Genomic DNA, 70,896 nt, shown 5'->3' on the forward strand with positions numbered 1-70,896 from the left:
TCCATCTAGCCCACTTGGTAGAGCACAAGGCTTCTAACCATGTGGTCGTGGGTTCTAACCATGTGTTATTAAAATATTTTGCATTTTTTTGTTTTTTTTTGTTTATGTCGTTGGTGTGTCCGCTTAAATTTATTTCTCGCCTAGATTTTTTTATGTCGTTGTGCCTAGTGTTGCCTTCCATACTTGCACTGCATGCGCGCGCATTTCAATCTACAGTTTCCGAATTTAAAATGCGCGTAAATAATCGACTAGCTCAAATCATGCATGTGCAATACAAAAGCAATGTAGTAATTTTATAAAATGTCATCCGTGCATTATTCAAAATTTGCATTACGAATCATTAACTATTTCTAAATCACTATAAATATTTTTATACATTTTTTTCTTCCTTATATACATTTGCTTTGATAAACAGCATGCCCTACTTATTATTATTCTCCACAACCTTTCACATACAGAGATATTGGCCGATCAGTACATGAGCATATATTTTGGGTCGATTTTTTCAATTGTGAAAAAAAATCTAGGCGAGAAATAAATTTAAGCGGAACTATGGGGCTTGAACCCACGACATAAACAAAAAACAAAAAAAATGCAAACTATGGGGCTTGAACCCACGACCACATGGTTAGAAGCCTTGTGCTCTACCAAGTGGGCTAGATGAGCTTTGTGCTCATGTCTGCAACAAATATTTTAATAACACAACCGAGCAGGCCGCACTCCCGCAGGCCGCACTCCCGCACAGCGTTGCCTGCTCGCTTGCAATCCCAGGCCGATATATGCCGTCCTTGTTACTGCGGTGAAAAAAACGCTTTTGAATACGGCTGAAATAAGGGCCTCTTGAGAAGCACCGCAGGTGTAAGAAACAGTTTTAGAACTTGCCATACTTTACCTAACTTTTCTGTACATGGTTAGTTCTTTAATTCGAACGACTAAGCTTAGACAAAGTGTAACGCAGCTAGTCACGAACCAAACAGACTCTTAATCTTCAGTTTCTAGAAACTGGTTTATGGAAACAAACTAAAAGTACGTGTTTGTAAGCCAGCTCTCACAGCTAGTCACGAACCAAACAGACTCTTAATCTTCAGTTTCTAGAAACTGGTTTATGGAAACAAACTAAAAGTACGTGTTTGTAAGCCAGCTCTCACTCCATTTTAAAAATAATTGATTCAATTATCTTTTTTTGTTTGATGCCAACTTTAACTATAGAATAAACTTATATTATTATTTTAAAATTTTAAATAATAATTATACATTTAAATAGGACAGTGCATGCATTGAGGGTAGCGGTGGCAATTATCGTAATTTTCACTAAACTCACTAGGGACTGCTAGGGACTGTTTGGTTATTTTCAATCCATATGGATTGGAGGGGATTGATACGGATTGAGGGAGATTTTGATTTACTAGGGATTGAAACCCTCTCAATCCCCCCTCAATCCATGGATTGAGGTAGAACCGAACAAGCTCTAAGTGTGGTACTTAAATTGTCATGCACAAACTGGTTTTAGCAAGGGTTGGCTAACTTCTTAGTTTCTAAGAAACATGGAATACAATTTCTAGAAACTAAAGTAGAAATTGACATGTTTGGAAGCACACCGATTTCTTAAAAACTAGGTGCTTCCAAACATGATCTAAGTAGGCACGTGCTAGTTTGTAAACTCTAGAAGTTGTGCTCTCTCGGTCCGAGAGAGTAGAACTCATCGGTTAAAAGATTTAGAAGTAATGTTTATATTTATTTATTTAAATTAATTTATTATAAATCACATCTTTAAGATATAGAGCAATACATGGAATTATCTAACCGTACGGTTAGTCCTCACGTGAGCATCATTGCAAAGGATTTTGATAAGAACCAGCGAGAAGATTGCACATTTTTTTATGCCTCCGTAAAAATATCAGAGTCGCCAACAAGAGTTTATATCTCTATCAAGCTTAAAATTTTGCATTTATATTGTATATCTTGTTTGGATGCTTTACATTTCTATTTTAGTTGTTAGGCTAATGGATATGTTTAGAACCTAGGTTGTGTAACTATTTGCGGTAGGGATAGTATTATACTTATTTAAAACTATAGTTATACATGAATAGTTTATTTGTTACATGGATTTTTGACAAGGCGGATATTAGAGACCATAATTTGCAGAATAGATTGCCTAGTTCAGCTCCTTATGAGTCAGGTGTCCTACAACGACACTTTAACAAGCCACTTATATGGCATCTCCTCACATATAGGTCCACAAGTTAGGGGATCCTGCCATCACTCCAACACTACTAGCAATAGCTACAATACTCATGGTTGGGGTAGTCACCTATTGGGGAAAATGCCTCTGGCCGAAGGTCCATATCGACAAAATCAAGGTCTAGACATTTTCTTAATCAAAGCCAAAGGCCATCATGCTTAGGGGAGCTTCGAACGTCAGATAATTTGAAGCATGCACGAAGCCGGAGAAGAAGAAAGTGTGACTTAACATGGCCAAAAAAGGCTTCGGATAAAGAAAACAAAGGTCTCCAAGGTAAAGAAAATGTGTACATGACATGTCAAGGTTGTAAAAAATGTCAAAAATATACTCCCTCATTTACGAAGAATTACCATGTAGTAACTAGGGTAAAATTGTAATTTCGTACAAAGGTGTATATGGACACATCCATATAAATAGATAAACAATGCCACAGCTAAAGGGATTGACCATTTATAAATATCGTTGGTGGCATTCTTGTGTGTGAAGAGCCTTTGATGGTACTAATGTACTAAAGCTCCTCCATTAGTATCTGTCTATAACATTCTCACATATATATGAGTGGAAACTATAACCATTGGAGTAATGATCAATCAAATGGTGTCGAACTCTTATTGTTGTTCTTATTTTACACACTTGTTAAAATAGTCGCAACTCTATTTGATACCTTCTCCTTCTAAAACATTTGTAAGAAAGAAGGATTTTTAAATTAATGTTGTTGTCCTAATGTTGTTCTTTTCAAAAATTTGATAGGTATCCAACATTTGGCATTCATCTACGGTGAACTCACAACGACCATAACCATGACTCCTAGAAGTGTAAGGGATGTTAGCGTAACAGATTGTCATAACAATGTCGAATAACAAGGCTATAGTGAAGACAAGCATATCGAATCTAACAACTGAAGGCATGAGAAGAGAACAGTCGTAAAGTTATTGGTTGAATAGGATGGTGTCAATTTGGAGATTGAGGGGGCTAGAAACTATCTAAAGGCACATGGAGATCAAAAAACAAAAGCTACTTTAGGTTGTTCAGCTTTGGAGATAGATAGAAGAAGCTTCTGAAGAGCTTTATCATATGAGAAGAGAAGACGATGTAGACAAAGACAAAAAACACTCTAGATGTCTCAACATAAGAACCGTCTTCCAAGAAGAGCAAGGCCACTCTCAAGGGATTTACAGTTAGTCCCTTGGCATGTTTCATATAAGCAACATTTGCTTCCATCTTATGATGGGCAGTCTGATCCGAAGAAAATTCTCATGAGCTATGAAGCAGCTATTACATCCTTCAGTGGAAACACGGTGGTCCTGGCCAAGTCATTCATCATGGTTGCAAGAGGAATACCTTAGACTTGGTACCTGTACCTTCGCCTAGATTGGTAAATACATGTGAACAAACTCAAGAACCAGTTGATTACAAGTTTTCAAGGCTTTCCAAGCAAACCACTTATGACATATGCATTGCTCAATAAGCCCAAGAGGTAGACGAATCCCTCAAAAGATATATATGAAGGTTTGTTTGGATTAGAATATATGAGTGCCAGATGAAGTAGTCATTGAGGTAATCATCGAGACTCGAGAGGCTCAAAATTGTTTCATGCTCTTAATACTTTGCTAAAAATCCTCTAAATATCCTATAGAGAAGTTGTTTTAGAAGATGGATGAGTACATCCATATAGCCAATGGCTTTCGACATCAGTGTCATATCTAAGGTGGACGGGGACTCCGGTCCCCCTTCATCCAAGATACAACCGGTTTGTTTGTGCTGCCTCCGCCAGTGGTCAATTAGAAATTAGCTCAGTACAGTCTAAGAGCTCAGAATTTAATTAAATATGTGTTGTCTTTTCCCATAAAAGATACAAGTACATGCATATATACGTGCCAGTTAACTTAAACAAGCATATATATATTATTGAAGTACTATTCATTCAACGGGTCACACAGTAGTCAGTATCTAACAGCGAGGTTTTTGACATACAATGCACAGTATCTCAGAGTATAGCAACACCAACCGAAGCCCCTGGAACAGCACGTTGATGAGTTTGCCGCTACTCGATCGCATCGCGTCGCGATCCGTGCATGCAAGTGACAAATTATCATGATGGCATCGAACAGCCGAGGGCGGTGAGTAATCCGCTTCGATCATCAGGTGGCGCCTGCAAACAATGATTTCTCCTCGTTTAATTAGCACGAACAAACTCGACCGCACACTGGCCAGCTAGCGACGACACACACCGAGAAGCCGCTGCTACGTCACCGATCACCCATGCATCCATGCATATGACCGTCGATGTGCGGAAGCAAACAAAGCATGCAACGCAACGCTTTGGTTTTGAGGACGGAGGAGGAGGTGTGAGCCGGTGAGACGTCGTCAGCCTGCCTGGGGCTCATCATGTGGGAAGCATGTGGTGGCTCTCCGCAAGCTGACAAGACAAGCGCGTGGTGGTGGCACTCACTGGGCACTGCTGCAGCGGCGATTGGTCCCTCCCTGCAATTATTTGGCCATCTGAACCAAGACCCACGCGACGGCAGCGAGCGAGCGAGCGAGCACACACATATCTTGGGGTCTCTTGGATCGCCAAACTTGAATAATAATTACGCAAGGGAGCAGTAGCCGACACATGGATGGCAAGACAAAGTGGGAGCAGGCAACAAACCACATAGGTTGGGGTTGGGCGATGGATCGAGCTCTCCTCATCGTCTGCCTTCCCCATTCCACACCTCGCTTTCGGTCGAGCGAGCCTAATTCATCACGGACGCGCGCGGCGTCTCTAGGCTAGCTAGGCTGGCCGAGAATGTAATGTAACGGCGGCAAGGCAAATCGACTGACAAACAACATGGATGCATCGATCGATCTGACGCCGGGAACACTCCGAGAGCGAGACGTTTCGACTGGGAAGCCTGATGCTGATGCCTGCGGCCTGCCCCAACCACAACACATGCGCCAATCGCGCGACCCGGACGCGCGATCGGCCTGCCCCCCCCCCCCCCGGCCGTGCCGGGCACGCGGCGACTGTTTTGGCTGCCGCGGACACTGACAGGCCACCGAACCGAACGCGGACCGGAATACAAGGCAGGCAGTTGACAGTTCGCAGTTGGGTTGGGCCGGCATGGAGCCGGGCCACTGGCGGTGTGCAGTGCTGCCGAGCGAGACCTGACGACGGGAGAACGTGCTCGGGCAGAGGCGTCGTCGCTTCGAATCCTGCCTTCATTTTTGCCCGCCGTCGTGTGTACCGACGACCTGCTTGATATGATATGATCGTCAGGCAATACGTGAAGTGCTTGGTGAATGGTTACCCACGCCGACGGCGAAAGCGTCGGGCGACATGCACTGTGAGTCCCGCTGAGCAGAGCTTATCAGGTTGTACGCAGTACACGGTACTACTGACTGGCCTTTTCCGCGTGGACACGAAAACCATGTGTCATTGCTTGCTGTCGGCTACTATCCCCTTGGTTGAAGGAGGAATGGGTCTCACTATGCCCACGAGCGCAGCGCAGATGGGTGCTTGTTGTAACAGTTGGAGTAGCAAGTGCCTAGCAGAGCAGTGAAAGTTCGGCGCACTGATTCATGCTTTCACAGCTCGGAGACAGTCCAGCGCTGCTCACTCATTCGTTCTGTCGCCGGGTCTCCGCGTACATTCTTCTCCAACGAGGAGACTGTCGGTCAGGACTCAGGGCAGAAGGAACAACATTCCCATCACTGTTCACAAAAAGCCAAAGCACGCGCTGCCAAAACGCCGCCGTGCAGGCTGCAGCAGCGCCTACTGCTGCGCTGCTTTTTTTTTATTGGTCTTCACTTCACCGGCGGGAGAACTACCTTTACAATGCCATACGACTCTCTGCTCTCTATTCTACATGCCATACACGAAACAGCAAGAGCTAAGAACAAAATCTACAAAAAAGAAAAAAAAACTGTACACACGAGCAACGCCTACTAGCGGCGTCGACCATATGGCCGGGCCACCTTGGTTGGTCTGTCTGATCGGTCCGGTGACCGGAGCCGTCAGAACGAGTCGGACAGGAGCCAAGTCTCGAACGCCTCCAGCTCGCGATCGTCCGGGGTGCGGGCCGCCGTCGCAGCAGCAGCAGCAGCAGCAACTTCCAGCGGCTCGGCGGCCTGCCGCAGCTGCGCGCTGTGCTCGTCCTGCTCCGGCCCGCCCCACAGATGGGCCGCGAAGCCATCCCAGTCCATGTCGAACAGGTCGTCCACCTGGGCCTCGCAGCCGACCGCGCCAAGCCCTTCGAGGGCAGCCGAGTCGTGGCCGCCGGGCCCGATAGGCATCAGGGCGTCCATCTCGCTGTCGGCCTCCCCCCAGACTAGGTCCCCGAGCTCTATCGGCTCCAGCACCCACGGCCCGCTCGCGTCCTCGCTGCTGGGCCCCTCCTCCTCGGCCGTGCCCGTGCTGCCGCTGCTGCTGTTGGGCTGGTTCGGGCCCGGGTTCACCACGTCGCTGTGCCGCGGGCTCGACGCCGCCGCGGCCGGGCCTTTCGCCTCGCCGCCGGGCTGATCGGCGTCCGCCTGCTTGGTCCTGCTGGCGCTAGCCTTCGGCGGCCGGCCCGGGGTCCTGCCGCCGCGCCGCCTGTCGGCGCTCTGCAGCTTGCTCATGTCGATGGCGATGGCGGTGTCGTCAGGCCCGGCGGTGTATTTCCGGCGGTACGTGTGGATCTGTCGGCTGAGGTGCGAGTTCCAGTAGTTCTTGATCTCGTTGTCTGTTCGGCCGGGGAGGTGGCTGGCGATCAGGGACCACCTGCATGCGGATGCGGATACATACGTAATTAATTTAAACCGCAAGGACGCAGGATGGTGAGCGTACGTGATCATCGCTGCTGGTTGGGCAGCTGCAGCTTCGTAATGAGAACCGAATGCGTGGTATCTATCGTGTTTCTTAGCCTGCCTAGTACATACTCCCTCCGTTTCTTTTTATTTGTCGCAGGATAGTGTAAAATTGCACTATCCAGCGACAAATAAAAAGAAACGGAGGGAGTATATATATAGAGAGAGTATACAGTACTCTACTGTCTGATGCAACTTGATCGACAATTTGGTGCAACGAACTAGCTCACTCATTGATCGCGCCGCTCACGACGCGCGTATATAGGCCGTAGTAATCATGTGCCGGCGTGTGTTTATATATGACGCTAAATGTACGCATCGTTCGCGAAGGACGATGGGCCCCCGATAGATCTCGCCGTACGTCCACAGCCGCGCCTCTCACCGTCCGCAGTGTCAACGTTAAGGCGGGGGAAATCATTAGGGAGGGCCGACGTGGGCCCGTCATTAATCCCACTGTGTGCCACGGACAGGGACCCCTCTATGATCAGATCAAGGCAACAGGGAAGCTAGCCAATGCGCGCTTTGCACAGTACCGGCCGGCGGTGATGGCGAGGCAGCAAAGCGAAATGGACAGGACGCCAACCAACGCCATGGACTGTGCGTGCGTCAAGAAGACCGTGACCTGTCCGCTCGGCAGCAGGCAGGCTCTGCCATGCGACGCGAGTTCGCTCCCAGCGCTAGCTAGCTTGAATGAAGAGCGAGTGTTGGACCAGATTATTGTCGTTTCTTTCGCGTGGTCCTCTCACTCTCACTCTCCGCTAGCCGCTGACGACTCACAGCTAGCTAGTAATTAGTTAAGCTGCTTTCACAAACCATGTTTCCATGACTGTGTGGCACCGCTAGCTCTCGCAACACCATGTGGGTTGTAGTTGTAGGAGCAATAGCGCATATCTATCATTATATTACGGCGCTACAGTGGCATGCATTGCACGAGGGATTATTGTTTAATCATCTATTCTCTCCCGTGTCCTGTTTGATAGCTCGCCAGTTTTGTTAGATGATTTCTTCAGCGACTTCTAATCTATCAGTTTGGGTTTTTTTTCTCTATCTTGTTCTTCCTTCCATTTACTGTACATATCAGTTTGGGTTGTAGATGGTAGAAATAAAGTCTGAGCACCGAAGAAGCTCCATCGTCCTTGAATGGTGTGGTGAGACCGTGAGACGATGCTGTCGACGAATCGCATGCTTTTGTGTGCTGTTTATATATTTTTTTCAAAGATTTTTCTGTACTGTAAGATATACGCTACTCATTGATCATATTGGTTCTCCTAAATTTACGGCAAACCAAATCAGTTTAATTTAATGAAAACCCGTTGTTAATAAATGCCATGACATTGTTTTTTTGGGTATTATAAATACTATGACCAGTATATTTTATCCAAGTTCAGTCAAAATCAGGGGCGGATCCACAATGTGGGCAAAGTAGGCCATGGCGCCACCTTAATTTTTGGAACTGTTTATACCTACCTTTTATATATACTATAAAATAAAAAATATAAGGTATATGCGACTAAATTAGATAAACACCGGGTCCACCACATCATACCATCGACTAACCCACAAGATCTAGCCCATCATCTTAGGTCACGACCTATATCGAATAAAACACAGAATGAGAAAGGCATCAACCGCACGTTTGTAGCATCCAACCCCCGCTTAGCGCTCGTCCTAGCGTTGTGCCCGCTGTCCAATTGACGTCCAACCGTCAGTTCATCATCGTTGGCCGCCCACCCAACCGTCATCGCCAGCTGTCAGGACACTGTCGCTAGCTTGCTGCTCGTCTTCCTGCCTCCACTCGGCCACGGCCCCGCACTAGAGTGCAAGCTGCCACAACCACAAGATTGATGGTTTAATGGTGTTTTCGATGTTTTTTCTATATAGTTTTGTCTTTTACTTACATTGATGCTTACCTAATACTTTTTCTTCTAATTGTAGATTGAATTTTCTATCGATGATTTGGCGTCGCTAAAAAGATTTTCGATATCCACATTATTTTATAATAGTCATGATATTACAACTTAATTTCATGCTATTACCAAAAAACCACTTATAGTTTAGCATTTTTTCTTGTGATTTCTTTATTACGGATTGGCCTCACCTGGACTTTCGTCCCGCCACTGGTCAAAATCAAAGAAGTTGCTTGGGAAAAAATAGGTTAAACAAAACTGATGGAGCAAAAAAAACCCTGCATTTTATGGAGTGGAAGGTGTGTGTGTATATGCACGCATGACGCTATCACAGTACTGCTCAGTAGTAGCTTTCTAATCTTCCCTTAGTTGCACAAATCTTTGAGCACGAGAAAGTGCCTAGATCATTTCCTCGTGCTGCTGCTTTTCGTCTTAGAGATGAAATGTAACGAATATATGACGGATCAGCTTAGAGAGTGTTTGGTTTCTAAAGATTAATTTTTAGCCTATCTATTTTATTTTATTTTAGTCCTTAAATTGTCAAATACAGAAACTAAAATTAGTCCATATAAACCAAACACCCCCTAGTTTTAGACCTCATTACCACATAATAGCGAAGCTAGATTATAATTGAGAGGGTGTATTTAGTCTTGTGGGTAGATAAGAACTTTTTCTAGGAGTGCATATATAGTGAAATTGTGACTGAATTTATAGAAATTGTATTTTACAGGGTGCATTTGCATCCACAGTTAGCAACCTATTTCGCCCCTCTTGCCACATATGCGAAGTCATAAGAAGTGGCGAGCATCATCGAGCCTGTTTGGTTCATCTTTTTTCTTACCAGTTTTTTAAAAGAATTTGGCTGCAGAGAGAATATGAGTATTGTGAGGATTATGTGCGGAGGAAGATTAATGTGTCTATAGGGTTAACAATCTAGAAAGTGATAGATTCCTACTATTGCAACGTCCGACCGATTTTGTGTTTATGTTGATTTTGTTGGATGATTTTTACCAAATCGATTTTTATAGAAGTGGACTAAAAATTGAATATTTGACTGTCTGTACCAGATTTTGGTAGCCAAAATCTAAAAAAAAGGCCGAAACAAACATCACATCATGCCATGTTGGCGCCATGCATGCTCGTGCACGTGGCCTCGGAAATCACACGCATCTGACTGGACAGTAAACTTACACACGCAGCACGCCCTTTTGGCTGCTGCCACACGTACGGGCAACTTCAGAGACACATGCTGAGCCAGTGACTGACAAGGACCGGACTGATAGTAGTGTAGTAAAGTAGCACTGCTCAATGCTAGAGCAAGCGTGCGTAGAGCCCGCGTGTACATAAACATACTACAGCACATCGATCGGAGGGACCAGATGGCCATATTGTTTTCAGCCATGTCTCTATTAATTTAGGCCCTATAGATTGTATTAGCTCAATAGCTCCGGCTCTTTCTCACATATATGCACTGTAGTAATATGCACCATTCTAGCACTATAGCAACACTACTCTTTATAGGAGTCTCTCTCTCTCTCTCTTCTCTCTTCTCTCTTCTCTCTTCTCTCTTCTCTCTTCTCTCTTCTCTCTTCTCTCTCTTTTGTCTTTCGCTGATGAAACCATCTTTTTGGACATTATCACTACAGTAGCTAAACAGTGATAAAGCCGATCGGGACCCATACCATGCATAGAAAAAAAGGACATTAGCCTACTATTGCTGCGCGCGCCTCTATTCCAGCAGCGTGTGCCCCTACATCATTTAATTCTTTATTTAGTACTGTGTACGTGTATGGTATACGGTGTCTTAACTCTCAACCGATCGGGGCAGCTATCGAAATTATAAGATCAAGTTTAATAATATAGTCAACCGCTGGTTATAAGTAAGGAACCTTATAGTCTACTTCTTAGTCTATCTGTGTAGTAGTTAGCTCTTTACTATTAATTTATGATTTACATTAGCCTATCCGTGTAGTGGTTAGCTCTTCACTATTAATTTATAATTTGCATGTCTTTCTCACAAAAAAAGTTTTTAGTTCTGTGTCTAAGCCCCGACTTTAAGTTTGCAGTCCGATTCTGCTCTCTCTCTCATCAATCTCAATATTTGCTCTAAGATTTCAGTAATTGAGAGAGCATATAGAGCAGGCAATTGTTACTACACTACTCTATACTCCTATGAATGAAAACGAGATTTTCATCGGAGTAGCCCTTTATTGTCTGTGCTGACTGTTCTAGTCTTGTGCCAGAGATCCTTTTCCCCAAATTTGTACGTCGAGAAGCGTTTAAGTAGTATATATAAAAGTATACATGGTACCTCACAATTTAAGAAAACTCTCTCAATCAACTATATTTATAGTACTATCAACATTTATATATTTATGGAAGTTTCTTATAAAATATATTTCATAATATATATGAATGCCTTGATCAAAGTTGATATTGTTGGACTAGATTTCCGTTCTTCGTGTGAAGGAGGAAGTACGTATACCAAGTTTTTTGGGACTGCGTGCATTGACTCCCATGCATAAAGGAAGGAAGTAGTAGTACTACTACTCTCTAGTCGGATGCACAGTGATCAGCGTTGAGATTAGGGCGCGCTTATTGTTACCTGTTGCCGAGGGTGGCGTGGAGCTTGATGATGATGTCTTCTTCCTCCTTGGAGATGTTCCCCCTCTTGACGTCCGCCCGAAGGTAGTTGATCCACCGGAGCCGGCAGCTCTTGCCGCACCGGAGCAGGCCTGCATGCGCGTCCTAACTAGCTAAGAACGACGACGGCGACGAAGAAGAAGCTCATATATGCATGGATCGGAGATTGATGCTACGTGGCGATGCATGGCGCGCGGCCGGCTTTGGTTTACCTGCATTCTTGGGCAGCGACCTCCAGGACCCCTCGCCGTGCTCCGCAATGTAGTTGGCAAGTAACTGGTCCTCTTCCGCCGTCCACCTCCCTCGCTTGAGCCCCACCTTCTCGCAGCACGGCGCCCTCCCCATCGCGCGCCGGCTAGCTCCCGGCAACAGCTAGCGTCTGCCCTCGCTCGCTCGCAGCACGTGCGTTCCCCGGCCCGGCCGCCGCTGGCCACACCGGAGTCGTATGTGGTCCCGCCGATCGATCGAGCTAGCGATCCCGGCCGGCGGCGAAGTCGCACTACTACTTGCGCACGGTTAGCAGCTGGTCGCGCGCGCGCGTGCGTCCAAGGGAGTTGGTGGCCGTGCGGGCCGACGACCGCGCGCTACGCTCCTTGCCGCGCGGATACACGCTGGCAGTCGCGCAGGTCTCACTACAGCTTGCACTTTCCAGTGTGTGTGCTGTGCTGGCTAGAGAGGGCACGCCACGGCCGGCCATAATATAGCAGCGGACGGAGTACGTACGTACGTACACTAGCGCTTAGTAGAGTGCAGAGTGCACGTTACGGACCGACCTGAATTTTTTGTATTTTAGCCCTTAAACAGAAGTAAAATCACGTTTAGACCTAAAAAATTTTAAATGCAGTTTTGGACCCTTTGCTCGGCGCCATAGGCTATGGCGCCGAGCTAACACAGCTCGGCGCCATAGGCTATGGCGCCGAGCTAACACAGCTCGGCGCCATAGGCTATGGCGCCGAGGTCGTGTTGCGTTGGCACAACCCAGACGCGTGGCGTCGACGTGGAACCGAGCTCGGCGCCACAGATCTTGGCGCCGAGCTCGGTTGTGTTATTAAAATATTTGTTGCAGATATGAGCACAAAGTCCCATCTAGCCCACTTGGTAGAGCACAAGGCTTCTAACCATGTGGTCGTGGGTTCAAACCCCATAGTTTGCATTTTTTTGTTTTTTTTTTTGTTTATGTCGTTGGTGTGTCCGCTTAAATTTATTTCTCGCCTAGATTTTTTTATGTCGTTGTGCCTAGTGTTGCCTTCCATACTTGCACTGCATGCGCGCGCATTTCAATCTACAGTTTCCGAATTTAAAATGCGCGTAAATAATCGACTAGCTCAAATCATGCATGTGCAATACAAAAGCAATGTAGTAATTTTATAAAATGTCATCCGTGCATTATTCAAAATTTGCATTACGAATCATTAACTATTTCTAAATCACTATAAATATTTTTATACATTTTTTTCTTCCTTATATACATTTGCTTTGATAAACAGCATGCCCTACTTATTATTATTCTCCACAACCTTTCACATACAGAGATATTGGCCGATCAGTACATGAGCATATATTTTGGGTCGATTTTTTCAATTGTGAAAAAAAAATCTAGGCGAGAAATAAATTTAAGCAGGAACTATGGGGCTTGAACCCACGACATAAACAAAAAAACAAAAAAAATGCAAACTATGGGGCTTGAACCCACGACCACATGGTTAGAAGCCTTGTGCTCTACCAAGTGGGCTAGATGAGCTTTGTGCTCATGTCTGCAACAAATATTTTAATAACACAACCGAGCAGGCCGCACTCCCGCAGGCCGCACTCCCGCACAGCGTTGCCTGCTCGCTTGCAATCCCAGGCCGATATATGCCGTCCTTGTTACTGCGGTGAAAAAAACGCTTTTGAATACGGCTGAAATAAGGGCCTCTTGAGAAGCACCGCAGGTGTAAGAAACAGTTTTAGAACTTGCCATACTTTACCTAACTTTTCTGTACATGGTTAGTTCTTTAATTCGAACGACTAAGCTTAGACAAAGTGTAACGCAGCTAGTCACGAACCAAACAGACTCTTAATCTTCAGTTTCTAGAAACTGGTTTATGGAAACAAACTAAAAGTACGTGTTTGTAAGCCAGCTCTCACAGCTAGTCACGAACCAAACAGACTCTTAATCTTCAGTTTCTAGAAACTGGTTTATGGAAACAAACTAAAAGTACGTGTTTGTAAGCCAGCTCTCACTCCATTTTAAAAATAATTGATTCAATTATCTTTTTTTGTTTGATGCCAACTTTAACTATAGAATAAACTTATATTATTATTTTAAAATTTTAAATAATAATTATACATTTAAATAGGACAGTGCATGCATTGAGGGTAGCGGTGGCAATTATCGTAATTTTCACTAAACTCACTAGGGACTGCTAGGGACTGTTTGGTTATTTTCAATCCATATGGATTGGAGGGGATTGATACGGATTGAGGGAGATTTTGATTTACTAGGGATTGAAACCCTCTCAATCCCCCCTCAATCCATGGATTGAGGTAGAACCGAACAAGCTCTAAGTGTGGTACTTAAATTGTCATGCACAAACTGGTTTTAGCAAGGGTTGGCTAACTTCTTAGTTTCTAAGAAACATGGAATACAATTTCTAGAAACTAAAGTAGAAATTGACATGTTTGGAAGCACACCGATTTCTTAAAAACTAGGTGCTTCCAAACATGATCTAAGTAGGCACGTGCTAGTTTGTAAACTCTAGAAGTTGTGCTCTCTCGGTCCGAGAGAGTAGAACTCATCGGTTAAAAGATTTAGAAGTAATGTTTATATTTATTTATTTAAATTAATTTATTATAAATCACATCTTTAAGATATAGAGCAATACATGGAATTATCTAACCGTACGGTTAGTCCTCACGTGAGCATCATTGCAAAGGATTTTGATAAGAACCAGCGAGAAGATTGCACATTTTTTTATGCCTCCGTAAAAATATCAGAGTCGCCAACAAGAGTTTATATCTCTATCAAGCTTAAAATTTTGCATTTATATTGTATATCTTGTTTGGATGCTTTACATTTCTATTTTAGTTGTTAGGCTAATGGATATGTTTAGAACCTAGGTTGTGTAACTATTTGCGGTAGGGATAGTATTATACTTATTTAAAACTATAGTTATACATGAATAGTTTATTTGTTACATGGATTTTTGACAAGGCGGATATTAGAGACCATAATTTGCAGAATAGATTGCCTAGTTCAGCTCCTTATGAGTCAGGTGTCCTACAACGACACTTTAACAAGCCACTTATATGGCATCTCCTCACATATAGGTCCACAAGTTAGGGGATCCTGCCATCACTCCAACACTACTAGCAATAGCTACAATACTCATGGTTGGGGTAGTCACCTATTGGGGAAAATGCCTCTGGCCGAAGGTCCATATCGACAAAATCAAGGTCTAGACATTTTCTTAATCAAAGCCAAAGGCCATCATGCTTAGGGGAGCTTCGAACGTCAGATAATTTGAAGCATGCACGAAGCCGGAGAAGAAGAAAGTGTGACTTAACATGGCCAAAAAAGGCTTCGGATAAAGAAAACAAAGGTCTCCAAGGTAAAGAAAATGTGTACATGACATGTCAAGGTTGTAAAAAATGTCAAAAATATACTCCCTCATTTACGAAGAATTACCATGTAGTAACTAGGGTAAAATTGTAATTTCGTACAAAGGTGTATATGGACACATCCATATAAATAGATAAACAATGCCACAGCTAAAGGGATTGACCATTTATAAATATCGTTGGTGGCATTCTTGTGTGTGAAGAGCCTTTGATGGTACTAATGTACTAAAGCTCCTCCATTAGTATCTGTCTATAACATTCTCACATATATATGAGTGGAAACTATAACCATTGGAGTAATGATCAATCAAATGGTGTCGAACTCTTATTGTTGTTCTTATTTTACACACTTGTTAAAATAGTCGCAACTCTATTTGATACCTTCTCCTTCTAAAACATTTGTAAGAAAGAAGGATTTTTAAATTAATGTTGTTGTCCTAATGTTGTTCTTTTCAAAAATTTGATAGGTATCCAACATTTGGCATTCATCTACGGTGAACTCACAACGACCATAACCATGACTCCTAGAAGTGTAAGGGATGTTAGCGTAACAGATTGTCATAACAATGTCGAATAACAAGGCTATAGTGAAGACAAGCATATCGAATCTAACAACTGAAGGCATGAGAAGAGAACAGTCGTAAAGTTATTGGTTGAATAGGATGGTGTCAATTTGGAGATTGAGGGGGCTAGAAACTATCTAAAGGCACATGGAGATCAAAAAACAAAAGCTACTTTAGGTTGTTCAGCTTTGGAGATAGATAGAAGAAGCTTCTGAAGAGCTTTATCATATGAGAAGAGAAGACGATGTAGACAAAGACAAAAAACACTCTAGATGTCTCAACATAAGAACCGTCTTCCAAGAAGAGCAAGGCCACTCTCAAGGGATTTACAGTTAGTCCCTTGGCATGTTTCATATAAGCAACATTTGCTTCCATCTTATGATGGGCAGTCTGATCCGAAGAAAATTCTCATGAGCTATGAAGCAGCTATTACATCCTTCAGTGGAAACACGGTGGTCCTGGCCAAGTCATTCATCATGGTTGCAAGAGGAATACCTTAGACTTGGTACCTGTACCTTCGCCTAGATTGGTAAATACATGTGAACAAACTCAAGAACCAGTTGATTACAAGTTTTCAAGGCTTTCCAAGCAAACCACTTATGACATATGCATTGCTCAATAAGCCCAAGAGGTAGACGAATCCCTCAAAAGATATATATGAAGGTTTGTTTGGATTAGAATATATGAGTGCCAGATGAAGTAGTCATTGAGGTAATCATCGAGACTCGAGAGGCTCAAAATTGTTTCATGCTCTTAATACTTTGCTAAAAATCCTCTAAATATCCTATAGAGAAGTTGTTTTAGAAGATGGATGAGTACATCCATATAGCCAATGGCTTTCGACATCAGTGTCATATCTAAGGTGGACGGGGACTCCGGTCCCCCTTCATCCAAGATACAACCGGTTTGTTTGTGCTGCCTCCGCCAGTGGTCAATTAGAAATTAGCTCAGTACAGTCTAAGAGCTCAGAATTTAATTAAATATGTGTTGTCTTTTCCCATAAAAGATACAAGTACATGCATATATACGTGCCAGTTAACTTAAACAAGCATATATATATTATTGAAGTACTATTCATTCAACGGGTCACACAGTAGTCAGTATCTAACAGCGAGGTTTTTGACATACAATGCACAGTATCTCAGAGTATAGCAACACCAACCGAAGCCCCTGGAACAGCACGTTGATGAGTTTGCCGCTACTCGATCGCATCGCGTCGCGATCCGTGCATGCAAGTGACAAATTATCATGATGGCATCGAACAGCCGAGGGCGGTGAGTAATCCGCTTCGATCATCAGGTGGCGCCTGCAAACAATGATTTCTCCTCGTTTAATTAGCACGAACAAACTCGACCGCACACTGGCCAGCTAGCGACGACACACACCGAGAAGCCGCTGCTACGTCACCGATCACCCATGCATCCATGCATATGACCGTCGATGTGCGGAAGCAAACAAAGCATGCAACGCAACGCTTTGGTTTTGAGGACGGAGGAGGAGGTGTGAGCCGGTGAGACGTCGTCAGCCTGCCTGGGGCTCATCATGTGGGAAGCATGTGGTGGCTCTCCGCAAGCTGACAAGACAAGTGCGTGGTGGTGGCACTCACTGGGCACTGCTTGCAGCGGCGATTGGTCCCTCCCTGCAATTATTTGGCCATCTGAACCAAGACCCACGCGACGGCAGCGAGCGAGCGAGCGAGCACACACATATCTTGGGGTCTCTTGGATCGCCAAACTTGAATAATAATTACGCAAGGGAGCAGTAGCCGACACATGGATGGCAAGACAAAGTGGGAGCAGGCAACAAACCACATAGGTTGGGGTTGGGCGATGGATCGAGCTCTCCTCATCGTCTGCCTTCCCCATTCCACACCTCGCTTTCGGTCGAGCGAGCCTAATTCATCACGGACGCGCGCGGCGTCTCTAGGCTAGCTAGGCTGGCCGAGAATGTAATGTAACGGCGGCAAGGCAAATCGACTGACAAACAACATGGATGCATCGATCGATCTGACGCCGGGAACACTCCGAGAGCGAGACGTTTCGACTGGGAAGCCTGATGCTGATGCCTGCGGCCTGCCCCAACCACAACACATGCGCCAATCGCGCGACCCGGACGCGCGATCGGCCTGCCCCCCCCCGGCCGTGCCGGGCACGCGGCGACTGTTTTGGCTGCCGCGGACACTGACAGGCCACCGAACCGAACGCGGACCGGAATACAAGGCAGGCAGTTGACAGTTCGCAGTTGGGTTGGGCCGGCATGGAGCCGGGCCACTGGCGGTGTGCAGTGCTGCCGAGCGAGACCTGACGACGGGAGAACGTGCTCGGGCAGAGGCGTCGTCGCTTCGAATCCTGCCTTCATTTTTGCCCGCCGTCGTGTGTACCGACGACCTGCTTGATATGATATGATCGTCAGGCAATACGTGAAGTGCTTGGTGAATGGTTACCCACGCCGACGGCGAAAGCGTCGGGCGACATGCACTGTGAGTCCCGCTGAGCAGAGCTTATCAGGTTGTACGCAGTACACGGTACTACTGACTGGCCTTTTCCGCGTGGACACGAAAACCATGTGTCATTGCTTGCTGTCGGCTACTATCCCCTTGGTTGAAGGAGGAATGGGTCTCACTATGCCCACGAGCGCAGCGCAGATGGGTGCTTGTTGTAACAGTTGGAGTAGCAAGTGCCTAGCAGAGCAGTGAAAGTTCGGCGCACTGATTCATGCTTTCACAGCTCGGAGACAGTCCAGCGCTGCTCACTCATTCGTTCTGTCGCCGGGTCTCCGCGTACATTCTTCTCCAACGAGGAGACTGTCGGTCAGGACTCAGGGCAGAAGGAACAACATTCCCATCACTGTTCACAAAAAGCCAAAGCACGCGCTGCCAAAACGCCGCCGTGCAGGCTGCAGCAGCGCCTACTGCTGCGCTGCTTTTTTTTATTGGTCTTCACTTCACCGGCGGGAGAACTACCTTTACAATGCCATACGACTCTCTGCTCTCTATTCTACATGCCATACACGAAACAGCAAGAGCTAAGAACAAAATCTACAAAAAAGAAAAAAAAAACTGTACACACGAGCAACGCCTACTAGCGGCGTCGACCATATGGCCGGGCCACCTTGGTTGGTCTGTCTGATCGGTCCGGTGACCGGAGCCGTCAGAACGAGTCGGACAGGAGCCAAGTCTCGAACGCCTCCAGCTCGCGATCGTCCGGGGTGCGGGCCGCCGTCGCAGCAGCAGCAGCAGCAGCAACTTCCAGCGGCTCGGCGGCCTGCCGCAGCTGCGCGCTGTGCTCGTCCTGCTCCGGCCCGCCCCACAGATGGGCCGCGAAGCCATCCCAGTCCATGTCGAACAGGTCGTCCACCTGGGCCTCGCAGCCGACCGCGCCAAGCCCTTCGAGGGCAGCCGAGTCGTGGCCGCCGGGCCCGATAGGCATCAGGGCGTCCATCTCGCTGTCGGCCTCCCCCCAGACTAGGTCCCCGAGCTCTATCGGCTCCAGCACCCACGGCCCGCTCGCGTCCTCGCTGCTGGGCCCCTCCTCCTCGGCCGTGCCCGTGCTGCCGCTGCTGCTGTTGGGCTGGTTCGGGCCCGGGTTCACCACGTCGCTGTGCCGCGGGCTCGACGCCGCCGCGGCCGGGCCTTTCGCCTCGCCGCCGGGCTGATCGGCGTCCGCCTGCTTGGTCCTGCTGGCGCTAGCCTTCGGCGGCCGGCCCGGGGTCCTGCCGCCGCGCCGCCTGTCGGCGCTCTGCAGCTTGCTCATGTCGATGGCGATGGCGGTGTCGTCAGGCCCGGCGGTGTATTTCCGGCGGTACGTGTGGATCTGCCGGCTGAGGTGCGAGTTCCAGTAGTTCTTGATCTCGTTGTCTGTTCGGCCGGGGAGGTGGCTGGCGATCAGGGACCACCTGCATGCGGATGCGGATACATACGTAATTAATTTAAACCGCAAGGACGCAGGATGGTGAGCGTACGTGATCATCGCTGCTGGTTGGGCAGCTGCAGCTTCGTAATGAGAACCGAATGCGTGGTATCTATCGTGTTTCTTAGCCTGCCTAGTACATACTCCCTCCGTTTCTTTTTATTTGTCGCAGGATAGTGTAAAATTGCACTATCCAGCGACAAATAAAAAGAAACGGAGGGAGTATATATATAGAGAGAGTATACAGTACTCTACTGTCTGATGCAACTTGATCGACAATTTGGTGCAACGAACTAGCTCACTCATTGATCGCGCCGCTCACGACGCGCGTATATAGGCCGTAGTAATCATGTGCCGGCGTGTGTTTATATATGGCGCTAAATGTACGCATCGTTCGCGAAGGACGATGGGCCCCCGATAGATCTCGCCGTACGTCCACAGCCGCGCCTCTCACCGTCCGCAGTGTCAACGTTAAGGCGGGGGAAATCATTAGGGAGGGCCGGCGTGGGCCCGTCATTAATCCCACTGTGTGCCACGGACAGGGGGAAAAAAATTTGTTGCAGCCCGGCTGCAAACCAGGCTGTTTGCAGCCCCTCACAAAAAGGAGGATAGGCCCCACCTGCAGGTCCACCAGATAACGTTTTAGTTGTATTATTTACCTGCGGGTGGGACCTATCCTCCTTTTTGTGAGGGGCTGCAAACAGCCTGGTTTGCAGCCGGTCTGCAACAAATTTTTTTTCCGGACAGGGACCCCTCTATGATCAGATCAAGGCAACAGGGAAGCTAGCCAATGCGCGCTTTGCACAGTACCGGCCGGCGGTGATGGCGAGGCAGCAAAGCGAAATGGACAGGACGCCAACCAACGCCATGGACTGTGCGTGCGTCAAGAAGACCGTGACCTGTCCGCTCGGCAGCAGGCAGGCTCTGCCATGCGACGCGAGTTCGCTCCCAGCGCTAGCTAGCTTGAATGAAGAGCGAGTGTTGGACCAGATTATTGTCGTTTCTTTCGCGTGGTCCTCTCACTCTCACTCTCCGCTAGCCGCTGACGACTCACAGCTAGCTAGTAATTAGTTAAGCTGCTTTCACAAACCATGTTTCCATGACTGTGTGGCACCGCTAGCTCTCGCAACACCATGTGGGTTGTAGTTGTAGGAGCAATAGCGCATATCTATCATTATATTACGGCGCTACAGTGGCATGCATTGCACGAGGGATTATTGTTTAATCATCTATTCTCTCCCGTGTCCTGTTTGATAGCTCGCCAGTTTTGTTAGATGATTTCTTCAGCGACTTCTAATCTATCAGTTTGGGTTTTTTTTTCTCTATCTTGTTCTTCCTTCCATTTACTGTACATATCAGTTTGGGTTGTAGATGGTAGAAATAAAGTCTGAGCACCGAAGAAGCTCCATCGTCCTTGAATGGTGTGGTGAGACCGTGAGACGATGCTGTCGACGAATCGCATGCTTTTGTGTGCTGTTTATATATTTTTTTCAAAGATTTTTCTGTACTGTAAGATATACGCTACTCATTGATCATATTGGTTCTCCTAAATTTACGGCAAACCAAATCAGTTTAATTTAATGAAAACCCGTTGTTAATAAATGCCATGACATTGTTTTTTTGGGTATTATAAATACTATGACCAGTATATTTTATCCAAGTTCAGTCAAAATCAGGGGCGGATCCACAATGTGGGCAAAGTAGGCCATGGCGCCACCTTAATTTTTGGAACTGTTTATACCTACCTTTTATATATACTATAAAATAAAAAATATAAGGTATATGCGACTAAATTAGATAAACACCGGGTCCACCACATCATACCATCGACTAACCCACAAGATCTAGCCCATCATCTTAGGTCACGACCTATATCGAATAAAACACAGAATGAGAAAGGCATCAACCGCACGTTTGTAGCATCCAACCCCCGCTTAGCGCTCGTCCTAGCGTTGTGCCCGCTGTCCAATTGACGTCCAACAGTCAGTTCATCATCGTTGGCCGCCCACCCAACCGTCATCGCCAGCTGTCAGGACACTGTCGCTAGCTTGCTGCTCGTCTTCCTGCCTCCACTCGGCCACGGCCCCGCACTAGAGTGCAAGCTGCCACAACCACAAGATTGATGGTTTAATGGTGTTTTCGATGTTTTTTCTATATAGTTTTGTCTTTTACTTACATTGATGCTTACCTAATACTTTTTCTTCTAATTGTAGATTGAATTTTCTATCGATGATTTGGCGTCGCTAAAAAGATTTTCGATATCCACATTATTTTATAATAGTCATGATATTACAACTTAATTTCATGCTATTACCAAAAAACCACTTATAGTTTAGCATTTTTTCTTGTGATTTCTTTATTACGGATTGGCCTCACCTGGACTTTCGTCCCGCCACTGGTCAAAATCAAAGAAGTTGCTTGGGAAAAAATAGGTTAAACAAAACTGATGGAGCAAAAAAAAACCCTGCATTTTATGGAGTGGAAGGTGTGTGTGTATATGCACGCATGACGCTATCACAGTACTGCTCAGTAGTAGCTTTCTAATCTTCCCTTAGTTGCACAAATCTTTGAGCACGAGAAAGTGCCTAGATCATTTCCTCGTGCTGCTGCTTTTCGTCTTAGAGATGAAATGTAACGAATATATGACGGATCAGCTTAGAGAGTGTTTGGTTTCTAAAGATTAATTTTTAGCCTATCTATTTTATTTTATTTTAGTCCTTAAATTGTCAAATACAGAAACTAAAATTAGTCCATATAAACCAAACACCCCCTAGTTTTAGACCTCATTACCACATAATAGCGAAGCTAGATTATAATTGAGAGGGTGTATTTAGTCTTGTGGGTAGATAAGAACTTTTTCTAGGAGTGCATATATAGTGAAATTGTGACTGAATTTATAGAAATTGTATTTTACAGGGTGCATTTGCATCCACAGTTAGCAACCTATTTCGCCCCTCTTGCCACATATGCGAAGTCATAAGAAGTGGCGAGCATCATCGAGCCTGTTTGGTTCATCTTTTTTCTTACCAGTTTTTTAAAAGAATTTGGCTGCAGAGAGAATATGAGTATTGTGAGGATTATGTGCGGAGGAAGATTAATGTGTCTATAGGGTTAACAATCTAGAAAGTGATAGATTCCTACTATTGCAACGTCCGACCGATTTTGTGTTTATGTTGATTTTGTTGGATGATTTTTACCAAATCGATTTTTATAGAAGTGGACTAAAAATTGAATATTTGACTGTCTGTACCAGATTTTGGTAGCCAAAATCTAAAAAAAAGGCCGAAACAAACATCACATCATGCCATGTTGGCGCCATGCATGCTCGTGCACGTGGCCTCGGAAATCACACGCATCTGACTGGACAGTAAACTTACACACGCAGCACGCCCTTTTGGCTGCTGCCACACGTACGGGCAACTTCAGAGACACATGCTGAGCCAGTGACTGACAAGGACCGGACTGATAGTAGTGTAGTAAAGTAGCACTGCTCAATGCTAGAGCAAGCGTGCGTAGAGCCCGCGTGTACATAAACATACTACAGCACATCGATCGGAGGGACCAGATGGCCATATTGTTTTCAGCCATGTCTCTATTAATTTAGGCCCTATAGATTGTATTAGCTCAATAGCTCCGGCTCTTTCTCACATATATGCACTGTAGTAATATGCACCATTCTAGCACTATAGCAACACTACTCTTTATAGGAGTCTCTCTCTCTCTCTCTCTTCTCTCTTCTCTCTTCTCTCTTCTCTCTCTTTTGTCTTTCGCTGATGAAACCATCTTTTTGGACATTATCACTACAGTAGCTAAACAGTGATAAAGCCGATCGGGACCCATACCATGCATAGAAAAAAAGGACATTAGCCTACTATTGCTGCACGCGCCTCTATTCCAGCAGCGTGTGCCCCTACATCATTTAATTCTTTATTTAGTACTGTGTACGTGTATGGTATACGGTGTCTTAACTCTCAACCGATCGGGGCAGCTATCGAAATTATAAGATCAAGTTTAATAATATAGTCAACCGCTGGTTATAAGTAAGGAACCTTATAGTCTACTTCTTAGTCTATCTGTGTAGTAGTTAGCTCTTTACTATTAATTTATGATTTACATTAGCCTATCCGTGTAGTGGTTAGCTCTTCACTATTAATTTATAATTTGCATGTCTTTCTCACAAAAAAGTTTTTAGTTCTGTGTCTAAGCCCCGACTTTAAGTTTGCAGTCCGATTCTGCTCTCTCTCTCATCAATCTCAATATTTGCTCTAAGATTTCAGTAATTGAGAGAGCATATAGAGCAGGCAATTGTTACTACACTACTCTATACTCCTATGAATGAAAACGAGATTTTCATCGGAGTAGCCCTTTATTGTCTGTGCTGACTGTTCTAGTCTTGTGCCAGAGATCCTTTTCCCCAAATTTGTACGTCGAGAAGCGTTTAAGTAGTATATATAAAAGTATACATGGTACCTCACAATTTAAGAAAACTCTCTCAATCAACTATATTTATAGTACTATCAACATTTATATATTTATGGAAGTTTCTTATAAAATATATTTCATAATATATATGAATGCCTTGATCAAAGTTGATATTGTTGGACTAGATTTCCGTTCTTCGTGTGAAGGAGGAAGTACGTATACCAAGTTTTTTGGGACTGCGTGCATTGACTCCCATGCATAAAGGAAGGAAGTAGTAGTACTACTACTCTCTAGTCGGATGCACAGTGATCAGCGTTGAGATTAGGGCGCGCTTATTGTTACCTGTTGCCGAGGGTGGCGTGGAGCTTGATGATGATGTCTTCTTCCTCCTTGGAGATGTTCCCCCTCTTGACGTCCGCCCGAAGGTAGTTGATCCACCGGAGCCGGCAGCTCTTGCCGCACCGGAGCAGGCCTGCATGCGCGTCCTAACTAGCTAAGAACGACGACGGCGACGAAGAAGAAGCTCATATATGCATGGATCGGAGATTGATGCTACGTGGCGATGCATGGCGCGCGGCCGGCTTTGGTTTACCTGCATTCTTGGGCAGCGACCTCCAGGACCCCTCGCCGTGCTCCGCAATGTAGTTGGCAAGTAACTGGTCCTCTTCCGCCGTCCACCTCCCTCGCTTGAGCCCCACCTTCTCGCAGCACGGCGCCCTCCCCATCGCGCGCCGGCTAGCTCCCGGCAACAGCTAGCGTCTGCCCTCGCTCGCTCGCAGCACGTGCGTTCCCCGGCCCGGCCGCCGCTGGCCACACCGGAGTCGTATGTGGTCCCGCCGATCGATCGAGCTAGCGATCCCGGCCGGCGGCGAAGTCGCACTACTACTTGCGCACGGTTAGCAGCTGGTCGCGCGCGCGCGTGCGTCCAAGGGAGTTGGTGGCCGTGCGGGCCGACGACCGCGCGCTACGCTCCTTGCCGCGCGGATACACGCTGGCAGTCGCGCAGGTCTCACTACAGCTTGCACTTTCCAGTGTGTGTGCTGTGCTGGCTAGAGAGGGCACGCCACGGCCGGCCATAATATAGCAGCGGACGGAGTACGTACGTACGTACACTAGCGCTTAGTAGAGTGCAGAGTGCACGTTTGTATTTTAGCCCTTAAACAGAAGTAAAATCACGTTTAGACCTAAAAAAATTTTAAATGCAGTTTTGGACCCTTTGCTCGGCGCCATAGGCTATGGCGCCGAGCTAACACAGCTCGGCGCTATAGGCTATGGCGCCGAGGTCGTGTTGCGTTGGCACAACCCAGACGCGTGGCGTCGACGTGGAACCGAGCTCGGCGCCACAGATCTTGGCGCCGAGCTCGGTTGTGTTATTAAAATATTTGTTGCAGACATGAGCATAAAGCCCATCTAGCCCACTTGGTAGAGCACAAGGCTTCTAACCATGTGGTTGTGGGTTCAAACCCCATAGTTTGCATTTTTTTTTGTTTTTTTTTGTTTATGTCGTTGGTGTGTCCGCTTAAATTTATTTCTCGCCTAGATTTTTTTTATGTTGTTGTGCCTAGTGTTGCCTTCCATACTTGCACTGCATGCGCGCGCATTTCAATCTACAGTTTCCGAATTTAAAATGCGCGTAAATAATCGACTAGCTCAAATCATGCATGTGCAATACAAAAGCAATGTAGTAATTTTATAAAATGTCATCCGTGCATTATTCAAAATTTGCATTACGAATCATTAACTATTTCTAAATCACTATAAATATTTTTATACATTTTTTTCTTCCTTATATACATTTGCTTTGATAAACAGCATGCCCTACTTATTATTATTCTCCACAACCTTTCACATACAGAGATATTGGCCGATCAGTACATGAGCATATATTTTGGGTCGATTTTTTCAATTGTGAAAAAAAAATCTAGGCGAGAAATAAATTTAAGCGGAACTATGGGGCTTGAACCCACGACATAAACAAAAAACAAAAAAAATGCAAACTATGGGGCTTGAACCCACGACCACATGGTTAGAAGCCTTGTGCTCTACCAAGTGGGCTAGATGAGCTTTGTGCTCATGTCTGCAACAAATATTTTAATAACACAACCGAGCAGGCCGCACTCCCGCAGGCCGCACTCCCGCACAGCGTTGCCTGCTCGCTTGCAATCCCAGGCCGATATATGCTGTCCTTGTTACTGCGGTGAAAAAAACGCTTTTGAATACGGCTGAAATAAGGGCCTCTTGAGAAGCACCGCAGGTGTAAGAAACAGTTTTAGAACTTGCCATACTTTACCTAACTTTTCTGTACATGGTTAGTTCTTTAATTCGAACGACTAAGCTTAGACAAAGTGTAACGCAGTTAGTCACGAACCAAACAGACTCTTAATCTTCAGTTTCTAGAAACTGGTTTATGGAAACAAACTAAAAGTACGTGTTTGTAAGCTAGCTCTCACAGCTAGTCACGAACCAAACAGACTCTTAATCTTCAGTTTCTAGAAACTGGTTTATGGAAACAAACTAAAAGTACGTGTTTGTAAGCCAGCTCTCACTCCATTTTAAAAATAATTGATTCAATTATCTTTTTTTTGTTTGATGCCAACTTTAACTATAGAATAAACTTATATTATTATTTTAAAATTTTAAATAATAATTATACATTTAAATAGGACAGTGCATGCATTGAGGGTAGCGGTGGCAATTATCGTAATTTTCACTAAACTCACTAGGGACTGCTAGGGACTGTTTGGTTATTTTCAATCCATATGGATTGGAGGGGATTGATACGGATTGAGGGAGATTTTGATTTACTAGGGATTGAAACCCTCTCAATCCCCCCTCAATCCATGGATTGAGGTAGAACCGAACAAGCTCTAAGTGTGGTACTTAAATTGTCATGCACAAACTGGTTTTAGCAAGGGTTGGCTAACTTCTTAGTTTCTAAGAAACATGGAATACAATTTCTAGAAACTAAAGTAGAAATTGACATGTTTGGAAGCACACCGATTTCTTAAAAACTAGGTGCTTCCAAACATGATCTAAGTAGGCACGTGCTAGTTTGTAAACTCTAGAAGTTGTGCTCTCTCGGTCCGAGAGAGTAGAACTCATCGGTTAAAGATTTAGAAGTAATGTTTATATTTATTTATTTAAATTAATTTATTATAAATCACATCTTAAGATATAGAGCAATACATGGAATTATCTAACCGTACGGTTAGTCCTCACGTGAGCATCATTGCAAAGGATTTTGATAAGAACCAGCGAGAAGATTGCACATTTTTTTATGCCTCCGTAAAATATCAGAGTCGCCAACAAGAGTTTATATCTCTATCAAGCTTAAAATTTTGCATTTATATTGTATATCTTGTTGGATGCTTTACATTTCTATTTTAGTTGTTAGGCTAATGGATATGTTTAGAACCTAGGTTGTGTAACTATTTGCGGTAGGGATAGTATTATACTTATTTAAAACTATAGTTATACATGAATAGTTTATTTGTTACATGGATTTTTGACAAGGCGGATATTAGAGACCATAATTTGCAGAATAGATTGCCTAGTTCAGCTCCTTATGAGTCAGGTGTCCTACAACGACACTTTTAACAAGCCACTTATATGGCATCTCCTCACATATAGGTCCACAAGTTAGGGGATCCTGCCATCACTCCAACACTACTAGCAATAGCTACAATACTCATGGTTGGGGTAGTCACCTATTGGGGAAAATGCCCTCTGGCCGAAGGTCCATATCGACAAAATCAAGGTCTAGACATTTTCTTAATCAAAGCCAAAGGCCATCATGCTTAGGGGAGCTTCGAACGTCAGATAATTTGAAGCATGCACGAAGCCGGAGAAGAAGAAAGTGTGACTTAACATGGCCAAAAAAGGCTTCGGATAAAGAAAACAAAGGTCTCCAAGGTAAAGAAAATGTGTACATGACATGTCAAGGTTGTAAAAAAATGTCAAAAATATACTCCCTCATTTACGAAGAATTACCATGTAGTAACTAGGGTAAAATTGTAATTTCGTACAAAGGTGTATATGGACACATCCATATAAATAGATAAACAATGCCACAGCTAAAGGGATTGACCATTTATAAATATCGTTGGTGGCATTCTTGTGTGTGAAGAGCCTTTGATGGTACTAATGTACTAAAGCTCCTCCATTAGTATCTGTCTATAACATTCTCACATATATATGAGTGGAAAACTATAACCATTGGAGTAATGATCAATCAAATGGTGTCGAACTCTTATTGTTGTTCTTATTTTACACACTTGTTAAAATAGTCGCAACTCTATTTGATACCTTCTCCTTCTAAAACATTTGTAAGAAAGAAGGATTTTTAAATTAATGTTGTTGTCCTAATGTTGTTCTTTTCAAAAATTTGATAGGTATCCAACATTTGGCATTCATCTACGGTGAACTCACAACGACCATAACCATGACTCCTAGAAGTGTAAGGGATGTTAGCGTAACAGATTGTCATAACAATGTCGAATAACAAGGCTATAGTGAAGACAAGCATATCGAATCTAACAACTGAAGGCATGAGAAGAGAACAGTCGTAAAGTTATTGGTTGAATAGGATGGTGTCAATTTGGAGATTGAGGGGGCTAGAAACTATCTAAAGGCACATGGAGATCAAAAAACAAAAGCTACTTTAGGTTGTTCAGCTTTGGAGATAGATAGAAGAAGCTTCTGAAGAGCTTTATCATATGAGAAGAGAAGACGATGTAGACAAAGACAAAAAACACTCTAGATGTCTCAACATAAGAACCGTCTTCCAAGAAGAGCAAGGCCACTCTCAAGGGATTTACAGTTAGTCCCTTGGCATGTTTCATATAAGCAACATTTGCTTCCATCTTATGATGGGCAGTCTGATCCGAAGAAAATTCTCATGAGCTATGAAGCAGCTATTACATCCTTCAGTGGAAACACGGTGGTCCTGGCCAAGTCATTCATCATGGTTGCAAGAGGAATACCTTAGACTTGGTACCTGTACCTTCGCCTAGATTGGTAAATACATGTGAACAAACTCAAGAACCAGTTGATTACAAGTTTCAAGGCTTTCCAAGCAAACCACTTATGACATATGCATTGCTCAATAAGCCCAAGAGGTAGACGAATCCCTCAAAGATATATATGAAGGTTTGTTTGGATTAGAATATATGAGTGCCAGATGAAGTAGTCATTGAGGTAATCATCGAGACTCGAGAGGCTCAAAATTGTTTCATGCTCTTAATACTTTGCTAAAAATCCTCTAAATATCCTATAGAGAAGTTGTTTTAGAAGATGGATGAGTACATCCATATAGCCAATGGCTTTCGACATCAGTGTCATATCTAAGGTGGACGGGGACTCCGGTCCCCCTTCATCCAAGATACAACCGGTTTGTTTGTGCTGCCTCCGCCAGTGGTCAATTAGAAATTAGCTCAGTACAGTCTAAGAGCTCAGAATTTAATTAAATATGTGTTGTCTTTTCCCATAAAAGATACAAGTACATGCATATATACGTGCCAGTTAACTTAAACAAGCATATATATATTATTGAAGTACTATTCATTCAACGGGTCACACAGTAGTCAGTATCTAACAGCGAGGTTTTTGACATACAATGCACAGTATCTCAGAGTATAGCAACACCAACCGAAGCCCCTGGAACAGCACGTTGATGAGTTTGCCGCTACTCGATCGCATCGCGTCGCGATCCGTGCATGCAAGTGACAAATTATCATGATGGCATCGAACAGCCGAGGGCGGTGAGTAATCCGCTTCGATCATCTAGGTGGCGCCTGCAAACAATGATTTCTCCTCGTTTAATTAGCACGAACAAACTCGACCGCACACTGGCCAGCTAGCGACGACACACACCGAGAAGCCGCTGCTACGTCACCGATCACCCATGCATCCATGCATATGACCGTCGATGTGCGGAAGCAAACAAAGCATGCAACGCAACGCTTTGGTTTTGAGGACGGAGGAGGAGGTGTGAGCCGGTGAGACGTCGTCAGCCTGCCTGGGGCTCATCATGTGGGAAGCATGTGGTGGCTCTCCGCAAGCTGACAAGACAAGCGCGTGGTGGTGGCACTCACTGGGCACTGCTGCAGCGGCGATTGGTCCCTCCCTGCAATTATTTGGCCATCTGAACCAAGACCCACGCGACGGCAGCGAGCGAGCGAGCGAGCACACACATATCTTGGGGTCTCTTGGATCGCCAAACTTGAATAATAATTGCGCAAGGGAGCAGTAGCCGACACATGGATGGCAAGACAAAGTGGGAGCAGGCAACAAACCACATAGGTTGGGGTTGGGCGATGGATCGAGCTCTCCTCATCGTCTGCCTTCCCCATTCCACACCTCGCTTTCGGTCGAGCGAGCCTAATTCATCACGGACGCGCGCGGCGTCTCTAGGCTAGCTAGGCTGGCCGAGAATGTAATGTAACGGCGGCAAGGCAAATCGACTGACAAACAACATGGATGCATCGATCGATCTGACGCCGGGAACACTCCGAGAGCGAGACGTTTCGACTGGGAAGCCTGATGCTGATGCCTGCGGCCTGCCCCAACCACAACACATGCGCCAATCGCGCGACCCGGACGCGCGATCGGCCTGCCCCCCCCCGGCCGTGCCGGGCACGCGGTGACTGTTTTGGCTGCCGCGGACACTGACAGGCCACCGAACCGAACGCGGACCGGAATACAAGGCAGGCAGTTGACAGTTCGCAGTTGGGTTTGGGCCGGCATGGAGCCAGGCCACTGGCGGTGTGCAGTGCTGCCGAGCGAGACCTGACGACGGGAGAACGTGCTCGGGCAGAGGCGTCGTCGCTTCGAATCCTGCCTTCATTTTTGCCCGCCGTCGTGTGTACCGACGACCTGCTTGATATGATATGATCGTCAGGCAATACGTGAAGTGCTTGGTGAATGGTTACCACGCCGACGGCGAAAGCGTCGGGCGACATGCACTGTGAGTCCCGCTGAGCAGAGCTTATCAGGTTTGTACGCAGTACACGTACTACTGACTGGCCTTTCCGCGTGGACACGAAAACCATGTGTCATTGCTTGCTGTCGGCTACTATCCCCTTGGTTGAAGGAGGAATGGGTCTCACTATGCCCACGAGCGCAGCGCAGATGGGTGCTTGTTGTAACAGTTGGAGTAGCAAGTGCCTAGCAGAGCAGTGAAAGTTCGACGCCACTGATTCATGCTTTCACAGCTCGGAGACAGTCCAGCGCTGCTCACTCATTCGTTCTGTCGCCGGGTCTCCGCGTACATTCTTCTCCAACGAGGAGACTGTCGGTCAGGACTCAGGGCAGAAGGAACAACATTCCCATCACTGTTCACAAAAAGCCAAAGCACGCGCTGCCAAAACGCCGCCGTGCAGGCTGCAGCAGCGCCTACTGCTGCGCTGCTTTTTTTTATTGGTCTTCACTTCACCGGCGGGAGAACTACCTTTACAATGCCATACGACTCTCTGCTCTCTATTCTACATGCCATACACGAAACAGCAAGAGCTAAGAACAAAATCTACAAAAAAGAAAAAAAAAACTGTACACACGAGCAACGCCTACTAGCGGCGTCGACCATATGGCCGGGCCACCTTGGTTGGTCTGTCTGATCGGTCCGGTGACCGGAGCCGTCAGAACGAGTCGGACAGGAGCCAAGTCTCGAACGCCTCCAGCTCGCGATCGTCCGGGGTGCGGGCCGCCGTCGCAGCAGCAGCAGCAGCAGCAACTTCCAGCGGCTCGGCGGCCTGCCGCAGCTGCGCGCTGTGCTCGTCCTGCTCCGGCCCGCCCCACAGATGGGCGCGAAGCCATCCCAGTCCATGTCGAACAGGTCGTCCACCTGGGCCTCGCAGCCGACCGCGCCAAGCCCTTCGAGGGCAGCCGAGTCGTGGCCGCCGGGCACCGATAGGCATCAGGGCGTCCATCTCGCTGTCGGCCTCCCCCCAGACTAGGTCCCCGAGCTCTATCGGCTCCAGCACCCACGGCCCGCTCGCGTCCTCGCTGCTGGGCCCCTCCTCCTCGGCCGTGCCCGTGCTGCCGCTGCTGCTGTTGGGCTGGTTCGGGCCCGGGTTCACCACGTCGCTGTGCCGCGGGCTCGACGCCGCCGCGGCCGGGCCTTTCGCCTCGCCGCCGGGCTGATCGGCGTCCGCCTGCTTGGTCCTGCTGGCGCTAGCCTTCGGCGGCCGGCCCGGGGTCCTGCCGCCGCGCCGCCTGTCGGCGCTCTGCAGCTTGCTCATGTCGATGGCGATGGCGGTGTCGTCAGGCCCGGCGGTGTATTTCCGGCGGTACGTGTGGATCTGTCGGCTGAGGTGCGAGTTCCAGTAGTTCTTGATCTCGTTGTCTGTTCGGCCGGGGAGGTGGCTGGCGATCAGGGACCACCTGCATGCGGATGCGGATACATACGTAAATTAATTTAAACCGCAAGGACGCAGGATGGTGAGCGTACGTGATCATCGCTGCTGGTTGGGCAGCTGCAGCTTCGTAATGAGAACCGAATGCGTGGTATCTATCGTGTTTCTTAGCCTGCCTAGTACATACTCCCTCCGTTTCTTTTTATTTGTCGCAGGATAGTGTAAAATTGCACTATCCAGCGACAAATAAAAAGAAACGGAGGGAGTATATATATAGAGAGAGTATACAGTACTCTACTGTCTGATGCAACTTGATCGACAATTTGGTGCAACGAACTAGCTCACTCATTGATCGCGCCGCTCACGACGCGCGTATATAGGGCCGTAGTAATCATGTGCCGGCGTGTGTTTATATATGGCGCTAAATGTACGCATCGTTCGCGAAGGACGATGGGCCCCCGATAGATCTCGCCGTACGTCCACAGCCGCGCCTCTCACCGTCCGCAGTGTCAACGTTAAGGCGGGGGAAATCATTAGGGAGGGCCGGCGTGGGCCGTCATTAATCCCACTGTGTGCCACGGACAGGGACCCCTCTATGATCAGATCAAGGCAACAGGGAAGCTAGCCAATGCGCGCTTTGCACAGTACCGGCCGGCGGTGATGGCGAGGCAGCAAAGCGAAATGGACAGGACGCCAACCAACGCCATGGACTGTGCGTGCGTCAAGAAGACCGTGACCTGTCCGCTCGGCAGCAGGCAGGCTCTGCCATGCGACGCGAGTTCGCTCCCAGCGCTAGCTAGCTTGAATGAAGAGCGAGTGTTGGACCAGATTATTGTCGTTTCTTTCGCGTGGTCCTCTCACTCTCACTCTCCGCTAGCCGCTGACGACTCACAGCTAGCTAGTAATTAGTTAAGCTGCTTTCACAAACCATGTTTCCATGACTGTGTGGCACCGCTAGCTCTCGCAACACCATGTGGGTTGTAGTTGTAGGAGCAATAGCGCATATCTATCATTATATTACGGCGCTACAGTGGCATGCATTGCACGAGGGATTATTGTTTAATCATCTATTCTCTCCCGTGTCCTGTTTGATAGCTCGCCAGTTTTGTTAGATGATTTCTTCAGCGACTTCTAATCTATCAGTTTGGGTTTTTTTTCTCTATCTTGTTCTTCCTTCCATTTACTGTACATATCAGTTTGGGTTGTAGATGGTAGAAATAAAGTCTGAGCACCGAAGAAGCTCCATCGTCCTTGAATGGTGTGGTGAGACCGTGAGACGATGCTGTCGACGAATCGCATGCTTTTGTGTGCTGTTTATATATTTTTTTCAAAGATTTTTCTGTACTGTAAGATATACGCTACTCATTGATCATATTGGTTCTCCTAAATTTACGGCAAACCAAATCAGTTTAATTTAATGAAAACCCGTTGTTAATAAATGCCATGACATTGTTTTTTGGGTATTATAAATACTATGACCAGTATATTTTATCCAAGTTCAGTCAAAATCAGGGGCGGATCCACAATGTGGGCAAAGTAGGCCATGGCGCCACCTTAATTTTTGGAACTGTTTATACCTACCTTTTTATATATACTATAAAATAAAAAATATAAGGTATATGCGACTAAATTAGATAAACACCGGGTCCACCACATCATACCATCGACTAACCCACAAGATCTAGCCCCATCATCTTAGGTCACGACCTATATCGAATAAAACACAGAATGAGAAAGGCATCAACCGCACGTTTGTAGCATCCAACCCCGCTTAGCGCTCGTCCTAGCGTTGGTGCCCGCTGTCCAATTGACGTCCAACAGTCAGTTCATCATCGTTGGCCGCCCACCCAACCGTCATCGCCAGCTGTCAGGACACTGTCGCTAGCTTGCTGCTCGTCTTCCTGCTCCACTCGGCCACGGCCCCGCACTAGAGTGCAAGCTGCCACAACCACAAGATTGATGGTTTAATGGTGTTTTCGATGTTTTTTCTATATAGTTTTGTCTTTTACTTTACATTGATGCTTACCTAATACTTTTTCTTCTAATTGTAGATTGAATTTTCTATCGATGATTTGGCGTCGCTAAAAGATTTTCGATATCCACATTATTTTATAATAGTCATGATATTACAACTTAATTTCATGCTATTACCAAAAAAACCACTATAGTTTAGCATTTTTTCTTGTGATTTCTTTATTACGGATTGGCCTCACCTGGACTTTCGTCCCGCCACTGGTCAAAATCAAAGAAGTTGCTTGGGAAAAATAGGTTAAACAAAACTGATGGAGCAAAAAAAACCCTGCATTTTATGGAGTGGAAGGTGTGTGTGTATATGCACGCATGACGCTATCACAGTACTGCTCAGTAGTAGCTTTCTAATCTTCCCTTAGTTGCACAAATCTTTGAGCACGAGAAAGTGCCTAGATCATTTCCTCGTGCTGCTGCTTTTCGTCTTAGAGATGAAATGTAACGAATATATGGACGGATCAGCTTAGAGAGTGTTTGGTTTCTAAAGATTAATTTTTAGCCTATCTATTTTATTTTATTTTAGTCCTTAAATTGTCAAATACAGAAACTAAAATTAGTCCATATAAACCAAACACCCCTAGTTTTAGACCTCATTACCACATAATAGCGAAGCTAGATTATAATTGAAGAGGGTGTATTTAGTCTTGTGGGTAGATAAGAACTTTTTCTAGGAGTGCATATATAGTGAAATTGTGACTGAATTTATAGAAATTGTATTTTACAGGGTGCATTTGCATCCACAGTTAGCAACCTATTTCGCCCCTCTTGCCACATATGCGAAGTCATAAGAAGTGGCGAGCATCATCGAGCCTGTTTGGTTCATCTTTTTTCTTACCAGTTTTTTAAAAGAATTTGGCTGCAGAGAGAATATGAGTATTGTGAGGATTATGTGCGGAGGAAGATTAATGTGTCTATAGGGTTAACAATCTAGAAAGTGATAGATTCCTACTATTGCAACGTCCGACCGATTTGTGTTTATGTTGATTTTGTTGGATGATTTTTACCAAATCGATTTTTATAGAAGTGGACTAAAAATTGAATATTTGACTGTCTGTACCAGATTTTGGTAGCCAAAATCTAAAAAAAAGGCCGAAACAAACATCACATCATGCCATGTTGGCGCCATGCATGCTCGTGCACGTGGCCTCGGAAATCACACGCATCTGACTGGACAGTAAACTTACACACGCAGCACGCCCTTTTGGCTGCTGCCACACGTACGGGCAACTTCAGAGACACATGCTGAGCCAGTGACTGACAAGGACCGGACTGATAGTAGTGTAGTAAAGTAGCACTGCTCAATGCTAGAGCAAGCGTGCGTAGAGCCCGCGTGTACATAAACATACTACAGCACATCGATCGGAGGGATCCAGATGGCCATATTGTTTTCAGCCATGTCTCTATTAATTTAGGCCCTATAGATTGTATTAGCTCAATAGCTCCGGCTCTTCTCACATATATGCACTGTAGTAATATGCACCATTCTAGCACTATAGCAACACTACTCTTTATAGGAGTCTCTCTCTCTCTCTTCTCTCTTCTCTCTTCTCTCTTCTCTCTTCTCTCTCTTTTGTCTTTCGCTGATGAAACCATCTTTTGGACATTATCACTACAGTAGCTAAACAGTGATAAAGCCGATCGGGACCCATACCATGCATAGAAAAAAAGGACATTAGCCTACTATTGCTGCGCGCGCCTCTATTCCAGCAGCGTGTGCCCCTACATCATTTAATTCTTTATTTAGTACTGTGTACGTGTATGGTATACGGTGTCTTAACTCTCAACGATCTGGGCAAGCTATCGAATTATAAGATCAAGTTTAATAATATAGTCAACCGCTGGTTATAAGTAAGGAACCTTATAGTCTACTTCTTAGTCTATCTGTGTAGTAGTTAGCTCTTTACTATTAATTTATGATTTACATTAGCCTATCCGTGTAGTGGTTAGCTCTTCACTATTAATTTATAATTTGCATGTCTTTCTCACAAAAAAAGTTTTTAGTTCTGTGTCTAAGCCCCGACTTTAAGTTTGCAGTCCGATTCTGCTCTCTCTCTCATCAATCTCAATATTTGCTCTAAGATTTCAGTAATTGAGAGAGCATATAGAGCAGGCAATTGTTACTACACTACTCTATACTCCTATGAATGAAAACGAGATTTTCATCGGAGTAGCCCTTTATTGTCTGTGCTGACTGTTCTAGTCTTGTGCCAGAGATCCTTTTCCCCAAATTTGTACGTCGAGAAGCGTTTAAGTAGTAGATATATAAAAGTATACATGGTACCTCACAATTTAAGAAAACTCTCTCAATCAACTATATTTATAGTACTATCAACATTTATATATTTATGGAAGTTTCTTATAAAATATATTTCATAATATATATGAATGCCTTGATCAAAGTTGATATGTTGGACTAGATTTCCGTTCTTCGTGTGAAGGAGGAAGTACGTATACCAAGTTTTTTGGGACTGCGTGCATTGACTCCCATGCATAAAGGAAGGAAGTAGTAGTACTACTACTCTCTAGTCGGATGCACAGTGATCAGCGTTGAGATTAGGGCGCGCTTATTGTTACCTGTTGCCGAGGGTGGCGTGGAGCTTGATGATGATGTCTTCTTCCTCCTTGGAGATGTTCCCCCTCTTGACGTCCGCCCGAAGGTAGTTGATCCACCGGAGCCGGCAGCTCTTGCCGCACCGGAGCAGGCCTGCATGCGCGTCCTAACTAGCTAAGAACGACGACGGCGACGAAGAAGAAGCTCATATATGCATGGATCGGAGATTGATGCTACGTGGCGATGCATGGCGCGCGGCCGGCTTTGGTTACCTGCATTCTTGGGCAGCGACCTCCAGGACCCCTCGCCGTGCTCCGCAATGTAGTTGGCAAGTAACTGGTCCTCTTCCGCCGTCCACCTCCCTCGCTTGAGCCCCACCTTCTCGCAGCACGGCGCCCTCCCCATCGCGCGCCGGCTAGCTCCCGGCAACAGCTAGCGTCTGCCCTCGCTCGCTCGCAGCACGTGCGTTCCCCGGCCCGGCCGCCGCTGGCCACACCGGAGTCGTATGTGGTCCCGCCGATCGATCGAGCTAGCGATCCCGGCCGGCGGCGAAGTCGCACTACTACTTGCGCACGGTTAGCAGCTGGTCGCGCGCGCGCGTGCGTCCAAGGGAGTTGGTGGCCGTGCGGGCCGACGACCGCGCGCTACGCTCCTTGCCGCGCGGATACACGCTGGCAGTCGCGCAGGTCTCACTACAGCTTGCACTTTCCAGTGTGTGTGCTGTGCTGGCTAGAGAGGGCACGCCACGGCCGGCCATAATATAGCAGCGGACGGAGTACGTACGTACGTACACTAGCGCTTAGTAGAGTGCAGAGTGCACGTTACGGACCGACTGAATTTTTTGTATTTTCAGCCCTTAAACAGAAGTAAAATCACGTTTATACCTAAAAAAATTTTAAATGCAGTTTTGGACCCTTTGCTCGGCGCCATAGGCTATGGCGCCGAGCTAACACAGCTCGGCGCCATAGGCTATGGCGCCGAGGTCGTGTTGCGTTGGCACAACCCAGACGCGTGGCGTCGACGTGGAACCGAGCTCGGTGCCACAGATCTTGGCGCCGAGCTCGGTTGTGTTATTAAAATATTTGTTGCAGATATGAGCACAAAGCCCATCTAGCCCAGTTGGTAGAGCACAAGGCTTCTAACCATGTGGTCGTGGGTTCAAACCCCATAGTTTGCATTTTTTTGTTTTTTTTTGTTTATGTCGTTGGTGTGTCCGCTTAAATTTATTTCTCGCCTAGATTTTTTTTATGTCAGTTGTGCCTAGTGTTGCCTTCCATACTTGCACTGCATGCGCGCGCATTTCAATCTACAGTTTCCGAATTTAAAATGCGCGTAAATAATCGACTAGCTCAAATCATGCATGTGCAATACAAAAGCAATGTAGTAATTTTATAAAATGTCATCCGTGCATTATTCAAAATTTGCATTACGAATCATTAACTATTTCTAAATCACTATAAATATTTTTATACATTTTTTTCTTCCCTTATATACATTTGCTTTGATAAACAGCATGCCCTACTTATTATTATTCTCCACAACCTTTCACATACAGAGATATTGGCCGATCAGTACATGAGCATATATTTTGGGTCGATTTTTTCAATTGTGAAAAAAAATCTAGGCGAGAAATAAATTTAAGCGGAACTATGGGGCTTGAACCCACGACATAAACAAAAAAACAAAAAAAATGCAAACTATGGGGCTTGAACCCACGACCACATGGTTAGAAGCCTTGTGCTCTACCAAGTGGGCTAGATGAGCTTTGTGCTCATGTCTGCAACAAATATTTTAATAACACAACCGAGCAGGCCGCACTCCCGCAGGCCGCACTCCCGCACAGCGTTGCCTGCTCGCTTGCAATCCCAGGCCGATATATGCCGTCCTTGTTACTGCGGTGAAAAAAACGCTTTTGAATACGGCTGAAATAAGGGCCTCTTGAGAAGCACCGCAGGTGTAAGAAACAGTTTTAGAACTTGCCATACTTTACCTAACTTTTCTGTACATGGTTAGTTCTTTAATTCGAACGACTAAGCTTAGACAAAGTGTAACGCAGCTAGTCACGAACCAAACAGACTCTTAATCTTCAGTTTCTAGAAACTGGTTTATGGAAACAAACTAAAAGTACGTGTTTGTAAGCCAGCTCTCACAGCTAGTCACGAACCAAACAGACTCTTAATCTTCAGTTTCTAGAAACTGGTTTATGGAAACAAACTAAAAGTACGTGTTTGTAAGCCAGCTCTCACTCCATTTTAAAAATAATTGATTCAATTATCTTTTTTTGTTTGATGCCAACTTTAACTATAGAATAAACTTATATTATTATTTTAAAATTTTAAATAATAATTATACATTTAAATAGGACAGTGCATGCATTGAGGGTAGCGGTTGGCAATTATCGTAATTTTCACTAAACTCACTAGGGACTGCTAGGGACTGTTTGGGTTATTTTCAATCCATATGGATTGGAGGGGATTGATACGGATTGAGGGAGATTTTGATTTACTAGGGATTGAAACCCTCTCAATCCCCCCTCAATCCATGGATTGAGGTAGAACCGAACAAGCTCTAAGTGTGGTACTTAAATTGTCATGCACAAACTGGTTTTAGCAAGGGTTGGCTAACTTCTTAGTTTCTAAGAAACATGGAATACAATTTCTAGAAACTAAAGTAGAAATTGACATGTTTGGAAGCACACCGATTTCTTAAAACTAGGTGCTTCCAAACATGATCTAAGTAGGCACGTGCTAGTTTGTAAACTCTAGAAGTTGTGCTCTCTCGGTCCGAGAGAGTAGAACTCATCGGTTAAAAGATTTAGAAGTAATGTTTATATTTATTTATTTAAATTAATTTATTATAAATCACATCTTTAAGATATAGAGCAATTACATGGAATTATCTACCCGTACGGTTAGTCCTCACGTGAGCATCATTGCAAAGGATTTTGATAAGAACCAGCGAGAAGATTGCACATTTTTTTATGCCTCCGTAAAAATATCAGAGTCGCCAACAAGAGTTTATATCTCTATCAAGCTTAAAATTTTGCATTTATATTGTATATCTTGTTTGGATGCTTTACATTTCTATTTTAGTTGTTAGGCTAATGGATATGTTTAGAACCTAGGTTGTGTAAACTATTTGCGGTAGGGATAGTATTATACTTATTTAAAACTATAGTTATACATGAATAGTTTATTTGTTACATGGATTTTTGACAAGGCGGATATTAGAGACCATAATTGCAGAATAGATTGCCTAGTTCAAGCTCCTTATGAGTCAGGTGTCCTACAACGACACTTTAACAAGCCACTTATATGGCATCTCCTCACATATAGGTCCACAAGTTAGGGGATCCTGCCATCACTCCAACACTACTAGCAATAGCTACAATACTCATGGTTGGGGTAGTCACCTATTGGGGAAAATGCCTCTGGCCGAAGGTCCATATCGACAAAATCAAGGTCTAGACATTTTCTTAATCAAAGCCAAAGGCCATCATGCTTAGGGGAGCTTCGAACGTCAGATAATTTGAAGCATGCACGAAGCCGGAGAAGAAGAAAGTGTGACTTAACATGGCCAAAAAAGGCTTCGGATAAAGAAAACAAGGTCTCCAAGGTAAAGAAAATGTGTACATGACATGTCAAGGTTGTAAAAAATGTCAAAAATATACTCCCTCATTTACGAAGAATTACCATGTAGTAACTAGGGTAAAATTGTAATTTCGTACAAAGGTGTATATGGACACATCCATATAAATAGATAAACAATGCCACAGCTAAAGGGATTGACCATTTATAAATATCGTTGGTGGCATTCTTGTGTGTGAAGAGCCTTTGATGGTACTAATGTACTAAAGCTCCTCCATTAGTATCTGTCTATAACATTCTCACATATATATGAGTGGAAACTATAACCATTGGAGTAATGATCAATCAAATGGTGTCGAACTCTTATTGTTGTTCTTATTTTACACACTTGTTAAAATAGTCGCAACTCTATTTGATACCTTCTCCTTCTAAAACATTTGTAAGAAAGAAGGATTTTTAAATTAATGTTGTTGTCCTAATGTTGTTCTTTTCAAAAATTTGATAGGTATCCAACATTTGGCATTCATCTACGGTGAACTCACAACGACCATAACCATGACTCCTAGAAGTGTAAGGGATGTTAGCGTAACAGATTGTCATAACAATGTCGAATAACAAGGCTATAGTGAAGACAAGCATATCGAATCTAACAACTGAAGGCATGAGAAGAGAACAGTCGTAAAGTTATTGGTTGAATAGGATGGTGTCAATTTGGAGATTGAGGGGGCTAGAAACTATCTAAAGGCACATGGAGAATCAAAAAACAAAAGCTACTTTAGGTTGTTCAGCTTTGGAGATAGATAGAAGAAGCTTCTGAAGAGCTTTATCATATGAGAAGAGAAGACGATGTAGACAAAGACAAAAAACACTCTAGATGTCTCAACATAAGAACCGTCTTCCAAGAAGAGCAAGGCCACTCTCAAGGGATTTACAGTTAGTCCCTTGGCATGTTTCATATAAGCAACATTTGCTTCCATCTTATGATGGGCAGTCTGATCCGAAGAAAATTCTCATGAGCTATGAAGCAGCTATTACATCCTTCAGTGGAAACACGGTGGTCCTGGCCAAGTCATTCATCATGGTTGCAAGAGGAATACCTTAGACTTGTACCTGTACCTTCGCCTAGATTGGTAAATACATGTGAACAAACTCAAGAACCAGTTGATTACAAGTTTTCAAGGCTTTCCAAGCAAACCACTTATGACATATGCATTGCTCAATAAGCCCAAGAGGTAGACGAATCCCTCAAAAGATATATATGAAGGTTTGTTTGGATTAGAATATATGAGTGCCAGATGAAGTAGTCATTGAGGTAATCATCGAGACTCGAGAGGCTCAAATTGTTTCATGCTCTTAATACTTTGCTAAAAATCCTCTAAATATCCTATAGAGAAGTTGTTTTAGAAGATGGATGAGTACATCCATATAGCCAATGGCTTTCGACATCAGTGTCATATCTAAGGTGGACGGGGACTCCGGTCCCCCTTCATCCAAGATACAACCGGTTTGTTTGTGCTGCCTCCGCCAGTGGTCAATTAGAAATTAGCTCAGTACAGTCTAAGAGCTCAGAATTTAATTAAATATGTGTTGTCTTTTCCCATAAAAGATACAAGTACATGCATATATACGTGCCAGTTAACTTAAACAAGCATATATATATTATTGAAGTACTATTCATTCAACGGGTCACACAGTAGTCAGTATCTAACAGCGAGGTTTTTGACATACAATGCATAGTATCTCAGAGTATAGCAACACCAACCGAAGCCCCTGGAACAGCACGTTGATGAGTTTGCCGCTACTCGATCGCATCGCGTCGCGATCCGTGCATGCAAGTGACAAATTATCATGATGGCATCGAACAGCCGAGGGCGGTGAGTAATCCGCTTCGATCATTAGGTGGCGCCTGCAAACAATGATTTCTCCTCGTTTAATTAGCACGAACAAACTCGACCGCACACTGGCCAGCTAGCGACGACACACACCGAGAAGCCGCTGCTACGTCACCGATCACCCATGCATCCATGCATATGACCGTCGATGTGCGGAAGCAAACAAAGCATGCAACGCAACGCTTTGGTTTTGAGGACGGAGGAGGAGGTGTGAGCCGGTGAGACGTCGTCAGCCTGCCTGGGGCTCATCATGTGGGAAGCATGTGGTGGCTCTCCGCAAGCTGACAAGACAAGCGCGTGGTGGTGGCACTCACTGGGCACTGCTGCAGCGGCGATTGGTCCCTCCCTGCAATTATTTGGCCATCTGAACCAAGACCCACGCGACGGCAGCGAGCGAGCGAGCGAGCACACACATATCTTGGGGTCTCTTGGATCGCCAAACTTGAATAATAATTACGCAAGGGAGCAGTAGCCGACACATGGATGGCAAGACAAAGTGGGAGCAGGCAACAAACCACATAGGTTGGGGTTGGGCGATGGATCGAGCTCTCCTCATCGTCTGCCTTCCCCATTCCACACCTCGCTTTCGGTCGAGCGAGCCTAATTCATCACGGACGCGCGCGGCGTCTCTAGGCTAGCTAGGCTGGCCGAGAATGTAATGTAACGGCGGCAAGGCAAATCGACTGACAAACAACATGGATGCATCGATCGATCTGACGCCGGGAACACTCCGAGAGCGAGACGTTTCGACTGGGAAGCCTGATGCTGATGCCTGCGGCCTGCCCCAACCACAACACATGCGCCAATCGCGCGACCCGGACGCGCGATCGGCCTGCCCCCCCCCCGGCCGTGCCGGGCACGCGGCGACTGTTTTGGCTGCCGCGGACACTGACAGGCCACCGAACCGAACGCGGACCGGAATACAAGGCAGGCAGTTGACAGTTCGCAGTTGGGTTGGGCCGGCATGGAGCCGGGCCACTGGCGGTGTGCAGTGCTGCCGAGCGAGACCTGACGACGGGAGAACGTGCTCGGGCAGAGGCGTCGTCGCTTCGAATCCTGCCTTCATTTTTGCCCGCCGTCGTGTGTACCGACGACCTGCTTGATATGATATGATCGTCAGGCAATACGTGAAGTGCTTGGTGAATGGTTACCCACGCCGACGGCGAAAGCGTCGGGCGACATGCACTGTGAGTCCCGCTGAGCAGAGCTTATCAGGTTGTACGCAGTACACGGTACTACTGACTGGCCTTTTCCGCGTGGACACGAAAACCATGTGTCATTGCTTGCTGTCGGCTACTATCCCCTTGGTTGAAGGAGGAATGGGTCTCACTATGCCCACGAGCGCAGCGCAGATGGGTGCTTGTTGTAACAGTTGGAGTAGCAAGTGCCTAGCAGAGCAGTGAAAGTTCGGCGCACTGATTCATGCTTTCACAGCTCGGAGACAGTCCAGCGCTGCTCACTCATTCGTTCTGTCGCCGGGTCTCCGCGTACATTCTTCTCCAACGAGGAGACTGTCGGTCAGGACTCAGGGCAGAAGGAACAACATTCCCATCACTGTTCACAAAAAGCCAAAGCACGCGCTGCCAAAACGCCGCCGTGCAGGCTGCAGCAGCGCCTACTGCTGCGCTGCTTTTTTTTATTGGTCTTCACTTCACCGGCGGGAGAACTACCTTTACAATGCCATACGACTCTCTGCTCTCTATTCTACATGCCATACACGAAACAGCAAGAGCTAAGAACAAAATCTACAAAAAAGAAAAAAAAACTGTACACACGAGCAACGCCTACTAGCGGCGTCGACCATATGGCCGGGCCACCTTGGTTTGGTCTGTCTGATCGGTCCGGTGACCGGAGCCGTCAGAACGAGTCGGACAGGAGCCAAGTCTCGAACGCCTCCAGCTCGCGATCGTCCGGGGTGCGGGCCGCCGTCGCAGCAGCAGCAGCAGCAGCAACTTCCAGCGGCTCGGCGGCCTGCCGCAGCTGCGCGCTGTGCTCGTCCTGCTCCGGCCCGCCCCACAGATGGGCCGCGAAGCCATCCCAGTCCATGTCGAACAGGTCGTCCACCTGGGCCTCGCAGCCGACCGCGCCAAGCCCTTCGAGGGCAGCCGAGTCGTGGCCGCCGGGCCCGATAGGCATCAGGGCGTCCATCTCGCTGTCGGCCTCCCCCCAGACTAGGTCCCCGAGCTCTATCGGCTCCAGCACCCACGGCCCGCTCGCGTCCTCGCTGCTGGGCCCCTCCTCCTCGGCCGTGCCCGTGCTGCCGCTGCTGCTGTTGGGCTGGTTCGGGCCCGGGTTCACCACGTCGCTGTGCCGCGGGCTCGACGCCGCCGCGGCCGGGCCTTTCGCCTCGCCGCCGGGCTGATCGGCGTCCGCCTGCTTGGTCCTGCTGGCGCTAGCCTTCGGCGGCCGGCCCGGGGTCCTGCCGCCGCGCCGCCTGTCGGCGCTCTGCAGCTTGCTCATGTCGATGGCGATGGCGGTGTCGTCAGGCCCGGCGGTGTATTTCCGGCGGTACGTGTGGATCTGTCGGCTGAGGTGCGAGTTCCAGTAGTTCTTGATCTCGTTGTCTGTTCGGCCGGGGAGGTGGCTGGCGATCAGGGACCACCTGCATGCGGATGCGGATACATACGTAATTAATTTAAACCGCAAGGACGCAGGATGGTGAGCGTACGTGATCATCGCTGCTGGTTTGGGCAGCTGCAGCTTCGTAATGAGAACCGAATGCGTGGTATCTATCGTGTTTCTTAGCCTGCCTAGTACATACTCCCTCCGTTTCTTTTTATTTGTCGCAGGATAGTGTAAAATTGCACTATCCAGCGACAAATAAAAAGAAACGGAGGGAGTATATATATAGAGAGAGTATACAGTACTCTACTGTCTGATGCAACTTGATCGACAATTTGGTGCAACGAACTAGCTCACTCATTGATCGCGCCGCTCACGACGCGCGTATATAGGCCGTAGTAATCATGTGCCGGCGTGTGTTTATATATGGCGCTAAATGTACGCATCGTTCGCGAAGGACGATGGGCCCCCGATAGATCTCGCCGTACGTCCACAGCCGCGCCTCTCACCGTCCGCAGTGTCAACGTTAAGGCGGGGGAAATCATTAGGGAGGGCCGGCGTGGGCCCGTCATTAATCCCACTGTGTGCCACGGACAGGGACCCCTCTATGATCAGATCAAGGCAACAGGGAAGCTAGCCAATGCGCGCTTTGCACAGTACCGGCCGGCGGTGATGGCGAGGCAGCAAAGCGAAATGAACAGGACGCCAACCAACGCCATGGACTGTGCGTGCGTCAAGAAGACCGTGACCTGTCCGCTCGGCAGCAGGCAGGCTCTGCCATGCGACGCGAGTTCGCTCCCAGCGCTAGCTAGCTTGAATGAAGAGCGAGTGTTGGACCAGATTATTGTCGTTTCTTTCGCGTGGTCCTCTCACTCTCACTCTCCGCTAGCCGCTGACGACTCACAGCTAGCTAGTAATTAGTTAAGCTGCTTTCACAAACCATGTTTCCATGACTGTGTGGCACCGCTAGCTCTCGCAACACCATGTGGGTTGTAGTTGTAGGAGCAATAGCGCATATCTATCATTATATTACGGCGCTACAGTGGCATGCATTGCACGAGGGATTATTGTTTAATCATCTATTCTCTCCCGTGTCCTGTTTGATAGCTCGCCAGTTTTGTTAGATGATTTCTTCAGCGACTTCTAATCTATCAGTTTGGGTTTTTTTCTCTATCTTGTTCTTCCTTCCATTTACTGTACATATCAGTTTGGGTTGTAGATGGTAGAAATAAAGTCTGAGCACCGAAGAAGCTCCATCGTCCTTGAATGGTGTGGTGAGACCGTGAGACGATGCTGTCGACGAATCGCATGCTTTTGTGTGCTGTTTATATATTTTTTTTCAAAGATTTTTCTGTACTGTAAGATATACGCTACTCATTGATCATATTGGTTCTCCTAAATTTACGGCAAACCAAATCAGTTTAATTTAATGAAAACCCGTTGTTAATAAATGCCATGACATTGTTTTTTTGGGTATTATAAATACTATGACCAGTATATTTTATCCAAGTTCAGTCAAAATCAGGGGCGGATCCACAATGTGGGCAAAGTAGGCCATGGCGCCACCTTAATTTTTGGAACTGTTTATACCTACCTTTTATATATACTATAAAATAAAAAATATAAGGTATATGCGACTAAATTAGATAAACACCGGGTCCACCACATCATACCATCGACTAACCCACAAGATCTAGCCCATCATCTTAGGTCACGACCTATATCGAATAAAACACAGAATGAGAAAGGCATCAACCGCACGTTTGTAGCATCCAACCCCCGCTTAGCGCTCGTCCTAGCGTTGTGCCCGCTGTCCAATTGACGTCCAACCGTCAGTTCATCATCGTTGGCCGCCCACCCAACCGTCATCGCCAGCTGTCAGGACACTGTCGCTAGCTTGCTGCTCGTCTTCCTGCCTCCACTCGGCCACGGCCCCGCACTAGAGTGCAAGCTGCCACAACCACAAGATTGATGGTTTAATGGTGTTTTCGATGTTTTTTCTATATAGTTTTGTCTTTTACTTACATTGATGCTTACCTAATACTTTTTCTTCTAATTGTAGATTGAATTTTCTATCGATGATTTGGCGTCGCTAAAAAGATTTTCGATATCCACATTATTTTATAATAGTCATGATATTACAACTTAATTTCATGCTATTACCAAAAAACCACTTATAGTTTAGCATTTTTTCTTGTGATTTCTTTATTACGGATTGGCCTCACCTGGACTTTCGTCCCGCCACTGGTCAAAATCAAAGAAGTTGCTTGGGAAAAAATAGGTTAAACAAAACTGATGGAGCAAAAAAAACCCTGCATTTTATGGAGTGGAAGGTGTGTGTGTATATGCACGCATGACGCTATCACAGTACTGCTCAGTAGTAGCTTTCTAATCTTCCCTTAGTTGCACAAATCTTTGAGCACGAGAAAGTGCCTAGATCATTTCCTCGTGCTGCTGCTTTTCGTCTTAGAGATGAAATGTAACGAATATATGACGGATCAGCTTAGAGAGTGTTTGGTTTCTAAAGATTAATTTTTAGCCTATCTATTTTATTTTATTTTAGTCCTTAAATTGTCAAATACAGAAACTAAAATTAGTCCATATAAACCAAACACCCCCTAGTTTTAGACCTCATTACCACATAATAGCGAAGCTAGATTATAATTGAGAGGGTGTATTTAGTCTTGTGGGTAGATAAGAACTTTTTCTAGGAGTGCATATATAGTGAAATTGTGACTGAATTTATAGAAATTGTATTTTACAGGGTGCATTTGCATCCACAGTTAGCAACCTATTTCGCCCCTCTTGCCACATATGCGAAGTCATAAGAAGTGGCGAGCATCATCGAGCCTGTTTGGTTCATCTTTTTTCTTACCAGTTTTTTAAAAGAATTTGGCTGCAGAGAGAATATGAGTATTGTGAGGATTATGTGCGGAGGAAGATTAATGTGTCTATAGGGTTAACAATCTAGAAAGTGATAGATTCCTACTATTGCAACGTCCGACCGATTTTGTGTTTATGTTGATTTTGTTGGATGATTTTTACCAAATCGATTTTTATAGAAGTGGACTAAAAATTGAATATTTGACTGTCTGTACCAGATTTTGGTAGCCAAAATCTAAAAAAAAGGCCGAAACAAACATCACATCATGCCATGTTGGCGCCATGCATGCTCGTGCACGTGGCCTCGGAAATCACACGCATCTGACTGGACAGTAAACTTACACACGCAGCACGCCCTTTTGGCTGCTGCCACACGTACGGGCAACTTCAGAGACACATGCTGAGCCAGTGACTGACAAGGACCGGACTGATAGTAGTGTAGTAAAGTAGCACTGCTCAATGCTAGAGCAAGCGTGCGTAGAGCCCGCGTGTACATAAACATACTACAGCACATCGATCGGAGGGACCAGATGGCCATATTGTTTTCAGCCATGTCTCTATTAATTTAGGCCCTATAGATTGTATTAGCTCAATAGCTCCGGCTCTTTCTCACATATATGCACTGTAGTAATATGCACCATTCTAGCACTATAGCAACACTACTCTTTATAGGAGTCTCTCTCTCTCTCTCTTCTCTCTTCTCTCTTCTCTCTTCTCTCTTCTCTCTTCTCTCTCTTTTGTCTTTCGCTGATGAAACCATCTTTTTGGACATTATCACTACAGTAGCTAAACAGTGATAAAGCCGATCGGGACCCATACCATGCATAGAAAAAAAGGACATTAGCCTACTATTGCTGCGCGCGCCTCTATTCCAGCAGCGTGTGCCCCTACATCATTTAATTCTTTATTTAGTACTGTGTACGTGTATGGTATACGGTGTCTTAACTCTCAACCGATCGGGGCAGCTATCGAAATTATAAGATCAAGTTTAATAATATAGTCAACCGCTGGTTATAAGTAAGGAACCTTATAGTCTACTTCTTAGTCTATCTGTGTAGTAGTTAGCTCTTTACTATTAATTTATGATTTACATTAGCCTATCCGTGTAGTGGTTAGCTCTTCACTATTAATTTATAATTTGCATGTCTTTCTCACAAAAAAAGTTTTTAGTTCTGTGTCTAAGCCCCGACTTTAAGTTTGCAGTCCGATTCTGCTCTCTCTCTCATCAATCTCAATATTTGCTCTAAGATTTCAGTAATTGAGAGAGCATATAGAGCAGGCAATTGTTACTACACTACTCTATACTCCTATGAATGAAAACGAGATTTTCATCGGAGTAGCCCTTTATTGTCTGTGCTGACTGTTCTAGTCTTGTGCCAGAGATCCTTTTCCCCAAATTTGTACGTCGAGAAGCGTTTAAGTAGTATATATAAAAGTATACATGGTACCTCACAATTTAAGAAAACTCTCTCAATCAACTATATTTATAGTACTATCAACATTTATATATTTATGGAAGTTTCTTATAAAATATATTTCATAATATATATGAATGCCTTGATCAAAGTTGATATTGTTGGACTAGATTTCCGTTCTTCGTGTGAAGGAGGAAGTACGTATACCAAGTTTTTTGGGACTGCGTGCATTGACTCCCATGCATAAAGGAAGGAAGTAGTAGTACTACTACTCTCTAGTCGGATGCACAGTGATCAGCGTTGAGATTAGGGCGCGCTTATTGTTACCTGTTGCCGAGGGTGGCGTGGAGCTTGATGATGATGTCTTCTTCCTCCTTGGAGATGTTCCCCCTCTTGACGTCCGCCCGAAGGTAGTTGATCCACCGGAGCCGGCAGCTCTTGCCGCACCGGAGCAGGCCTGCATGCGCGTCCTAACTAGCTAAGAACGACGACGGCGACGAAGAAGAAGCTCATATATGCATGGATCGGAGATTGATGCTACGTGGCGATGCATGGCGCGCGGCCGGCTTTGGTTTACCTGCATTCTTGGGCAGCGACCTCCAGGACCCCTCGCCGTGCTCCGCAATGTAGTTGGCAAGTAACTGGTCCTCTTCCGCCGTCCACCTCCCTCGCTTGAGCCCCACCTTCTCGCAGCACGGCGCCCTCCCCATCGCGCGCCGGCTAGCTCCCGGCAACAGCTAGCGTCTGCCCTCGCTCGCTCGCAGCACGTGCGTTCCCCGGCCCGGCCGCCGCTGGCCACACCGGAGTCGTATGTGGTCCCGCCGATCGATCGAGCTAGCGATCCCGGCCGGCGGCGAAGTCGCACTACTACTTGCGCACGGTTAGCAGCTGGTCGCGCGCGCGCGTGCGTCCAAGGGAGTTGGTGGCCGTGCGGGCCGACGACCGCGCGCTACGCTCCTTGCCGCGCGGATACACGCTGGCAGTCGCGCAGGTCTCACTACAGCTTGCACTTTCCAGTGTGTGTGCTGTGCTGGCTAGAGAGGGCACGCCACGGCCGGCCATAATATAGCAGCGGACGGAGTACGTACGTACGTACACTAGCGCTTAGTAGAGTGCAGAGTGCACGTTACGGACCGACTGAATTTTTTGTATTTTAGCCCTTAAACAGAAGTAAAATCACGTTTAGACCTAAAAAATTTTTAAATGCAGTTTTGGACCCTTTGCTCGGCGCCATAGGCTATGGCGCCGAGGTCGTGTTGCGTTGGCACAACCCAGACGCTTGGCGTCGACGTGGAACCGAGCTCGGTGCCACAGATCTTGGCGCCGAGCTCGGTTTTGTTATTAAAATATTTGTTGCAGATATGAGCACAAAGCCCATCTAGCCCACTTGGTAGAGCACAAGGCTTCTAACCATGTGGTCGTGGGTTCAAACCCCATAGTTTGCATTTTTTTGTTTTTTTTTGTTTATGTCGTTGGTGTGTCCGCTTAAATTTATTTCTCGCCTAGATTTTTTTATGTCGTTGTGCCTAGTGTTGCCTTCCATACTTGCACTGCATGCGCGCGCATTTCAATCTACAGTTTCCGAATTTAAAATGCGCGTAAATAATCGACTAGCTCAAATCATGCATGTGCAATACAAAAGCAATGTAGTAATTTTATAAAATGTCATCCGTGCATTATTCAAAATTTGCATTACGAATCATTAACTATTTCTAAATCACTATAAATATTTTTATACATTTTTTTCTTCCTTATATACATTTGCTTTGATAAACAGCATGCCCTACTTATTATTATTCTCCACAACCTTTCACATACAGAGATATTGGCCGATCAGTACATGAGCATATATTTTGGGTCGATTTTTTCAATTGTGAAAAAAAAATCTAGGCGAGAAATAAATTTAAGCGGAACTATGGGGCTTGAACCCACGACATAAACAAAAAAACAAAAAAAATGCAAACTATGGGGCTTGAACCCACGACCACATGGTTAGAAGCCTTGTGCTCTACCAAGTGGGCTAGATGAGCTTTGTGCTCATGTCTGCAACAAATATTTTAATAACACAACCGAGCAGGCCGCACTCCCGCAGGCCGCACTCCCGCACAGCGTTGCCTGCTCGCTTGCAATCCCAGGCCGATATATGCCGTCCTTGTTACTGCGGTGAAAAAAAACGCTTTTGAATACGGCTGAAATAAGGGCCTCTTGAGAAGCACCGCAGGTGTAAGAAACAGTTTTAGAACTTGCCATACTTTACCTAACTTTTCTGTACATGGTTAGTTCTTTAATTCGAACGACTAAGCTTAGACAAAGTGTAACGCAGCTAGTCACGAACCAAACAGACTCTTAATCTTCAGTTTCTAGAAACTGGTTTATGGAAACAAACTAAAAGTACGTGTTTGTAAGCCAGCTCTCACAGCTAGTCACGAACCAAACAGACTCTTAATCTTCAGTTTCTAGAAACTGGTTTATGGAAACAAACTAAAAGTACGTGTTTGTAAGCCAGCTCTCACTCCATTTTAAAAATAATTGATTCAATTATCTTTTTTTGTTTGATGCCAACTTTAACTATAGAATAAACTTATATTATTATTTTAAAATTTTAAATAATAATTATACATTTAAATAGGACAGTGCATGCATTGAGGGTAGCGGTGGCAATTATCGTAATTTTCACTAAACTCACTAGGGACTGCTAGGGACTGTTTGGTTATTTTCAATCCATATGGATTGGAGGGGATTGATACGGATTGAGGGAGATTTTGATTTACTAGGGATTGAAACCCTCTCAATCCCCCCTCAATCCATGGATTGAGGTAGAACCGAACAAGCTCTAAGTGTGGTACTTAAATTGTCATGCACAAACTGGTTTTAGCAAGGGTTGGCTAACTTCTTAGTTTCTAAGAAACATGGAATACAATTTCTAGAAACTAAAGTAGAAATTGACATGTTTGGAAGCACACCGATTTCTTAAAAACTAGGTGCTTCCAAACATGATCTAAGTAGGCACGTGCTAGTTTGTAAACTCTAGAAGTTGTGCTCTCTCGGTCCGAGAGAGTAGAACTCATCGGTTAAAAGATTTAGAAGTAATGTTTATATTTATTTATTTAAATTAATTTATTATAAATCACATCTTTAAGATATAGAGCAATACATGGAATTATCTAACCGTACGGTTAGTCCTCACGTGAGCATCATTGCAAAGGATTTTGATAAGAACCAGCGAGAAGATTGCACATTTTTTTATGCCTCCGTAAAAATATCAGAGTCGCCAACAAGAGTTTATATCTCTATCAAGCTTAAAATTTTGCATTTATATTGTATATCTTGTTTGGATGCTTTACATTTCTATTTTAGTTGTTAGGCTAATGGATATGTTTAGAACCTAGGTTGTGTAACTATTTGCGGTAGGGATAGTATTATACTTATTTAAAACTATAGTTATACATGAATAGTTTATTTGTTACATGGATTTTTGACAAGGCGGATATTAGAGACCATAATTTGCAGAATAGATTGCCTAGTTCAGCTCCTTATGAGTCAGGTGTCCTACAACGACACTTTAACAAGCCACTTATATGGCATCTCCTCACATATAGGTCCACAAGTTAGGGGATCCTGCCATCACTCCAACACTACTAGCAATAGCTACAATACTCATGGTTGGGGTAGTCACCTATTGGGGAAAATGCCTCTGGCCGAAGGTCCATATCGACAAAATCAAGGTCTAGACATTTTCTTAATCAAAGCCAAAGGCCATCATGCTTAGGGGAGCTTCGAACGTCAGATAATTTGAAGCATGCACGAAGCCGGAGAAGAAGAAAGTGTGACTTAACATGGCCAAAAAAGGCTTCGGATAAAGAAAACAAAGGTCTCCAAGGTAAAGAAAATGTGTACATGACATGTCAAGGTTGTAAAAAATGTCAAAAATATACTCCCTCATTTACGAAGAATTACCATGTAGTAACTAGGGTAAAATTGTAATTTCGTACAAAGGTGTATATGGACACATCCATATAAATAGATAAACAATGCCACAGCTAAAGGGATTGACCATTTATAAATATCGTTGGTGGCATTCTTGTGTGTGAAGAGCCTTTGATGGTACTAATGTACTAAAGCTCCTCCATTAGTATCTGTCTATAACATTCTCACATATATATGAGTGGAAACTATAACCATTGGAGTAATGATCAATCAAATGGTGTCGAACTCTTATTGTTGTTCTTATTTTACACACTTGTTAAAATAGTCGCAACTCTATTTGATACCTTCTCCTTCTAAAACATTTGTAAGAAAGAAGGATTTTTAAATTAATGTTGTTGTCCTAATGTTGTTCTTTTCAAAAATTTGATAGGTATCCAACATTTGGCATTCATCTACGGTGAACTCACAACGACCATAACCATGACTCCTAGAAGTGTAAGGGATGTTAGCGTAACAGATTGTCATAACAATGTCGAATAACAAGGCTATAGTGAAGACAAGCATATCGAATCTAACAACTGAAGGCATGAGAAGAGAACAGTCGTAAAGTTATTGGTTGAATAGGATGGTGTCAATTTGGAGATTGAGGGGGCTAGAAACTATCTAAAGGCACATGGAGATCAAAAAACAAAAGCTACTTTAGGTTGTTCAGCTTTGGAGATAGATAGAAGAAGCTTCTGAAGAGCTTTATCATATGAGAAGAGAAGACGATGTAGACAAAGACAAAAAACACTCTAGATGTCTCAACATAAGAACCGTCTTCCAAGAAGAGCAAGGCCACTCTCAAGGGATTTACAGTTAGTCCCTTGGCATGTTTCATATAAGCAACATTTGCTTCCATCTTATGATGGGCAGTCTGATCCGAAGAAAATTCTCATGAGCTATGAAGCAGCTATTACATCCTTCAGTGGAAACACGGTGGTCCTGGCCAAGTCATTCATCATGGTTGCAAGAGGAATACCTTAGACTTGGTACCTGTACCTTCGCCTAGATTGGTAAATACATGTGAACAAACTCAAGAACCAGTTGATTACAAGTTTTCAAGGCTTTCCAAGCAAACCACTTATGACATATGCATTGCTCAATAAGCCCAAGAGGTAGACGAATCCCTCAAAAGATATATATGAAGGTTTGTTTGGATTAGAATATATGAGTGCCAGATGAAGTAGTCATTGAGGTAATCATCGAGACTCGAGAGGCTCAAAATTGTTTCATGCTCTTAATACTTTGCTAAAAATCCTCTAAATATCCTATAGAGAAGTTGTTTTAGAAGATGGATGAGTACATCCATATAGCCAATGGCTTTCGACATCAGTGTCATATCTAAGGTGGACGGGGACTCCGGTCCCCCTTCATCCAAGATACAACCGGTTTGTTTGTGCTGCCTCCGCCAGTGGTCAATTAGAAATTAGCTCAGTACAGTCTAAGAGCTCAGAATTTAATTAAATATGTGTTGTCTTTTCCCATAAAAGATACAAGTACATGCATATATACGTGCCAGTTAACTTAAACAAGCATATATATATTATTGAAGTACTATTCATTCAACGGGTCACACAGTAGTCAGTATCTAACAGCGAGGTTTTTGACATACAATGCACAGTATCTCAGAGTATAGCAACACCAACCGAAGCCCCTGGAACAGCACGTTGATGAGTTTGCCGCTACTCGATCGCATCGCGTCGCGATCCGTGCATGCAAGTGACAAATTATCATGATGGCATCGAACAGCCGAGGGCGGTGAGTAATCCGCTTCGATCATCAGGTGGCGCCTGCAAACAATGATTTCTCCTCGTTTAATTAGCACGAACAAACTCGACCGCACACTGGCCAGCTAGCGACGACACACACCGAGAAGCCGCTGCTACGTCACCGATCACCCATGCATCCATGCATATGACCGTCGATGTGCGGAAGCAAACAAAGCATGCAACGCAACGCTTTGGTTTTGAGGACGGAGGAGGAGGTGTGAGCCGGTGAGACGTCGTCAGCCTGCCTGGGGCTCATCATGTGGGAAGCATGTGGTGGCTCTCCGCAAGCTGACAAGACAAGCGCGTGGTGGTGGCACTCACTGGGCACTGCTGCAGCGGCGATTGGTCCCTCCCTGCAATTATTTGGCCATCTGAACCAAGACCCACGCGACGGCAGCGAGCGAGCGAGCGAGCACACACATATCTTGGGGTCTCTTGGATCGCCAAACTTGAATAATAATTATGCAAGGGAGCAGTAGCCGACACATGGATGGCAAGACAAAGTGGGAGCAGGCAACAAACCACATAGGTTGGGGTTGGGCGATGGATCGAGCTCTCCTCATCGTCTGCCTTCCCCATTCCACACCTCGCTTTCGGTCGAGCGAGCCTAATTCATCACGGACGCGCGCGGCGTCTCTAGGCTAGCTAGGCTGGCCGAGAATGTAATGTAACGGCGGCAAGGCAAATCGACTGACAAACAACATGGATGCATCGATCGATCTGACGCCGGGAACACTCCGAGAGCGAGACGTTTCGACTGGGAAGCCTGATGCTGATGCCTGCGGCCTGCCCCAACCACAACACATGCGCCAATCGCGCGACCCGGACGCGCGATCGGCCTGCCCCCCCCCGGCCGTGCCGGGCACGCGGCGACTGTTTTGGCTGCCGCGGACACTGACAGGCCACCGAACCGAACGCGGACCGGAATACAAGGCAGGCAGTTGACAGTTCGCAGTTGGGTTGGGCCGGCATGGAGCCGGGCCACTGGCGGTGTGCAGTGCTGCCGAGCGAGACCTGACGACGGGAGAACGTGCTCGGGCAGAGGCGTCGTCGCTTCGAATCCTGCCTTCATTTTTGCCCGCCGTCGTGTGTACCGACGACCTGCTTGATATGATATGATCGCCAGGCAATACGTGAAGTGCTTGGTGAATGGTTACCCACGCCGACGGCGAAAGCGTCGGGCGACATGCACTGTGAGTCCCGCTGAGCAGAGCTTATCAGGTTGTACGCAGTACACGGTACTACTGACTGGCCTTTTCCGCGTGGACACGAAAACCATGTGTCATTGCTTGCTGTCGGCTACTATCCCCTTGGTTGAAGGAGGAATGGGTCTCACTATGCCCACGAGCGCAGCGCAGATGGGTGCTTGTTGTAACAGTTGGAGTAGCAAGTGCCTAGCAGAGCAGTGAAAGTTCGGCGCACTGATTCATGCTTTCACAGCTCGGAGACAGTCCAGCGCTGCTCACTCATTCGTTCTGTCGCCGGGTCTCCGCGTACATTCTTCTCCAACGAGGAGACTGTCGGTCAGGACTCAGGGCAGAAGGAACAACATTCCCATCACTGTTCACAAAAAGCCAAAGCACGCGCTGCCAAAACGCCGCCGTGCAGGCTGCAGCAGCGCCTACTGCTGCGCTGCTTTTTTTTTATTGGTCTTCACTTCACCGGCGGGAGAACTACCTTTACAATGCCATACGACTCTCTGCTCTCTATTCTACATGCCATACACGAAACAGCAAGAGCTAAGAACAAAATCTACAAAAAAGAAAAAAAAACTGTACACACGAGCAACGCCTACTAGCGGCGTCGACCATATGGCCGGGCCACCTTGGTTGGTCTGTCTGATCGGTCCGGTGACCGGAGCCGTCAGAACGAGTCGGACAGGAGCCAAGTCTCGAACGCCTCCAGCTCGCGATCGTCCGGGGTGCGGGCCGCCGTCGCAGCAGCAGCAGCAGCAGCAGCAACTTCCAGCGGCTCGGCGGCCTGCCGCAGCTGCGCGCTGTGCTCGTCCTGCTCCGGCCCGCCCCACAGATGGGCCGCGAAGCCATCCCAGTCCATGTCGAACAGGTCGTCCACCTGGGCCTCGCAGCCGACCGCGCCAAGCCCTTCGAGGGCAGCCGAGTCGTGGCCGCCGGGCCCGATAGGCATCAGGGCGTCCATCTCGCTGTCGGCCTCCCCCCAGACTAGGTCCCCGAGCTCTATCGGCTCCAGCACCCACGGCCCGCTCGCGTCCTCGCTGCTGGGCCCCTCCTCCTCGGCCGTGCCCGTGCTGCCGCTGCTGCTGTTGGGCTGGTTCGGGCCCGGGTTCACCACGTCGCTGTGCCGCGGGCTCGACGCCGCCGCGGCCGGGCCTTTCGCCTCGCCGCCGGGCTGATCGGCGTCCGCCTGCTTGGTCCTGCTGGCGCTAGCCTTCGGCGGCCGGCCCGGGGTCCTGCCGCCGCGCCGCCTGTCGGCGCTCTGCAGCTTGCTCATGTCGATGGCGATGGCGGTGTCGTCAGGCCCGGCGGTGTATTTCCGGCGGTACGTGTGGATCTGCCGGCTGAGGTGCGAGTTCCAGTAGTTCTTGATCTCGTTGTCTGTTCGGCCGGGGAGGTGGCTGGCGATCAGGGACCACCTGCATGCGGATGCGGATACATACGTAATTAATTTAAACCGCAAGGACGCAGGATGGTGAGCGTACGTGATCATCGCTGCTGGTTGGGCAGCTGCAGCTTCGTAATGAGAACCGAATGCGTGGTATCTATCGTGTTTCTTAGCCTGCCTAGTACATACTCCCTCCGTTTCTTTTTATTTGTCGCAGGATAGTGTAAAATTGCACTATCCAGCGACAAATAAAAAGAAACGGAGGGAGTATATATATAGAGAGAGTATACAGTACTCTACTGTCTGATGCAACTTGATCGACAATTTGGTGCAACGAACTAGCTCACTCATTGATCGCGCCGCTCACGACGCGCGTATATAGGCCGTAGTAATCATGTGCCGGCGTGTGTTTATATATGGCGCTAAATGTACGCATCGTTCGCGAAGGACGATGGGCCCCCGATAGATCTCGCCGTACGTCCACAGCCGCGCCTCTCACCGTCCGCAGTGTCAACGTTAAGGCGGGGGAAATCATTAGGGAGGGCCGGCGTGGGCCCGTCATTAATCCCACTGTGTGCCACGGACAGGGACCCCTCTATGATCAGATCAAGGCAACAGGGAAGCTAGCCAATGCGCGCTTTGCACAGTACCGGCCGGCGGTGATGGCGAGGCAGCAAAGCGAAATGGACAGGACGCCAACCAACGCCATGGACTGTGCGTGCGTCAAGAAGACCGTGACCTGTCCGCTCGGCAGCAGGCAGGCTCTGCCATGCGACGCGAGTTCGCTCCCAGCGCTAGCTAGCTTGAATGAAGAGCGAGTGTTGGACCAGATTATTGTCGTTTCTTTCGCGTGGTCCTCTCACTCTCACTCTCCGCTAGCCGCTGACGACTCACAGCTAGCTAGTAATTAGTTAAGCTGCTTTCACAAACCATGTTTCCATGACTGTGTGGCACCGCTAGCTCTCGCAACACCATGTGGGTTGTAGTTGTAGGAGCAATAGCGCATATCTATCATTATATTACGGCGCTACAGTGGCATGCATTGCACGAGGGATTATTGTTTAATCATCTATTCTCTCCCGTGTCCTGTTTGATAGCTCGCCAGTTTTGTTAGATGATTTCTTCAGCGACTTCTAATCTATCAGTTTGGGTTTTTTTTCTCTATCTTGTTCTTCCTTCCATTTACTGTACATATCAGTTTGGGTTGTAGATGGTAGAAATAAAGTCTGAGCACCGAAGAAGCTCCATCGTCCTTGAATGGTGTGGTGAGACCGTGAGACGATGCTGTCGACGAATCGCATGCTTTTGTGTGCTGTTTATATATTTTTTTCAAAGATTTTTCTGTACTGTAAGATATACGCTACTCATTGATCATATTGGTTCTCCTAAATTTACGGCAAACCAAATCAGTTTAATTTAATGAAAACCCGTTGTTAATAAATGCCATGACATTGTTTTTTTGGGTATTATAAATACTATGACCAGTATATTTTATCCAAGTTCAGTCAAAATCAGGGGCGGATCCACAATGTGGGCAAAGTAGGCCATGGCGCCACCTTAATTTTTGGAACTGTTTATACCTACCTTTTATATATACTATAAAATAAAAAATATAAGGTATATGCGACTAAATTAGATAAACACCGGGTCCACCACATCATACCATCGACTAACCCACAAGATCTAGCCCATCATCTTAGGTCACGACCTATATCGAATAAAACACAGAATGAGAAAGGCATCAACCGCACGTTTGTAGCATCCAACCCCCGCTTAGCGCTCGTCCTAGCGTTGTGCCCGCTGTCCAATTGACGTCCAACAGTCAGTTCATCATCGTTGGCCGCCCACCCAACCGTCATCGCCAGCTGTCAGGACACTGTCGCTAGCTTGCTGCTCGTCTTCCTGCCTCCACTCGGCCACGGCCCCGCACTAGAGTGCAAGCTGCCACAACCACAAGATTGATGGTTTAATGGTGTTTTCGATGTTTTTTCTATATAGTTTTGTCTTTTACTTACATTGATGCTTACCTAATACTTTTTCTTCTAATTGTAGATTGAATTTTCTATCGATGATTTGGCGTCGCTAAAAAGATTTTCGATATCCACATTATTTTATAATAGTCATGATATTACAACTTAATTTCATGCTATTACCAAAAAACCACTTATAGTTTAGCATTTTTTCTTGTGATTTCTTTATTACGGATTGGCCTCACCTGGACTTTCGTCCCGCCAATGGTCAAAATCAAAGAAGTTGCTTGGGAAAAAATAGGTTAAACAAAACTGATGGAGCAAAAAAAAACCCTGCATTTTATGGAGTGGAAGGTGTGTGTGTATATGCACGCATGACGCTATCACAGTACTGCTCAGTAGTAGCTTTCTAATCTTCCCTTAGTTGCACAAATCTTTGAGCACGAGAAAGTGTCTAGATCATTTCCTCGTGCTGCTGCTTTTCGTCTTAGAGATGAAATGTAACGAATATATGACGGATCAGCTTAGAGAGTGTTTGGTTTCTAAAGATTAATTTTTAGCCTATCTATTTTATTTTATTTTAGTCCTTAAATTGTCAAATACAGAAACTAAAATTAGTCCATATAAACCAAACACCCCCTAGTTTTAGACCTCATTACCACATAATAGCGAAGCTAGATTATAATTGAGAGGGTGTATTTAGTCTTGTGGGTAGATAAGAACTTTTTCTAGGAGTGCATATATAGTGAAATTGTGACTGAATTTATAGAAATTGTATTTTACAGGGTGCATTTGCATCCACAGTTAGCAACCTATTTCGCCCCTCTTGCCACATATGCGAAGTCATAAGAAGTGGCGAGCATCATCGAGCCTGTTTGGTTCATCTTTTTTCTTACCAGTTTTTTAAAAGAATTTGGCTGCAGAGAGAATATGAGTATTGTGAGGATTATGTGCGGAGGAAGATTAATGTGTCTATAGGGTTAACAATCTAGAAAGTGATAGATTCCTACTATTGCAACGTCCGACCGATTTTGTGTTTATGTTGATTTTGTTGGATGATTTTTACCAAATCGATTTTTATAGAAGTGGACTAAAAATTGAATATTTGACTGTCTGTACCAGATTTTGGTAGCCAAAATCTAAAAAAAAGGCCGAAACAAACATCACATCATGCCATGTTGGCGCCATGCATGCTCGTGCACGTGGCCTCGGAAATCACACGCATCTGACTGGACAGTAAACTTACACACGCAGCACGCCCTTTTGGCTGCTGCCACACGTACGGGCAACTTCAGAGACACATGCTGAGCCAGTGACTGACAAGGACCGGACTGATAGTAGTGTAGTAAAGTAGCACTGCTCAATGCTAGAGCAAGCGTGCGTAGAGCCCGCGTGTACATAAACATACTACAGCACATCGATCGGAGGGACCAGATGGCCATATTGTTTTCAGCCATGTCTCTATTAATTTAGGCCCTATAGATTGTATTAGCTCAATAGCTCCGGCTCTTTCTCACATATATGCACTGTAGTAATATGCACCATTCTAGCACTATAGCAACACTACTCTTTATAGGAGTCTCTCTCTCTCTCTCTTCTCTCTTCTCTCTCTTCTCTCTTCTCTCTTCTCTCTTCTCTCTCTTTTGTCTTTCGCTGATGAAACCATCTTTTTGGACATTATCACTACAGTAGCTAAACAGTGATAAAGCCGATCGGGACCCATACCATGCATAGAAAAAAAGGACATTAGCCTACTATTGCTGCGCGCGCCTCTATTCCAGCAGCGTGTGCCCCTACATCATTTAATTCTTTATTTAGTACTGTGTACGTGTATGGTATACGGTGTCTTAACTCTCAACCGATCGGGGCAGCTATCGAAATTATAAGATCAAGTTTAATAATATAGTCAACCGCTGGTTATAAGTAAGGAACCTTATAGTCTACTTCTTAGTCTATCTGTGTAGTAGTTAGCTCTTTACTATTAATTTATGATTTACATTAGCCTATCCGTGTAGTGGTTAGCTCTTCACTATTAATTTATAATTTGCATGTCTTTCTCACAAAAAAAGTTTTTAGTTCTGTGTCTAAGCCCCGACTTTAAGTTTGCAGTCCGATTCTGCTCTCTCTCTCATCAATCTCAATATTTGCTCTAAGATTTCAGTAATTGAGAGAGCATATAGAGCAGGCAATTGTTACTACACTACTCTATACTCCTATGAATGAAAACGAGATTTTCATCGGAGTAGCCCTTTATTGTCTGTGCTGACTGTTCTAGTCTTGTGCCAGAGATCCTTTTCCCCAAATTTGTACGTCGAGAAGCGTTTAAGTAGTATATATAAAAGTATACATGGTACCTCACAATTTAAGAAAACTCTCTCAATCAACTATATTTATAGTACTATCAACATTTATATATTTATGGAAGTTTCTTATAAAATATATTTCATAATATATATGAATGCCTTGATCAAAGTTGATATTGTTGGACTAGATTTCCGTTCTTCGTGTGAAGGAGGAAGTACGTATACCAAGTTTTTTGGGACTGCGTGCATTGACTCCCATGCATAAAGGAAGGAAGTAGTAGTACTACTACTCTCTAGTCGGATGCACAGTGATCAGCGTTGAGATTAGGGCGCGCTTATTGTTACCTGTTGCCGAGGGTGGCGTGGAGCTTGATGATGATGTCTTCTTCCTCCTTGGAGATGTTCCCCCTCTTGACGTCCGCCCGAAGGTAGTTGATCCACCGGAGCCGGCAGCTCTTGCCGCACCGGAGCAGGCCTGCATGCGCGTCCTAACTAGCTAAGAACGACGACGGCGACGAAGAAGAAGCTCATATATGCATGGATCGGAGATTGATGCTACGTGGCGATGCATGGCGCGCGGCCGGCTTTGGTTTACCTGCATTCTTGGGCAGCGACCTCCAGGACCCCTCGCCGTGCTCCGCAATGTAGTTGGCAAGTAACTGGTCCTCTTCCGCCGTCCACCTCCCTCGCTTGAGCCCCACCTTCTCGCAGCACGGCGCCCTCCCCATCGCGCGCCGGCTAGCTCCCGGCAACAGCTAGCGTCTGCCCTCGCTCGCTCGCAGCACGTGCGTTCCCCGGCCCGGCCGCCGCTGGCCACACCGGAGTCGTATGTGGTCCCGCCGATCGATCGAGCTAGCGATCCCGGCCGGCGGCGAAGTCGCACTACTACTTGCGCACGGTTAGCAGCTGGTCGCGCGCGCGCGTGCGTCCAAGGGAGTTGGTGGCCGTGCGGGCCGACGACCGCGCGCTACGCTCCTTGCCGCGCGGATACACGCTGGCAGTCGCGCAGGTCTCACTACAGCTTGCACTTTCCAGTGTGTGTGCTGTGCTGGCTAGAGAGGGCACGCCACGGCCGGCCATAATATAGCAGCGGACGGAGTACGTACGTACGTACACTAGCGCTTAGTAGAGTGCAGAGTGCACGTTACGGACCGACCGAATTTTTTGTATTTTAGCCCTTAAACAGAAGTAAAATCACGTTTAGACCTAAAAAAATTTTAAATGCAGTTTTGGACCCTTTGCTCGGCGCCATAGGCTATGGCGCCGAGCTAACACAGCTCGGCGCCATAGGCTATGGCGCCGAGGTCGTGTTGCGTTGGCACAACCCAGACGCGTGGCGTCGACGTGGAACCGAGCTCGGTGCCACAGATCTTGGCGCCGAGCTCGGTTGTGTTATTAAAATATTTGTTGCAGATATGAGCACAAAGCCCATCTAGCCCACTTGGTAGAGCACAAGGCTTCTAACCATGTGGTCGTGGGTTCAAACCCCATAGTTTGCATTTTTTTGTTTTTTTTTTATGTCGTTGGTGTGTCCGCTTAAATTTATTTCTCGCCTAGATTTTTTTATGTCGTTGTGCCTAGTGTTGCCTTCCATACTTGCACTGCATGCGCGCGCATTTCAATCTACAGTTTCCGAATTTAAAATGCGCGTAAATAATCGACTAGCTCAAATCATGCATGTGCAATACAAAAGCAATGTAGTAATTTTATAAAATGTCATCCGTGCATTATTCAAAATTTGCATTACGAATCATTAACTATTTCTAAATCACTATAAATATTTTTATACATTTTTTTCTTCCTTATATACATTTGCTTTGATAAACAGCATGCCCTACTTATTATTATTCTCCACAACCTTTCACATACAGAGATATTGGCCGATCAGTACATGAGCATATATTTTGGGTCGATTTTTTCAATTGTGAAAAAAAAATCTAGGCGAGAAATAAATTTAAGCGGAACTATGGGGCTTGAACCCACGACATAAACAAAAAAACAAAAAAAATGCAAACTATGGGGCTTGAACCCACGACCACATGGTTAGAAGCCTTGTGCTCTACCAAGTGGGCTAGATGAGCTTTGTGCTCATGTCTGCAACAAATATTTTAATAACACAACCGAGCAGGCCGCACTCCCGCAGGCCGCACTCCCGCACAGCGTTGCCTGCTCGCTTGCAATCCCAGGCCGATATATGCCGTCCTTGTTACTGCGGTGAAAAAAACGCTTTTGAATACGGCTGAAATAAGGGCCTCTTGAGAAGCACCGCAGGTGTAAGAAACAGTTTTAGAACTTGCCATACTTTACCTAACTTTTCTGTACATGGTTAGTTCTTTAATTCGAACGACTAAGCTTAGACAAAGTGTAACGCAGCTAGTCACGAACCAAACAGACTCTTAATCTTCAGTTTCTAGAAACTGGTTTATGGAAACAAACTAAAAGTACGTGTTTGTAAGCCAGCTCTCACAGCTAGTCACGAACCAAACAGACTCTTAATCTTCAGTTTCTAGAAACTGGTTTATGGAAACAAACTAAAAGTACGTGTTTGTAAGCCAGCTCTCACTCCATTTTAAAAATAATTGATTCAATTATCTTTTTTTGTTTGATGCCAACTTTAACTATAGAATAAACTTATATTATTATTTTAAAATTTTAAATAATAATTATACATTTAAATAGGACAGTGCATGCATTGAGGGTAGCGGTGGCAATTATCGTAATTTTCACTAAACTCACTAGGGACTGCTAGGGACTGTTTGGTTATTTTCAATCCATATGGATTGGAGGGGATTGATACGGATTGAGGGAGATTTTGATTTACTAGGGATTGAAACCCTCTCAATCCCCCCTCAATCCATGGATTGAGGTAGAACCGAACAAGCTCTAAGTGTGGTACTTAAATTGTCATGCACAAACTGGTTTTAGCAAGGGTTGGCTAACTTCTTAGTTTCTAAGAAACATGGAATACAATTTCTAGAAACTAAAGTAGAAATTGACATGTTTGGAAGCACACCGATTTCTTAAAAACTAGGTGCTTCCAAACATGATCTAAGTAGGCACGTGCTAGTTTGTAAACTCTAGAAGTTGTGCTCTCTCGGTCCGAGAGAGTAGAACTCATCGGTTAAAAGATTTAGAAGTAATGTTTATATTTATTTATTTAAATTAATTTATTATAAATCACATCTTTAAGATATAGAGCAATACATGGAATTATCTAACCGTACGGTTAGTCCTCACGTGAGCATCATTGCAAAGGATTTTGATAAGAACCAGCGAGAAGATTGCACATTTTTTTATGCCTCCGTAAAAATATCAGAGTCGCCAACAAGAGTTTATATCTCTATCAAGCTTAAAATTTTGCATTTATATTGTATATCTTGTTTGGATGCTTTACATTTCTATTTTAGTTGTTAGGCTAATGGATATGTTTAGAACCTAGGTTGTGTAACTATTTGCGGTAGGGATAGTATTATACTTATTTAAAACTATAGTTATACATGAATAGTTTATTTGTTACATGGATTTTTGACAAGGCGGATATTAGAGACCATAATTTGCAGAATAGATTGCCTAGTTCAGCTCCTTATGAGTCAGGTGTCCTACAACGACACTTTAACAAGCCACTTATATGGCATCTCCTCACATATAGGTCCACAAGTTAGGGGATCCTGCCATCACTCCAACACTACTAGCAATAGCTACAATACTCATGGTTGGGGTAGTCACCTATTGGGGAAAATGCCTCTGGCCGAAGGTCCATATCGACAAAATCAAGGTCTAGACATTTTCTTAATCAAAGCCAAAGGCCATCATGCTTAGGGGAGCTTCGAACGTCAGATAATTTGAAGCATGCACGAAGCCGGAGAAGAAGAAAGTGTGACTTAACATGGCCAAAAAAGGCTTCGGATAAAGAAAACAAAGGTCTCCAAGGTAAAGAAAATGTGTACATGACATGTCAAGGTTGTAAAAAATGTCAAAAATATACTCCCTCATTTACGAAGAATTACCATGTAGTAACTAGGGTAAAATTGTAATTTCGTACAAAGGTGTATATGGACACATCCATATAAATAGATAAACAATGCCACAGCTAAAGGGATTGACCATTTATAAATATCGTTGGTGGCATTCTTGTGTGTGAAGAGCCTTTGATGGTACTAATGTACTAAAGCTCCTCCATTAGTATCTGTCTATAACATTCTCACATATATATGAGTGGAAACTATAACCATTGGAGTAATGATCAATCAAATGGTGTCGAACTCTTATTGTTGTTCTTATTTTACACACTTGTTAAAATAGTCGCAACTCTATTTGATACCTTCTCCTTCTAAAACCTTTGTAAGAAAGAAGGATTTTTAAATTAATGTTGTTGTCCTAATGTTGTTCTTTTCAAAAATTTGATAGGTATCCAACATTTGGCATTCATCTACGGTGAACTCACAACGACCATAACCATGACTCCTAGAAGTGTAAGGGATGTTAGCGTAACAGATTGTCATAACAATGTCGAATAACAAGGCTATAGTGAAGACAAGCATATCGAATCTAACAACTGAAGGCATGAGAAGAGAACAGTCGTAAAGTTATTGGTTGAATAGGATGGTGTCAATTTGGAGATTGAGGGGGCTAGAAACTATCTAAAGGCACATGGAGATCAAAAAACAAAAGCTACTTTAGGTTGTTCAGCTTTGGAGATAGATAGAAGAAGCTTCTGAAGAGCTTTATCATATGAGAAGAGAAGACGATGTAGACAAAGACAAAAAACACTCTAGATGTCTCAACATAAGAACCGTCTTCCAAGAAGAGCAAGGCCACTCTCAAGGGATTTACAGTTAGTCCCTTGGCATGTTTCATATAAGCAACATTTGCTTCCATCTTATGATGGGCAGTCTGATCCGAAGAAAATTCTCATGAGCTATGAAGCAGCTATTACATCCTTCAGTGGAAACACGGTGGTCCTGGCCAAGTCATTCATCATGGTTGCAAGAGGAATACCTTAGACTTGGTACCTGTACCTTCGCCTAGATTGGTAAATACATGTGAACAAACTCAAGAACCAGTTGATTACAAGTTTTCAAGGCTTTCCAAGCAAACCACTTATGACATATGCATTGCTCAATAAGCCCAAGAGGTAGACGAATCCCTCAAAAGATATATATGAAGGTTTGTTTGGATTAGAATATATGAGTGCCAGATGAAGTAGTCATTGAGGTAATCATCGAGACTCGAGAGGCTCAAAATTGTTTCATGCTCTTAATACTTTGCTAAAAATCCTCTAAATATCCTATAGAGAAGTTGTTTTAGAAGATGGATGAGTACATCCATATAGCCAATGGCTTTCGACATCAGTGTCATATCTAAGGTGGACGGGTACTCCGGTCCCCCTTCATCCAAGATACAACCGGTTTGTTTGTGCTGCCTCCGCCAGTGGTCAATTAGAAATTAGCTCAGTACAGTCTAAGAGCTCAGAATTTAATTAAATATGTGTTGTCTTTTCCCATAAAAGATACAAGTACATGCATATATACGTGCCAGTTAACTTAAACAAGCATATATATATTATTGAAGTACTATTCATTCAACGGGTCACACAGTAGTCAGTATCTAACAGCGAGGTTTTTGACATACAATGCACAGTATCTCAGAGTATAGCAACACCAACCGAAGCCCCTGGAACAGCACGTTGATGAGTTTGCCGCTACTCGATCGCATCGCGTCGCGATCCGTGCATGCAAGTGACAAATTATCATGATGGCATCGAACAGCCGAGGGCGGTGAGTAATCCGCTTCGATCATCAGGTGGCGCCTGCAAACAATGATTTCTCCTCGTTTAATTAGCACGAACAAACTCGACCGCACACTGGCCAGCTAGCGACGACACACACCGAGAAGCCGCTGCTACGTCACCGATCACCCATGCATCCATGCATATGACCGTCGATGTGCGGAAGCAAACAAAGCATGCAACGCAACGCTTTGGTTTTGAGGACGGAGGAGGAGGTGTGAGCCGGTGAGACGTCGTCAGCCTGCCTGGGGCTCATCATGTGGGAAGCATGTGGTGGCTCTCCGCAAGCTGACAAGACAAGCGCGTGGTGGTGGCACTCACTGGGCACTGCTGCAGCGGCGATTGGTCCCTCCCTGCAATTATTTGGCCATCTGAACCAAGACCCACGCGACGGCAGCGAGCGAGCGAGCGAGCACACACATATCTTGGGGTCTCTTGGATCGCCAAACTTGAATAATAATTACGCAAGGGAGCAGTAGCCGACACATGGATGGCAAGACAAAGTGGGAGCAGGCAACAAACCACATAGGTTGGGGTTGGGCGATGGATCGAGCTCTCCTCATCGTCTGCCTTCCCCATTCCACACCTCGCTTTCGGTCGAGCGAGCCTAATTCATCACGGACGCGCGCGGCGTCTCTAGGCTAGCTAGGCTGACCGAGAATGTAATGTAACGGCGGCAAGGCAAATCGACTGACAAACAACATGGATGCATCGATCGATCTGACGCCGGGAACACTCCGAGAGCGAGACGTTTCGACTGGGAAGCCTGATGCTGATGCCTGCGGCCTGCCCCAACCACAACACATGCGCCAATCGCGCGACCCGGACGCGCGATCGGCCTGCCCCCCCCCCCCCCCCCCCCCCCCGGCCGTGCCGGGCACGCGGCGACTGTTTTGGCTGCCGCGGACACTGACAGGCCACCGAACCGAACGCGGACCGGAATACAAGGCAGGCAGTTGACAGTTCGCAGTTGGGTTGGGCCGGCATGGAGCCGGGCCACTGGCGGTGTGCAGTGCTGCCGAGCGAGACCTGACGACGGGAGAACGTGCTCGGGCAGAGGCGTCGTCGCTTCGAATCCTGCCTTCATTTTTGCCCGCCGTCGTGTGTACCGACGACCTGCTTGATATGATATGATCGTCAGGCAATACATGAAGTGCTTGGTGAATGGTTACCCACGCCGACGGCGAAAGCGTCGGGCGACATGCACTGTGAGTCCCGCTGAGCAGAGCTTATCAGGTTGTACGCAGTACACGGTACTACTGACTGGCCTTTTCCGCGTGGACACGAAAACCATGTGTCATTGCTTGCTGTCGGCTACTATCCCCTTGGTTGAAGGAGGAATGGGTCTCACTATGCCCACGAGCGCAGCGCAGATGGGTGCTTGTTGTAACAGTTGGAGTAGCAAGTGCCTAGCAGAGCAGTGAAAGTTCGGCGCACTGATTCATGCTTTCACAGCTCGGAGACAGTCCAGCGCTGCTCACTCATTCGTTCTGTCGCCGGGTCTCCGCGTACATTCTTCTCCAACGAGGAGACTGTCGATCAGGACTCAGGGCAGAAGGAACAACATTCCCATCACTGTTCACAAAAAGCCAAAGCACGCGCTGCCAAAACGCCGCCGTGCAGGCTGCAGCAGCGCCTACTGCTGCGCTGCTTTTTTTTTATTGGTCTTCACTTCACCGGCGGGAGAACTACCTTTACAATGCCATACGACTCTCTGCTCTCTATTCTACATGCCATACACGAAACAGCAAGAGCTAAGAACAAAATCTACAAAAAAGAAAAAAAAAACTGTACACACGAGCAACGCCTACTAGCGGCGTCGACCATATGGCCGGGCCACCTTGGTTGGTCTGTCTGATCGGTCCGGTGACCGGAGCCGTCAGAACGAGTCGGACAGGAGCCAAGTCTCGAACGCCTCCAGCTCGCGATCGTCCGGGGTGCGGGCCGCCGTCGCAGCAGCAGCAGCAGCAGCAACTTCCAGCGGCTCGGCGGCCTGCCGCAGCTGCGCGCTGTGCTCGTCCTGCTCCGGCCCGCCCCACAGATGGGCCGCGAAGCCATCCCAGTCCATGTCGAACAGGTCGTCCACCTGGGCCTCGCAGCCGACCGCGCCAAGCCCTTCGAGGGCAGCCGAGTCGTGGCCGCCGGGCCCGATAGGCATCAGGGCGTCCATCTCGCTGTCGGCCTCCCCCCAGACTAGGTCCCCGAGCTCTATCGGCTCCAGCACCCACGGCCCGCTCGCGTCCTCGCTGCTGGGCCCCTCCTCCTCGGCCGTGCCCGTGCTGCCGCTGCTGCTGTTGGGCTGGTTCGGGCCCGGGTTCACCACGTCGCTGTGCCGCGGGCTCGACGCCGCCGCGGCCGGGCCTTTCGCCTCGCCGCCGGGCTGATCGGCGTCCGCCTGCTTGGTCCTGCTGGCGCTAGCCTTCGGCGGCCGGCCCGGGGTCCTGCCGCCGCGCCGCCTGTCGGCGCTCTGCAGCTTGCTCATGTCGATGGCGATGGCGGTGTCGTCAGGCCCGGCGGTGTATTTCCGGCGGTACGTGTGGATCTGCCGGCTGAGGTGCGAGTTCCAGTAGTTCTTGATCTCGTTGTCTGTTCGGCCGGGGAGGTGGCTGGCGATCAGGGACCACCTGCATGCGGATGCGGATACATACGTAATTAATTTAAACCGCAAGGACGCAGGATGGTGAGCGTACGTGATCATCGCTGCTGGTTGGGCAGCTGCAGCTTCGTAATGAGAACCGAATGCGTGGTATCTATCGTGTTTCTTAGCCTGCCTAGTACATACTCCCTCCGTTTCTTTTTATTTGTCGCAGGATAGTGTAAAATTGCACTATCCAGCGACAAATAAAAAGAAACGGAGGGAGTATATATATAGAGAGAGTATACAGTACTCTACTGTCTGATGCAACTTGATCGACAATTTGGTGCAACGAACTAGCTCACTCATTGATCGCGCCGCTCACGACGCGCGTATATAGGCCGTAGTAATCATGTGCCGGCGTGTGTTTATATATGGCGCTAAATGTACGCATCGTTCGCGAAGGACGATGGGCCCCCGATAGATCTCGCCGTACGTCCACAGCCGCGCCTCTCACCGTCCGCAGTGTCAACGTTAAGGCGGGGGAAATCATTAGGG

General features: G+C 46.0%; 6 protein-coding genes across 6 annotated transcripts in view; all 6 read right to left on the reverse strand.

Annotated features, from left to right (window-relative positions):
• Positions 1-5,261: 5,261 nt before the first annotated feature.
• On the reverse strand, positions 5,262-12,384 carry LOC118473585 (myb-related protein P-like). The gene is made up of 3 exons (XM_035963469.1): positions 11,835-12,384; positions 11,585-11,714; positions 5,262-6,986 (listed from the first exon to the last, which is right to left on the reverse strand). The coding sequence occupies exons 1-3, from the start codon at positions 11,965-11,967 to the stop codon at positions 6,242-6,244; spliced, it is 1,008 nt and encodes a 335-aa protein (XP_035819362.1). The 5' UTR covers positions 11,968-12,384; the 3' UTR covers positions 5,262-6,241.
• A 6,248-nt stretch (positions 12,385-18,632) lies between these two features.
• Positions 18,633-25,277, reverse strand: LOC118473583 (myb-related protein P-like). Its single transcript, XM_035963463.1, has 3 exons — positions 24,708-25,277; positions 24,458-24,587; positions 18,633-19,679 (listed from the first exon to the last, which is right to left on the reverse strand). The coding sequence occupies exons 1-3, from the start codon at positions 24,838-24,840 to the stop codon at positions 18,935-18,937; spliced, it is 1,008 nt and encodes a 335-aa protein (XP_035819356.1). The 5' UTR covers positions 24,841-25,277; the 3' UTR covers positions 18,633-18,934.
• Positions 25,278-31,447: 6,170 nt separating this feature from the next.
• Positions 31,448-37,869, reverse strand: LOC103644608 (myb-related protein P-like). The gene is given in 5 exon segments (XM_020546166.2): positions 31,448-31,919; positions 31,922-32,012; positions 32,014-32,494; positions 37,069-37,198; positions 37,318-37,869. Coding segments are annotated over 5 exon segments (1,005 nt in total). The 5' UTR covers positions 37,451-37,869; the 3' UTR covers positions 31,448-31,749.
• A 6,210-nt stretch (positions 37,870-44,079) lies between these two features.
• On the reverse strand, positions 44,080-50,524 carry LOC109943268 (myb-related protein P-like). Its single transcript, XM_020546173.2, has 3 exons — positions 49,962-50,524; positions 49,712-49,841; positions 44,080-45,126 (listed from the first exon to the last, which is right to left on the reverse strand). The coding sequence occupies exons 1-3, from the start codon at positions 50,092-50,094 to the stop codon at positions 44,382-44,384; spliced, it is 1,008 nt and encodes a 335-aa protein (XP_020401762.2). The 5' UTR covers positions 50,095-50,524; the 3' UTR covers positions 44,080-44,381.
• A 5,481-nt stretch (positions 50,525-56,005) lies between these two features.
• Positions 56,006-63,122, reverse strand: LOC118473580 (myb-related protein P-like). Its single transcript, XM_035963462.1, has 3 exons — positions 62,571-63,122; positions 62,321-62,450; positions 56,006-57,733 (listed from the first exon to the last, which is right to left on the reverse strand). The coding sequence occupies exons 1-3, from the start codon at positions 62,701-62,703 to the stop codon at positions 56,986-56,988; spliced, it is 1,011 nt and encodes a 336-aa protein (XP_035819355.1). The 5' UTR covers positions 62,704-63,122; the 3' UTR covers positions 56,006-56,985.
• Positions 63,123-68,661: 5,539 nt separating this feature from the next.
• The window catches only part of LOC109943270 (myb-related protein P-like), a 9,494-nt gene continuing 7,259 nt past the window's right edge, over positions 68,662-70,896 (reverse strand). The window contains exon 3 of the mRNA XM_035963470.1: positions 68,662-70,387. Coding sequence (XP_035819363.1) covers positions 69,643-70,387 — 745 coding nt within the window. The 3' untranslated portion in view covers positions 68,662-69,642. The remainder of the gene's footprint in view (positions 70,388-70,896) is intronic.

This window comes from Zea mays, chromosome 1 (genome assembly GCF_902167145.1).
Source record: "Zea mays cultivar B73 chromosome 1, Zm-B73-REFERENCE-NAM-5.0, whole genome shotgun sequence".
NCBI lineage: Eukaryota > Viridiplantae > Streptophyta > Magnoliopsida > Poales > Poaceae > Zea > Zea mays.

Excerpts from the sequence above, each read along its gene's own strand:
- LOC118473583 (XM_035963463.1), bottom strand. The coding sequence starts at position 24,840 with ATGGGGAGGGCGCCGTGCTGCGAGAAGGTGGGGCTCAAGCGAGGGAGG. Across the intron at positions 24,588-24,707 it reads GTCGCTGCCCAAGAATGCAG|GCCTGCTCCGGTGCGGCAAG; the intron begins GTAAACCAAAGC and ends ACGCGCATGCAG. Across the intron at positions 19,680-24,457 it reads CACGCCACCCTCGGCAACAG|GTGGTCCCTGATCGCCAGCC; the intron begins GTAACAATAAGC and ends ATCCGCATGCAG.
- LOC118473580 (XM_035963462.1), bottom strand. The coding sequence starts at position 62,703 with ATGGGGAGGGCGCCGTGCTGCGAGAAGGTGGGGCTCAAGCGAGGGAGG. Across the intron at positions 62,451-62,570 it reads GTCGCTGCCCAAGAATGCAG|GCCTGCTCCGGTGCGGCAAG; the intron begins GTAAACCAAAGC and ends ACGCGCATGCAG. Across the intron at positions 57,734-62,320 it reads CACGCCACCCTCGGCAACAG|GTGGTCCCTGATCGCCAGCC; the intron begins GTAACAATAAGC and ends ATCCGCATGCAG.
- LOC109943268 (XM_020546173.2), bottom strand. The coding sequence starts at position 50,094 with ATGGGGAGGGCGCCGTGCTGCGAGAAGGTGGGGCTCAAGCGAGGGAGG. Across the intron at positions 49,842-49,961 it reads GTCGCTGCCCAAGAATGCAG|GCCTGCTCCGGTGCGGCAAG; the intron begins GTAAACCAAAGC and ends ACGCGCATGCAG. Across the intron at positions 45,127-49,711 it reads CACGCCACCCTCGGCAACAG|GTGGTCCCTGATCGCCAGCC; the intron begins GTAACAATAAGC and ends ATCCGCATGCAG.
- LOC118473585 (XM_035963469.1), bottom strand. The coding sequence starts at position 11,967 with ATGGGGAGGGCGCCGTGCTGCGAGAAGGTGGGGCTCAAGCGAGGGAGG. Across the intron at positions 11,715-11,834 it reads GTCGCTGCCCAAGAATGCAG|GCCTGCTCCGGTGCGGCAAG; the intron begins GTAAACCAAAGC and ends ACGCGCATGCAG. Across the intron at positions 6,987-11,584 it reads CACGCCACCCTCGGCAACAG|GTGGTCCCTGATCGCCAGCC; the intron begins GTAACAATAAGC and ends ATCCGCATGCAG.